The 71,598-nt window shown below is 43.7% G+C and overlaps 2 protein-coding genes across 19 annotated transcripts in view; one reads left to right on the plus strand and one right to left on the minus strand.

Moving 5' to 3' along the window:
• Positions 1 to 20,161: 20,161 nt before the first annotated feature.
• On the plus strand, positions 20,162 to 35,292 carry DIPK2B (divergent protein kinase domain 2B). Its single transcript, XM_064152176.1, has 5 exons — positions 20,162 to 20,533; positions 25,539 to 25,803; positions 30,957 to 31,130; positions 32,761 to 33,049; positions 34,230 to 35,292. The coding sequence occupies exons 1-5, from the start codon at positions 20,310 to 20,312 to the stop codon at positions 34,568 to 34,570; spliced, it is 1,293 nt and encodes a 430-aa protein (XP_064008246.1). The 5' UTR covers positions 20,162 to 20,309; the 3' UTR covers positions 34,571 to 35,292.
• A 19,955-nt stretch (positions 35,293 to 55,247) lies between these two features.
• The window catches only part of KDM6A (lysine demethylase 6A), a 161,198-nt gene continuing 144,847 nt past the window's right edge, over positions 55,248 to 71,598 (minus strand). For 10 of the 18 annotated variants that reach the window (XM_064151856.1, XM_064151860.1, XM_064151862.1 and 7 more), the window contains 10 exons: positions 71,460 to 71,524; positions 71,284 to 71,358; positions 69,386 to 69,534; positions 68,305 to 68,419; positions 66,354 to 66,541; positions 65,012 to 65,153; positions 59,628 to 59,754; positions 58,537 to 58,707; positions 58,195 to 58,273; positions 55,248 to 56,180 (listed from right to left, as the gene is read on the minus strand). In XM_064151856.1, the coding sequence (XP_064007926.1) occupies positions 58,217 to 58,273; positions 58,537 to 58,707; positions 59,628 to 59,754; positions 65,012 to 65,153; positions 66,354 to 66,541; positions 68,305 to 68,419; positions 69,386 to 69,534; positions 71,284 to 71,358; positions 71,460 to 71,524 (1,089 nt within the window). In that variant the 3' untranslated portion in view covers positions 55,248 to 56,180; positions 58,195 to 58,216. The other 8 variants (XM_064151858.1, XM_064151867.1, XM_064151861.1 and 5 more) reach the window with 3 other exon arrangements.

A 71,598-nucleotide genomic window follows, 5' to 3' on the forward strand; every position in this document is an offset into this window, starting at 1 on the left:
AGGACCAAGCATATTAAACGATTTGGTTGACAGGAGACAGCAACAGGCAAATGGGAGATGCAGCACTGCCAAAGGAAAAGGAGACGTGTGACACTGTCTGAAACTCTCCTCTCGCTCCATGGCATGGCTGCCACTTGGGAGTACAGAGATCTGCTTCAGGCAAGCAAGCCTGCTGCCTGGGTTCGTTCTGCTTGTGATTCTTTTCCCTTCCTAGTGTTGGTGCCTTGCAGGTGTCCCATGAAAGCCAGACTGGCAGAAAGCTACCCTTTATCTCTTGTACAACTATGGGGGTTTTGCTAGTTCCTCTCTCCAGATCTCCTCATTGCAGGCTTGGCCCAATATTGTTGTGGCCACAGAGGCAACGACGGTAAGCCTATACAGCTGACCTGGGGAACGCAGAGGTTGGCAGCACAAGTCTTTCTGGAAGCAGCTAGATGCCAGCTACATCACAATACTGACAGTTATCCAGTAAGTTCCCTAATGGTAGAACACAGCTTTTTGGGACTGGAAGTATCCTCTTGACTGTCATGCTTAAAAGATTTTCTCAGCATCTTTGAGACAACCAGTCTGTGAAGAGACAAAAATATCCATGCCTCTGCTCTAGTCAGTTCTGTTGCACGGTGAAAACAAGGTGTAGCATATAGCTTCCAAAAGCATGCTTTGAGTACTGTCTTAATAATCACCACAAAATGAAAGAAATAAAATTTGTTATAGTTGGAAAATAGCTTTTCCTGAAGGAAAAAAAAAAAAAAGTGGTGGTGTTTTTCTTAAAGTCAGATTGAAATAGTTTACTGCTGAAAAGGAGCAAAGAAGAAAACAAAAAGGAGCAAGCTCCATTTTATTACATTTTGGAAACATCAGAACTTTCAACTTTCTTTCCCTGCTCTGTCCCCAAGAAAGAATTAATCTATAAATTTAGAAAGCAAAAAAGTTTTTAACTTGTCAGTTGAATTAGAATCAAAGCCAACACTGAGTCAAAAAATAGTGAAAGCAGAATTAAAGCCAATATTTGAATTGGTCAAAATGTGGTGTAATGGCTTGCTTGGGAGTCAAAAAAAGAGGTCAGGGAAGGAAAGGAAAAGGAGGAGGAAGAGGAGGAGGAGAAGGAAGAAGAGGAAGGTTTGTGTTTTGGCTCAATATGAATACAATTCCACTATTCTTTTCCTGTATGCCTATATTCAAATCCATCACTCATCAGACTCTTGCCTTGAGCAGCTACTCTCCCTGTTGTGCCAGGCTTGCACAACTGGGTGCAAGTAAATAAGGTTTCTGATATAGGCATAGTAATTGCAAAACATCACAGTACTGGTACAGCCCCCAAACTTGTTCCAGAGAGATTTGCCTGTGTGAGTCCATGTTGCAATGCAGGCTGATGATAGGAAAGGATGCTCACATGATGTGACACCCTCAGAGGCATCAATTAATTGTCCTAAGCAGCCACACCACTGTGCATAAACGAAACACAGATGACATTAAGAAACCAGAGCTGCCCACTTTGGGAGCCACCTGTATCAGCTCTGGAGAAGGCAGTTCCCAGCATTTCCAGGAATGACCTTGGTAATTCAACAGATTCAGATTATACCAGCAAGCAGACATGAAAAGTAATTATCTACCTTTCTCAATGGCCTTAGAGCAAGGAGGGTTTGGAAAAACCCACAAGGGAAAAAAAACCCTAACCCCCTATCTTTTCCAGAAACCTGCTTGTCTGAAGCAGTTCATGACAGTGGATGGAGTGAATAAATATGTCATGTAATGCTGCAATGTGATTTTTAAAGGCTGGCATAATTTCACTTAGGCAAGCAAGGGAAGGGTGAGTCAGCAGATGATTTCATAAGACTGCTTGGCAGCCAGCTCCAGCGTGATGGCTACGAGAGCAGCGAGCAAGGCAGGCTGGCTGGTGGGCTGGCTGGGTGCCAGACATAACCCTAACCTCACAGAAGACACAGCCAAGACTGTGAGTCTCCAAAGTCAACATGAAGAGAAGCAACAGCTAAGGAAAACTGCTCTGGGAAGGAAGGCTCCTCTGAAAGATGCAGGCACCATGGGAGAAAGACTCCTAAGTGTCTTAGCATACCAGACTATTTCCTCCATGTTCTCTCTCCTCTGGCTGCCCCCTATTTCAACTCTGATTTCCACAAAAGGAAGAGGAAGGAGGAAGAGAGTGAGAAAGTTTCTGGGAGGCCTGGAAGCTGCTGGCCTCCTGCCTTGAAGAGGTGCCCTCCTTACCCTACAAAACAGGGGTGACTGCCTGCCAATGCCAGCGTTTCCCCACCCACCGCAGCACACGTGTTGGAGCTAGCTGCTCCAATAGTCCACAAGAGGCACAGCACAGCTGTTTCCAAAGCCCAGGCAGAGCTGAGACATTTCTCCAGCCACCTGCAAGATCTCCACCCAGAAGCCTGGTGGAGATGCAGAGAATGAGGCTAACCTGTGCAAAAAGTGAAAAGCAAAAAGCAAAAACTCACATGGGTCTGGCGAGGAGCAGGTTAGCTCTACAACATCCAAACGAGGAGCAAATACCTGCCCTTCCTCACTCTCTGTGCTCAGGACATCAAGGCTTCTTTCTATTTCTGTCCCCACTCTGCATGAGGAGAAAGCAGAAAAAGCCAGAGTGAAGCTGTCACGGACTATCGTTACGGGCACTGGCACAGCACCTTCCATTGCATGCAGGGAGATCATGAGTCACCTGTGAAAGGAGGAACTGAGATACACAGCCCTTACAAACCATTGCCACTGGCAGAAATGTTGAACCCAGGGTGCATTCTGCCTCACATCTGAACCAAACCCGAGCAACAGCCGAGCAAAACTCAGGATACTTGCGAGGAAACAGGAAAACATCCTCTGTGAGAGAAAAGGAAGCAGCGAATAAGGGACAGTGAGCAAGGCGGTGGGAGGGAGGGAATGGAAGCTTCAAAACCATGGATTTGTTCACAAAATGTGGAGTTTTATCAACAATTGCAATTAATGCTTTCAACTGAATTCTGCTTTGATGTCCTAGTCTGGTACTTGATGTTTGGTTATTCCTGCACAGCTTCACACTCACCGTTAAATTCCTTTTTTCCCCCCCTTTTCCCTTTTTTCTTCCTTTTTTTCCTTTTTCCTTTCCCTTGCAAGAAATTCATAATCAGCTTCCTTGAAAATCTGTGTAGTTCAAGAGTGCCATCTTGAGGTTTATTACACATAAGGATCAACATGTTGATTGAACTACTTGTATTCAGGGAATTATTAGTGAGCTCAAGCACCTCACGTTTAAGCTCTCATTTTTAAAAGACCTGAGTGTATGCCCAGAGGGGCAGCTCGTCTCTGCTGTGCATTACCTGGAGTTAAGGGAGCTAGCTAACAGAAATGTCACTCCCAGTAAGATTTTCAAAAGCAAATAGTACTAGAGAGTGCTCTGCTTTGGGGGTTGTCTACTCCAAATGCTTTAGGAGATACCAGGTGCTCAGCCTGTGCTGGGATCCAGCCACCTGAAAATCAGTGAAATGTCAAAGTATGTTAAGCCAGACTCCAATGTGACTAATGATGATTTTAAGGGCTAACAATATTTATTATTTCTGTCTGTAAAATGCACATCTGCTTGCATTACTAGTTTAATTTAACAGTAATGCCAGAAGCAAAATAAAACTGACTTTCAAAAATGTTTTCACCCTACATGGGGAGTACATTGCTTCAGATACTCCCAAGTTTTAAAATAAAGGAGAGATTTGATTCTTTGGAGTGTTAGCTTAGGAGGTATTAGGAAATTATTTTCCTTCTACAGTATTGTTCAGACACTGGTAATTTATCACTGCAGGAGAGCAAATGAGTTGATTCTCAGGCCAGCTCATGTATAGGTTGAGAACTTACTGTTGAAAGTGGGATGTTGCTTTTCATTCTTCCTGCTGCAACTGCCAGGTGGCTTTTGGCTTGGGAAAAGGATGTGTGCCAACACGTTCACAATAAAGTGCATTAAGGATGAGGCGCCACAGGAAACCAGAGACTCTCAAAAATATGCATTGTTAACACCACAAATAACCCATGTTTCCTTGTGAATTTTTTCATTCTGGAGCTGAACAAAACAGTAAACCTTTTCTGAAACCATTGCACACGATGTACATTCCCCAGTTATTACCACCACCCAAACTGCACAAGTACATTTCATTCTTTTTTAACAAGAATTTTAGATTGTACTAGATGGGAAGTCTTAAAACTACAAATTTGACTGAAGTCTATACAAAAAGCTAGCTACCTTCAGTTACATAGCAGTCAGTCTAAAGGAAGAAGTCTTGTTTGTTTCCCAGTGCAGTAGCAGGCTGCAGCAGAAAGTATTTTTATCCTCAGCATTTAGTACAGCAACAACACATCTCACAAAAGATATCCAGTATCGCCTCTGATCAGCTTTAAAGTATCAGGGACTGAGTCATATTCCAGTTTGGAAGGAGGAGAGGGTAAGGAACTGGTTTGCCTTTCACAGCAAAGAAAACCATGAATTTGAATTCTTTTTCTCGCTTTGAAGTCCCAAACACTTTGCCAATAAATCACAGCGGTATCTCAGATCTCCTAAACGGGATGGGAGCAGCCCACAACAGCCTATGGACTGTGCTTCCTGCACAGACCTGCCTCCTGCCTGCCCACCACTGCAGTGCTGAGATGTCTTGGGCCAAAAGAAGAGTATCTGCAGTGGTCCAATAGAGACTAAACAGGACAGCCAGGGTCAAGGGGTTTGGAGCAAATGAGGTCTATTGCCACAAAGATTGTGCTCATGTTAAGCCTATTAATAAGGAATAATGCATTATTCTGGAAGTAGATTGTGTTATTTCTTGAGGAATAATGTGCTACTGAGCACGAACAAAGTGGCAGAGTCTGCCTCGCTGCGAGTGAGAGATTGCTGAAACTGAGCTGTGAGCTGGTTCACTTGGAAACTATTGCCTGGGTATGAGCCAGGCATCTATTTTGGGTCACTCCATATGCAGGAGTCGCCTGCAGTCAAGCCAGACTTGTTTCCAGGGCAAGTCAAAATGTTGCCCTGTCTTCTGGAAGGGCAAAGAGCAAGAGTAGTGCAATAACTAAAAATAAATTAAAATTTAGTTGCCTCTTAGCTCTAGGGACATTCAAATAATTTTCAGCTTACTACTGTAATTTTTATCACCAATTCCTGGTGATAACTGGGAAGGTTCAGTCAGGAGGTTAAAATTAAAAAATTAATTCCACAGTCTGATTACCTCTTGAAAAATTTTAAATGTGGAAGTTTCAAATATTAATTAACCAAAAGTTATGTTTACAATTGCCAAGGAGGGATAAAATTTGTGTAGCTCTTTGGAGAAAAAATATAAATATAAATATATATAAATTTATATAATCTGCTCCTATCCTTTTGAATGTTTCATGAAATTTACATTAGTAAGTGTATTACTAAGTTGTCTTTGAAGTTTTCTGTTTTAGAGTTACTGTGCTGTATTATGACCTATCTTACATGAGCTGTAAAAGAATGACGTTGTGTCCTACCATAACTTTACACTGCATTGTAGGCAAAGATTTTTGCCTGTGTTAATATCAACATTCTAGGAAACTCTATGGTGATACATACAAATACAGTCCATTGCAGCTGAAGGCACAGTTGTGCAAGTCGATCCTAAAAGTATGCACACAAATGGTGACTTGCAAGTGTGTGCAGGATGTGAATTCCTCACGGTGTAAGGAGTCAGCTTGTTTTGCTCACCTATAGCAGCCATCAGCCAAGGCAACACTACCCACCTCGCAAAGCCAGCAATGTAAATTCAACCCACATTGAACTAAAACACCTAACTGTAAAGCTGCCAATGATAAAAAACAAATCAACAAACAAAGCCAAACAAAACCCCAAAACAAACAAAACAAAAACCCCCACAAAAAGCCAACCAACCAAACACACACACGCAAAAAAAATACCACAACACCTTCCTCTCCTCCTCAGCAATTTAATATTAAATGCAGGTGTTTGTATTCTGAGTTGGCTACCTTGAGGGGATCTAAGTGTTTCTAAGTGAAACCAACAGTGCTAAAATTATCCAACCACATCTCTTGTAGCAAGACTGATGCCTTCACAAGTGAAGCATTTTGTACCAAAGAAGTACTGCAACTGCTGACATGGGCATGGGTGGGTGACTGCCATGGTCAGAAGGGATGAAACTAGAGAGAGAGAAAGAGAGATATCTGTGCAAGCTATTTTCTTTAGTTTACCTATGAGGAGTGGTTGAGGGAGCTGGGGTTGTTTAGCATGGAGAAGAGAAGGCTCAGGGGAGACCTTATTGCTCTCTCCAACTACCTGAAGGAAGGTTGTAGCCAGATGGGGGTTGGTCTCTTCTCCCAGGCAATCAATGACAGAACAAGAGGACACAGTCTCAAACTGCACCAGTGCAGGTTTAGGCTGGATGTTAGGAAGAAGTTCTTCACAGAAAGAGTGATTGGCATTGGAATGGGCTACACAGGGAGGTAGTGGAGTCACAGTCCCTGGAGGTGTTTAAAAGGACACTGGATGAGGCACTTAGTACAATGGTTTATTTAATTAGAAAGTGTTAGGTGGACTCAAAGATCTCGAAGGTCTTTCCAACCTGGTTAATTCTGTGTGACTCTGTGTGATTCTGATCTTACTGCGTGACAGGATGACAAGGTTACCTGTTAAAAAGTTGAGGATCTAGATGGGAACAAGGCTTTAACTTTGTGGTTATATTTGTAGCTGCTGGTATTCCTAAAGGAGAGCAATTTAGACTGGTTTGGAAACAGGTTTGGCAGTGTTAAAATGATGGGAGGTAGAGGAAGTTTGCTGAACTCTTCTTCCATCAGCGCTGCCGTCAGTAGGGCTGAAAGTAATTGTAGGAAATTAGTGCAGAAAAGCAGCTGCAAACATAAGCACAGCCTCAAGCTATCAAAGTGACTTCTGATCATTATTTTTCTTTGGAGAGGAATGCCCAGTTTCCCAGGAAACCAAGTTTGGCTACATCCTCCTCTTGCCTTTCATGTAATATGTCAATACTTATTTATAATTGTATTTTGTTCCTGTAGAGTCAGAATGCACATTAACCCCTGGCTACAGCTTTTTCTTTTTAAAGCCAGTGGAAAAACAAGTTTCAATTCCCCCCCCATTTCTGACTTATGATTAAGATACATTTCTTCTGCAATGGCTCATATGCTGTCACTATTGAACAGAGGAGCACTAGGGATCTTCCAACTCTGAAATTAATTACAGGAATAAAGCCTTCTTTGCATATCTTCTAATTATCCCTTTCTTTGTTAATGCCAAATAATGCCTTTAGCATCTTCCTGGAAAAAGTCTCATTGACCCTGCTCTGTGATTATGGTGCTTTTATCTCCCATCTGTGCTGTGAAAGCTACAGGCCTTCTATTCCCAATGCAAAACCCTTCAGAATTAAAACCATTAGCACAAACAATAAAAAGATTTAAAAGCTGTACAGGTACATGATGCAAACTATACACAAGACAGCATTATCTGGTCATGGGTGAAGAAGAGGGAAAAAAGGCAATGTCTTTTATTGTGACTATCCCTGACTATCCTCAGTTCATGAACAAATTAGACTTGAAACAAACCTAAAAATGTTTCAGACACTGGGAAATTTGCAAGTATGAGGTCACTGGTGAGATGTGTGGCTGAAGCTTTGGAGCATACCCTGGCTGAGCTTTGGAGCAAAGCAATCATGAGACTCAAGCAGCGCTCTGGGGAGGGAGATTCCCACTGTAGAGGCACTTTGCACTGTAACAGTAAGAGCCTGACGGCTGCTGTTGCTTCTCTTTGCTGATGAGATACTTCCTCCTGACAGGAGTAGTCACTCTCCAGGAAAAGCAGAGGATAGTCTATATGCATTTGGGACATCTCCATCCCTCCTGTCACATCATGCTCTGTGCCTAACCACCACAGCATTCTGGAGATGGTACTGGGTCAGCAGCAGCTCATTGCCAGACAGGCTGGAAGAACAGGATGCCCAGGACATGGCTATTGGCATGCTGCAGGGTGCTTGGTGCAGCAAGGCAAGGTTGTGAAACTTACAGGAAAGTGCATGCATGTAATTTTTTGCCTCAAGGACCTCATGTCAGACCTTGATCTGGTTTTAGAAATATTTTTTTCCCTGTCAGTTTTGGCTCCACAACTTGCACGTTCTTGTAGTTTGTTCTCATGATCCCTTGAGTCATTCTGTAGTGCTATGAGCTGTTTGCAGGAAAGTTGGCAAATAGTGTCTGTATCACTCCCTGTATGATTTAACCATTGCAAGCCAAGGGGCATGACATTTCAGCAGGTTAATGGCCTGCAGGCCTGGAATTGCTGGTGCAAGCCTGAAGGATGACAAATTGTTGCATAATGGAGAATCTAAAAAGGTACATCAGAAATTTAATTGCAAACACGTGTGGAGAAGTGGCTTCCTCAGCTCCCCCTTCCCCCTTCAAATGTGTGAATTGGCTTTCCATTGCTTCCCTGATATTTATTTTCCATTCCAACAGAGAATAAAGCTTTTTCAGGGGAAATATTAGCAAAATACCACAGAGGATTATAGGTAACAAGGCACTGGGTTCCCCCCTTCAAGCAGGACCCCAACAGCTCACGACTAGCTTCGAAGCAATCACATCACAGCAGCAACAGCAGGAATGAATGCTTGATAAAGCAACCAAAGCAAGTTCCTTGAATTTTAAAATCATGTGTGAAGGAGGGGAAAAAAAGAAGTCCATGTTTTAGAGAGTTCCTTATGCAAAAACTCTAACTTCTTTGGGTTTTTGGCAGTTTCTTGAAAGTCTTGCTGGTTTTTGGGTTTTCTTCAAAGAAGAGCAAATGAGCACAGCCTTATCATACCTGAAAGGAACAACTGTGAGGTCCCAGTTCAGGCCTGATCCGCTTCTTTAATATTAGATTGGCCTGCACTCCTCATTTATTTACTCCCTCGGTAGCCCAAGGGAATCTACTTAGTGCATGAAGTGCAGCACGTGTCTTTGCAAGAGCATATTTTATGCCATTAAAAGGAAAAATGTAATGCTGCAAATGCAGAAATGTCTCATTAGAACTGCATTTACAAATGCAATTTGTAAATGCCAGCCAAGATTTCTTTTAACAAATGGCACATACCTACATTTCTGGCTTCTAGATATATGCTGTCACCAAATCTGGGGCCTATAAGTCACCTGTATAGGATCCATTGAGCTAGGGTGTATTTGCAGGCTACTAAAGAGCTGCTTTAGGAGCACATTAGGAGCAAAGCAGGTAGGAGGAAGAGGGAGGTGAATGGTATCTGGGAACAATCCCAGTTTACAGGAAAGTCAGAGAACAATGGGGTGAGGAACGAACTCTCATCTCTGCCCTCACACAAACTCCCACCATGAAGTACTCTTTCTTACAGATAGTTCCACCACAGAAACAGCTAAGGATCAAAAGCCAACCTCCACCCTTGGAATATCTTTCTATTACAAGTGGTTTTAATAAAATGAGCTTTGAGTGAAATTTCAGTTCAGGAAATCACAGCACAACTTTTTTGCTTGGATTTTCTTCATATTTCTCTGCTTCTCCATCCACGTTTTGCTCTAAGCGACAAGTTATGATCAGTGACTTTTAGCTTGGTGAATTTTTTGCATTCCCAAATTAGGCAAAAAAAAAAAAAAAAAAAAAAAAAAAGAAATATGTTTGTTGTAAAACACTATCAGGAATTCCCCCAGCTAAATCTCCTTTGCTTCTTTCTCAAAAGCTTGAGACACAATGGACTGCTTTTGGAATGGGAATAGTTTGCTTATTGTAACTCTGAGAAAAGCACAGCTCTTTCTGAAGTCCTGGAGGCAAAGGCAGTCTAAGGAAGAAGTTGCATTGCAAGGAGCAGTTAGTTTGGCCTCCTACAGACTACTTTAATTATCAAAGCCAAGAGGAAAAGGTGTTTTATTTACAATATGAAGGCAAGTTACCAAATGCTTCTAAAGATGGGTAGCTGCTTTGTGGATTCACTGAGTTCAAGAAGCAGTCAACAGCTGAAAGAAACTGAAAGTTTTCACTTCATTGCTGGCTGCCTCCCTTCACCAGCTATCTTCCTGACTGAGGTTAAATAAGGACAACCCTTTAAAAGTCTAGTATTTTAAAACAAGTTACCTTATTTTTTGCTGATTTGGCATCTATTTCCATGGAAACAGAAGTAAGAACAAGAAGCCAGCAGCTGAAGTTGGCTACACCACTGCTCTTGGCTTGTTCTACTTCCATTTCCATGGCAACTTGTGTAAGATCAGTGCAAACAAGGCAAAGTTTGCTGCCTTTTCTTTTTTTTTAATTAAGTCTTTCTTGATTTTCCCCTTCCAGATTTGTTTGGTGCCAGAACAGCTGATATAAAGTTGCTGGAAATGCAAAGAAGAGCGTCCCACATGCCTTCATGAATCTGTTTGTGTGTGTGTGTTCCATTTTCTAACATGGATCTCCAAAGTAGGCACTAATTTATTTAAGGATGCTAAAAAATCACAAGATCATACTTAAATCACAATCACTTAACATATGAGAGAGTTAAGGAAGAGTGGGAAAGAACAGCTGGTTATGTCCCCGAGATAAGAAGACACCTTTCTTCTGCAGGTTTGTAGTCTCCTGCATATGGGTATCCAGGATGAAGCAGTGTTGGAGCCACCTGGCCATGTTCCTCACAAAAGTAAGGCCTCTGCTCTGCAAAAACTACTAATCCTCAGGGCATTACAGCTGGCATAAAGGCTGCTGTGTTATGCAGGGGAAATGGCAAGCAGGAAAGGAGAGCTGGGAGTAGAAAAAAGCAACAGGAGAAGGCAAAAGAAGTGTGTGATATATGAAGGCTGACGTACGTGACTGGTCACCATGGAGGTTAAAGGCAGAAGTAATAAACCGGCAATCATAGAACCATGGAATGACTCAGGTTGGAAGGGACTTCAGAGATCCAACCTCCCCTCTGTGGACAGGAACACTACTAGACTCAGCTGCTCAAGGCTTCATTCAATCTGGCCTTGAACAACCCTAGGCAGGAGGAATCCACAACCTCCCTGGACAACCCATTCCAGAGTCCCACCACCCTCATAATTCAGAACATTTTCATAAGATCCAGTGTAAAGCTACTCTTCCTCAGCATAAAACCATTCTCCCTTCTCCTGTCTCTAGACACCTTTATGAGAAATCCCTCTGCAGCCTTCCTGTAGGAACCCTTCAGGCATAGGAAAGCAATTCTAAGGTCTCTCTAGAGTCTTCTCTAGGCTGAACAACCCCAGCTCCCTTGACCTATCCTCATAGCAGAGGTACTCCAGCCCTTGGAGCATTCTTCTGGTCCTAATGGAGCAAGGCAATTTGCTGAGAAGAAATGGCACTTTGCTGATTGCTTTGTAGAAGTTTTCTAGACTATTCCTCTTCCAAAGCCATGTGTGGTCTCCACTTTGGCTACAAACCCACCAGCAATCAGATTTTAACACTCCTTTTCCTTTTTCTTTTTCTTCCCCCCCCCTAAACCGGCAGCATGCAGGAACACATGCCACAGGCTTTCAAAGGCGCCTGGTAACATCCCCATTTAACTTGGAGCCCCAGTGTTACAGACTGCTTTACAGTCTGAGTTTACACAGCCTGGGCTTGACCAATGCCCATGCAGCATGATCTGTTCAGCTTTTCTTTGAGTTCATGATTGAACTTGATGCATGATTAAGCAATGTTTAGGGCATTGCTTCACTTATTCTTTAGCAGGGATTTTTGTGTACATCTTAGAGTATCTGTTTCCATACACGTAAACCCCAATGCAATAAAGCATTGAATCATACACCTGAGTCCTCCACAAGCTGAAACAAATCTGTGTGCTCTACTGCCTCATGATGTTGGACCCCATATATCAATGGTATGAAAAGTTTTTTTTCCAGATTGTAACAGTCTGCTTAGACCTGGAGGCTTTGGAGGACGCTTCTTCATTCCATTTTTCTTTCTTATGAAATGGAATGAGGAGGCTGGTGGAAGAAGCACAGAATCACAGAATGTTAGGAGTTGGACGGGACTACCAGAGATCATCAAACCCAACCCCCCTGCCAAGGTAGGATCACCTAGGGTAGTCCATACATGAATGCTTCCAGATAGGCTTTGAAAGCCTCCAGAAAAGGAGACTCTGCAGCTTCTCTGATCCTGCCTTGGCAAGGGAGTGATGACCTCTGGAGGTCCCTTCCAACACCTAAAGTTCTGTGCTTCTGTGATAAGGACCTGCTTTACTGAACAAGAGGTCCAGGAGCAGAGGCTTGTGTGTGCAAGGCCACAGCCAATTCAGAGTGAGTGCTCCTTAACAAGGAGCTTTGTTCACTTTCCAAACAGCTCCTCCTTACCTCTTTCCTGCCTGGTTTGCACAGGAAGTGACCAGCACACCCCAATCTGGTGTGCAGCCAATTTCGTTTTCACTGCCATTTTCCTGTAGGCTGAAGATGCCAGTAACTCATTTTCTGTCTGTGGACACTGACACATAAAATCTGGGATCCTCTTCCACACTTTACACTGCTTGGAACCACCTCCCACACAGGCTGCAGGCACCACAGTAGCTGATAACATTTGGTGGCCTTTTGTACTGACATTTCAGCCTCTCACAAACCAGAACTGGCCTTATCTGTTGGCTACAGTGCCTAAGGCTTTTCTTCTAGCTGGCTTTTTCTTCCAGCTGCCTACCAGTGTTCAAAGGCAGAGATTTCTAAACAACAGGTTTCCTCCTCTGCAGCAGAAGAATGGAGTCAAGGAGAACAACACAAAAATACCATAGATACAGAACAATACCTATTATCAATAGAGTAGATCATTGATGTTTCTCATCAATTACAACCAAGCATATCAACCAATAGGATTTATTTCCTGGTGAGGAAAAAAATGTCAATTTTTTTATCACTGTTTTAGTATTTTCATTGATTCAAAACGTAGAAAAATCCATACACACACATAGTCAAATCTTCTCCTAGGGAACTGAGGTGTAAACACGCTCTACCAGCTCAGCTTTGGTGTTTCACACAACCCACACCTCAGTGGCACCTTTTTCTTTCTGCATTTATAGTCTGGGCAGTGGGGTTCATTTTGTTTACTTGGGGTTTTTTCTCCTCCTCTCCCTTTGTCTTTCATCTTTCAGCAAGAGAAAATGGGAAAGAAACAGAGCTGGGCGAGTAAGTGTATAACAGAAGTTGTCCATTACAAATCCAAGTGGAACAAAATTTCTGTGTTGCAGATCACTTGAAAACAGATGTTTCTTTCATAATCATGCAATCAGGAGGAAAATGCAGAAAAGGGAAGTGATCACATCCTCCCAAATGTTACAAGTTTTGTAGCATTCAAAATTACACATTTTTCATTTTTCAAATGTGTCAAGCTGCTCCAGCTATTAATCCACATATCCAGCCTGAATGGGGATTGAAATGATAAGCAACTTGATATCAGGTTTGTACTGGTTACTTGGCAATCATTTAATTACCATCTTGGATGTGATTAATGAAAAATGCTATTAAGAATAATCACATTCCACCACACCCTGAGCTGACTTCCACCCTGTCCCATGAAGCCGCTCTGTGCAGCAGCCAAGGTCTTTATCTGGGCTGTGCAGGCAGCACAATCCAGTCAGGGACTGCTGGAGACCCCAGAAAGAATGGGAGCTTCTCCTACTCCAGCAGAAGTTTGATTTTTCCTGTATCTTGTGTCAGTGAGACACAACTGGCCTACAACCCACCAAGAAATACTCTGTTGCTCAGCAATCCTGTACTTGCTTGGAAGGGTCTTTTACGGTAGTAAGCCTGGATTGAAGAGGGAAATGTGATGATGTGATATCCAAAACCTGCCATTGAGGTTGCCTGAGTAGCAAGGTCCCTATGAGCAGACGCACCACGGCAGCCCTGCACCTTCTGCTCCATGCATCAGGCCAGTTCCGAAGCACTTAGTGGTGATTATCCAAAATTAATTAATTAATGGATTGATTTTAAAGGTATCCTGCTCTGCAAAAACATTTGCAGTGTTTCATCCAGAGGATGCAGCTGACACTGGGTTGTGCTTGGGGTAAGCCAGCCAGCAGCACTGATGAGATGGGGAAAGGATGGCTGCAAGACTCTGTTAGCATGAAGCCCACTCCTGGGGACAGCCAGAGTTGCTCAGGGGCAGATGAGCAAGGGACTTGAGGTGGAATGATGCAGTTGGGAACAGCTGGGTCTTTTTAGTGTATTGGGTGGAGTCTGGAAAGTGGTTTAAGTAAAAGGTGTTTTTTGACTCACGCACACCGGAGAAAATCAGCCTGTCCTCCCCTCGCCTTCTCCAGAACTAGCAGCAGTGGAGGGCAGATTCTCTTACACTTCCAGTGAGTAGCTGGAGACTGCAGCCATACCCTTCCAAACCCACAGCCACTGAGACCTGCAGAGACTGTGTGTTCAGGAACCTCTACCACCTGCAGTACTGCATCCAGCGGAGTGGGGGTGTGCTGCCAGGTGAGTTACCAAACACTCCTCATGGCATATGGAGAAAAGAGAAATGAGGGCACAGAAGCTGAGTTAACCCTTTTACCTCTGTTGGTGGAGGCCACTTCGGAAAGCTTCCTGCACTTGGTCTGCCTTTGATAGAGCAGTCTCACAGAATCACAAAACATTAGGGATTGGAAGGGACCTTGAGGGATCATCTTGTCCAACTCCCCTGACAGAGCAGGATCACCTAGAGTAGGTCACACAGGAACATTTCCATAGAAGGAGTCTCCATAACCTCTCTGGGCAGCCTGTTCCAGTGGTCTGTCACCCTCACAGTGAAAAGGTTTTTTCCTTATATTTAGGCAGAACCTCCTGTGCTTCAGCTTGCACCCTCTGCCCCTTGTTGTATCACTGGACGCCACTGAGCAGAGCCTGCCTCCATCCTCCTGACACTGACCCTTCACATCTTTATAAACATGAATGAGGTCGCCCCTCAGTCTCCTCCTCTCCAAGCTAAAGGGCCCCAGCTCTCTCAGCCTTTCCTCATAAGGAAGATGTTCCACTCCCTCAATCATCTTTGTGCCTCTGCAATGGACTCTTTCAAGCGGTTCCCTGTCCTTGAACTCAGTGGTCCAGAGCTGGACGGAATATTCCAGATGAGGCCTCACCAGGGCAGAGTAGAGGGAGAGGAGAACATCTCTCAACCTACTAACCACAGCCCTTCTGATATGCCCCAGGTGTGGCAGTTTGAGGGGGCCCCAGGTTGCCTTAAGAAAAGTAGAGAGGCTAAGTCCTGTCCCAGGGGACAGACCTGCTCGTCCCAGGATGCTGCAGTGCTGTTATTCCATTCCGCTTTCCACTAATCACAGCTTACAAGCCAGTGCCTGGCTGATATCTGCTCTCTTCTGCCTCTTCCCCTCCCTGCCCATCCTCCCGACAGGTCTCTCCTGGGAAGAGCAGAGTCTCTGCTTACCTCATGGTCTGTGCGTGGGAGATGGCTCCCAGCCGGCAGGGAACTTTGAGCTGCGCCGTGCGGCCTGCTGAGGCCTTGCAGGCCTAAGACGGGAGGGCAGTTATGGCCTACTCTCAGGCCTGCCAAGGGTGGAAGGGGTGGAGGATCCTCAACAGATTTAGTCTGATAGACTTGGCTGATCTCATGGCTTCTACCTGATTGCCCTTTGCATAGATACACCTGTCAATAGAGTCTCTCTTTAAACGTCCCATCGTGTGCAGTATTTGCATTCTTACTCGTCAGAAGGAGCAAGAGTCACTCCTGCCCTCCAGACCTGGGCAGCTCCTGGCCTCAGACTGGGACACCAGGATGCCGTTGGCCTTCTTGCCCACAAGGGCACATTGCTGGATCAAAGTCATCCTTCGAACCACCAGGAATTTCAAGTGTCTCTGCACTGCTCTGCTCTCCAAGAGGTCAGTACCTGCATTTTGGCCCATGTTAGACATTACAACTCCTAGAAGATGACCTGGGCTTTTCCACTAGAGCCGCTGGCTCCGTGCTCTCATGGGGCTAATGGTGTCTCATGGAGATAGCTTCTTACATGCTTTGGGAAGCTCCTGTCAGGTCATTAAGGCCAACCCAATAGCAGCTCTGGTAGAACCTACTGTGGTCAATTCCCCAACAATCTGACCTGCTACTCCCACCTGACACAAGCTGATGTAAGAAGGTGCTGTGGACCTGGCTGTTCGCCACCTGATCACCATGCCTACATGCCGTGTCACCAGCGGGAAAGGAAAGCAAACATACGTTTGCCGTTGCAAGTGAGGGTGCTTTCAGCACTGCAGCCTCTTTCACAACTTAGAGCAAGCAGTGGTTTCCTGGCTGACATTTTAGTATCATAGAATCATAGAATCAACCAGGTTGGAAGAGACCTACAAGATCATCCAGTCCAACCCATCCAACCTATCCATCCAGTGCAACCTATCCAACCAAGATCATCCAGTCCAGCCCTATCCATCAACTAGGCCATGGCACTAAGTGTCTCATCCAGGCTTGTCTTTAACACCTCCAGGGATGGTGCCTCCACCACTTCCCTGGGCAGCCCATTCCAATGCCAATCACTCTCTCTGGGAAGAACTTCCTCCTAACATCCAGCCTATACCTCCCCCAGCACAACTTGAGGCTGTGTCCCCTTGTTCTGTTGCTGCTTGCCTAGGAGAAGAGACCAACCCCCACTTGGCTACAGCCTCCCTTCAGGTAGTTGTAGATAGCAATGAGGTCACCCCTGAGCCTCCTCTTCTCCAGGCTAAACAACCCCAGCTCCCTCAGTCTCTTCTCACAGGACTTGTGTTCCAGGCCCCTTCTCTGGACCCATTCTAGTATCTCAACATCTCTCTTGAATTGAGGGGCCCAGAACTGGACACAGTACTCAAGGTGTGGCCTGACCAGTGTTGAGTACAGGGGAAGAATAACCTCCCTTGTCCTACTGGCCACACTGCTCCTGATACAGGCCAGGATGCCATTGGCTCTCCTGGCCACCTGGGCACACTGCTGGCTCACATTCAGCTATTATCTACCAGTACCCCCAGGTCCCTTTCTTCCTGGCTGCTCTCCAGCCACTCTGTCCCCGGCCTGTAGTGCTGCCTGGGGTTGTTGTGGCCAAAGTGTAGAACCCTGCACTTGGCCTTGTTAAATCTCATCCCATTGGCCTCTGCCCACCCATCCAGCCTGTCAAGGCCCCTCTGCAGGGCTCTCCTACCCTCCAGCAGATCCACACCTGCTCCTAGCTTGGTGTCATTTGGCAAACTTATTGATGCTGGACTCAATCCCCTCGTCCAGATCATCAATAAAGATATTGTATTAAGTTATCTCAGAGCTGTGTGTTCTCATTTTTGAGCTTTTTTTTCAGTGTCTTGAGCAGGTCTGCTTCCTACATACATCATCTGTGTACCAGGACAGCTCAGCCTGAGGAAAAATACCTGGAATGAGGGAGTTCAGGCCCTGGGGGCAAGTGCAAATGCTAGGAGCAAGCGGAAGGTGTGTACAGCACACCAGTTCCCACTCTTTGAGTTAAAAGTTACTTTTATAACGCTTGAAGGTGATGCAGGTGCACTGCACTGCAAGAAAACACAATTCCATCTGCTGTTCCTAGGGAAAGGTGAACACTGCTCTGCACGTGCCTAAACTACACAAAAATGCAAGAAGAGCACAACCACCAAGGTACCATTACTGCAAGAGAAACTGTGCTATCCATGTAGTGGTTTTTTGTGCCAGAGCACAGGGTTTGTGGTAGGAAAGGCCCAGTAATCAGCCCCAGAGGCTGAAGCCTTTCCCTTTCCATGGGCCACCATGGGGCAGTAGAGGCTGAAGCACCAGGAGATGAGAGACTGGGTCTCTGCTCTTAAAATTACAAGAGAAAATTGAAGATGAAAAGCAGGCAATTAAATTATTAAAGAAACTGAAGGCTGTATGTTTTGTGTATTACATAACAAAGATAAAGACAGACTGCTGGCATTTAAGTTTGATACCACACAGGCACTAGCTGGGCAAGGAACAACAAGGACATGGCCAGCATTGCAGAGCTACTGGCAGGAAGCAGTGGCAAGAGCTGATTTCTGCAGAGAGGAAAGGAGCAATGTTCCGTCAATGGGAAACGCAGGATGAACTTCAGCGCGTGAGAAACAACTAATACTGGTGTTTAACTGCAGCATGGTTCTTTCCACCAGCATCTTTCAATGAGCTTTTTACTGAGGTAGAGACCAGGGGTGAGCATGGTGTAATGCAGAGCTGTGTGCTGCATGCACTCATTGTCATGCCAGCACCACTTGGTGCCTCTCATTTGCAGGGCTGCCAGGGTTCGATACATCCACCCTCCCTCACAAGAGGGTTCATTATCTTCTCTCTCTGTGCTGCACTCTGTAGAGAAACCTTCAATGTCACTGTCTCCATTTAGGGACACGCTGGGAGATGAAGCAATCTCCCACAAAGGTATGGAGTGGAGGAGACGCTCCAGATTCCTCCCAAGTGCCACAACTAATGAGCCTCTGCTTGGAAGAGCTGCCTTGCACTGTTAGGACTGCCCTTCTACAGTAGCCCCTCTGGAAAGTGAAGAGCAATCACAGACCCCAGCATATACCCCTGTGGCTCATACATTCCTTAGTCTCATCAAGGTGGTGTTAAATTGCAGAGAGGATAATAAAGGATTGCTACAGTTCACCTTTTCTTTCCATTAAAAAATGTGATAGAAAGTGGCTTGCCCACATGGTGTGTGAGTGGTCCAGCTGGGGAGAAGATGAGTCTCCAAAGCCTCAGACTGCTCCTCAATGCTCCTGTGGTGAAATATGTCCCCTCATGCATCAATCTGGATGCACAAGCCCTATTCACATCCCTGTGCACAAACTCTATGAGGAGTGGCTGAGGGAGCTGGCATTATTTAGCATGGAGAAGAGGAGGCTCAGGTGAGACCTTACTGTTCTCTAAAGCTACTGAAAGGAAATGGTAGCCAGGTCTCTTCTCCCACGCAACCAGGGACAGAACAAGAGGACACGGACTCAAGTTGTGGCAGAGTGGGTTTAGGCTGGATGTTAGGAAGAAGTTCTTCACAGAAAGAGTGATTGGCATTGAATGGGATGCCCAGGGAGATGGTGGAGTCACCATCTCTGAGGGTGTTTAAAAGGAGACTGAATGAGGCACTTAGTGCCATGGTTTAGTTAATTAGAAGGTGTTAGGTGATAGGTTTGACTCAGTAAACTTAGAGGTCTTTTCCAACCTGGTTAGTTCTGTGATCCTGTGCTTGTGTGATTCTGTGAATCAAGCCATGACAGCTGGAATGGGAGAGGAGCAAATCCTGGTGCCACCACAGCAGCACATTGCTCCCTGTACTGTCTGAGGCCAAGGTATAACAACACTTCTTCCATGTGTGCTTTCCTGACCATGAATAGTCATCTGCAGCAGCCTGCCAGGGCCCATGTCTATGTCCAGCCACTCCAGCCCAGGAAAGGTGTAGTCCTGCACTCAGCATCCCGATCAGGACAAGCAGCCAGCAGTTTCCATAACTTTCAAGTCTTTGGCCTAATAAGACCATTCTTTGAGTGTGATCAGAGTAGTTTCTAAGTACATTTGAAACTTCTGGCAAAACTCCCACATCAGCCTTCGTCCCTTTCTCTAGCTTCTTTCCAGTGCCAGGACCACTGGGACAAGGTATTCAAAAGCAAGCCAGTCCTGCTGAAAAGCTCCATTTTCCAGGAGTGACTTAGAGGCCAAGCTGTTACATCAGCTGAGTGTTTTGGAAAGCTTCAAGCTATCCTGCTTTCCATGGTGCGAAACACTGCAGTGCAATCACTTCTAAACAGCTCTATTTTCAAGAAACAAAATGGTGATGATTCCACATGACAGTCTTTTCAGTGCTTCTGTGAGAAGGGGAAACTGAGCCAAGAAAGCATCTGAGAAGTTAAGCAATGCACCATTGCAAATCTCCAGGAATAAAGCAACTCTAAGGCTCTGGCTTCTGGTAAAATGTGCCTTTCTGCAACACTATTATTCCTTCCAAACCAGTTTTAACTAAGTGTCTTGCATATGCCCTTTTCTCCAGGGGCAGGATATCCTTCATTTGTCTGCACAAAGTGCAGATGAGCACCTCTTCATGTTGTTTTCCAAGTCGGCTGATGGGAGGGTCAGCATGGGCCAAAGCAGCTGCTCCAAGTAAAGGAAAGGTAACCATGGAAACCCAAGTTATCTGCATCCTCCATGTATTTCCTTCTCCCCACCCTACATCATATCTTTCCCACCCAAACTTCAAGCTAATACAGCCAGTGACCAGCTGGCAGAATGGGGACTGCAGAAGGCTCTCCTGCACCCAGTGTGTCTTGCTGTGTTTCAGGGCTGACTGCTGCAGGCTGAGGTCATCAGAAGGAGACCAAAAGCATAGAGAGAGGCAACCTGCAAAAGGTAGAGCTCTCCACTATTGTAGATGGGGCACTGGACATGCTGCCTTTGCTCCAGAGTTGCAGATTCATTGATGCTGATCCTGGTTTTGGCTCTGAGCTGTAACCCTTCCACAGCAGCAACACCTTCTCCATCTGCGCCCCACGTCAAAGCCAGCTACAGTTTTGGACGGACTTTCCTGGGACTCGATAAATGCAACGCCTGCATTGGGACATCCATTTGCAAGAAATTCTTTAAAGAAGAAATAAGGTCAGAAACTCAGCACAGTAATTTTTAAAGCTTTCTGCATAGTATCTTGAAAGCTGCCTGTTAGTATTTCCAAGTACTTTAATGAACGACAATGCAATGAGCAACTTAACACCTCAGTTGCCATTACAGTACCTAGCATTTTAGTTAATGTCTGTAAGATGGTCCTTTGTCTCTTTACTTTCAAAGCTACATAAAACATGATCAGATTTCAGCCCTGAATTATCATTTGACAGCAAGAGTAAAAGGCACAACTTTCTGCACAGAGAGTGGCTCTGAAACAACTCAAGGCAGTGATGGGGGAAGTGAGGAGGGAAGAAAGAAATCAGCTTGTTTAGATGTACTGGAAATATTTTATTATGAGCAATTGAGTAAAGGCAAGGGAGGGATTAGCTTCTCACACTCCCAACAGACTGTGTTAACTACAAACATATAAACATGCTATATAATTTTTTACCAGATGCCACAGCACAAATGTGCAGAACTTCACGTGCGTATTAACCAAGATCAAAGGCAATCCAAATCTGCCTGAGGCATAAGGACCTTTGCACATCATGCTACCTATATGCTCAAGAAAAGACAGGGCTGAATTATAAGTACACTTCTGGGAGATTTCTGGGAGAACTTGAAGGCAGAAGCAAAAATTGCATCTGCCTTGAAGTTGATGAGGTGCTGTCCAAGGGGTCATCAGACTGATCCATTCAGGTATCGGCTCAAAAGCAAGAGCTCTCTGATGACAGCAGGGAGAATGTTGCCAGTGTTTTTCAGGAGAAAGTTAAAGGCAGTGTTTGGCAGAGGAAATGTTTATTAGGTCTGATATGATTTATAGAGCCATATGCACTTTCTTTTATAGATATAAAAGCCTGAGGGAGACGAAATGATTATAGTAAAATTGTATTTTTAATGCTGTAATGTAAGTAGTATAATATTGGACAAATCACCATTTTTATCTTAAACTATCCTATAAAATGTAGCCTAGTAAAACCATAATGGTTTGTCTGGGATGGGCTTGTAATACTGAACATCCATTCTGCCCTTATTGCTGCTGGAGTGAGGCAGTCTGTGGCATTGCTATGCCAGGGCATCCCTTGCCATGGCACACTGGAGTTCCCAGCCCTCATCGCTTTGCACTCTTAGCTTTCTGCCCCTCCTGGCTTGTGCCAAGGATGACACCATGGCATGCAGTAAGGTTCAGAGACACTATAAAAGGCTAGGCCAGCAGTGCTGGGTTTTTTCCCACCACAGCCTAGGCTTTTGCCCCCAAGGGCAGGATGAATTTGCACTCAGTGTGTTCAGCTGGCTAACACAGACTGGTGTAGGTCTGTAGGGACTGGAGCTGTGTTCAGTATACAATATGCTCTGCATTTTATTCTCTGAAATAGGGTGGCATTGGAGCTGGCTCCTGCCATGCACCCCGATCTGCTGTGGCCTTTTGCCACTCACCTGTGTAGGTGACCTTCTGTTGGGTACAAAGCAGTTTCCTCAGGTGCAGCTTGTTGCAGGTACAGCATTTTGGTTATTTCCACTTAGCTGATGGGGAGGTTTGGGCCATGCAAAAAGTAGCAGTAGCCTTCTGCAGCGAGCAATTGCCTCTGTCTGGCCTCTGGCCACCTGTGTGCTGCACTGGGGCAAGGGAAAGAGCTGCTATGTGAGTGAAAGCAGGAGGTCCCCACAATGGCTTTCCTCCAGGGCACAGCAAAAAAAGGGCTGTAGGTGTACAGGAGGGTCTGAGCTGTGTCTGTGAGAAGACAGCTGCAAAGGTGTGAGAGCACAATGCTTCCACTTCAGGGAAGGTAGAGGGGCTTCCTAAAGCAAAGATAGATTTTTTTTTTTCCCTCTCCTGTGAGCCCACACTCAACTTTCCACAACTAGCACAGCACATAAATAAGTGGTAACACACAGCTCTGCTCTGAGGGCTTTGGAAAGGATGGCTATTAAAAATGCTGTCCAGAGCAGACAGTCAGCTTCAAGCTCTTCTTTTCTGGGGTAAAACTTGTTCTCCCATCTGGTTTCTTGAGCAGAGAGGATTTTTTGGCGAACAGAAGATTAAAGGGGAAATTTCAGTGATGCTTATGCCCTCAGTTCCCTCTGATGTATGTTCTGATACGCTCCGAGAGGTGGATGGCACTTGGCCCCGCTCTATGTTAGTCCTCATTAGAACATGCTTCATTAATTTGCCATCATTTCCAGGAGCTGTGACATGCATTCACACTCAACTAAGTAAGAAGATGTGGGTTTTGTTCCCAGAATGATTGGTGACTCATCTTGTCCTCTAATGTTCTTTACTTCCCTTATCTTTGCCCAGCTTTATCCATCTGTAAACAAGAATACCAAAGCATGCCTACCAACTGTCCTGAAGGCAGTGTGCAGCACAAGATTTCATGAAACACTAGTTTTCAGAACGCTGTGAATCTAATCCTACTAAAACTCTTTGCAGACTTGTGCCAGTTCTGGTGATGAGCTTTCCTCAAAAAGTGATGGGAAGGAAGTCTGGAAAACTGGAACATTTCAATTTGATTTATTTTCATATGGCATTTATTTGTTCCTGGTTTTAAGACTTAACTTTTTTTTTATGTAAAGCTCCAAATGCAAGGAAAACTGTTTTGGTTGGAACAAAATACTTCATCCCATCCAGTAAAAGAGGGAAAACAGTTTTATTTTCTCCAACAACTAGTCCTGAGTTGATAGAAAAATCTGTATCTCAGTTATTCGCATAGATCTTACTTAAAGTCTTAATGAAGGCACATTTAGGCCCGCAGCTCAAAGGCTTCATACAAGAGTGAATTATTGTTACAGCACAACTTGATGATGAATCTTGAAAATATCTAGCAAGCATGCCAGGCCAGTGCTGCACTGCCCAGAAATGATGCCAAATACAGAATTGCTGCAGCCCATGCCGAGTTCCCAGGCCCACGTGGCTTTCCCTGGGGAGGTCTGCAGAGGAAATTGCTCCATCCACACTCAAATTAGTGCTCAGCCCTGGATTTCATACACCCATGAACTGCTTGCATGCAGGAGGCAGTGCCTCCTGCTCTCTGCCTGATGTCAGCTCCCCTGAACGTGCATGCTGGAGCCAAATCACAAGACAGACATGGAAAGAAAAGGGAAAACAAAAAGGGGGGAAAGAGAAAAGAAAATAGAAAGGGAAGGGGAAGGGAAAGGGGAAAGGAGGAAGGAAAAAAAGAAAAGAAACTATAAGAGAAGAGAAGAGAAGAGAAGAGAAGAGAAGAGAAGAGAAGAGAAGAGAAGAGAAGAGAAGAGAAGAGAAGAGAAGAGAAGAGAAGAGAAGAGAAGAGAAGAGAAGAGAGAAGAGAATCCAAGCCTTAGCCCTCCCTTCCCTGTGCATGCCTGCCACATTGTATTTGCGTTGCAGTTTCGGCATTGGGAAGTGATAGGATGCACAATGAATGGTAGTTAGGCATAGCAGTCATTCTCTGCCCTTTAGTCCTCACTCAAAACCAAGCAAGCAAGCAAACAAACAAACAAAACAAACAAGGTATTGATTTTCATGCCAGGTGTCCTAACCATAGGAAAGCTTCAATTTTATATTGGGCAAAATGCCCAAATGACTGAAGTGCCCAAACCCCCTGAACTGGGGATGGGCTCCTTCACTTCTGGTCAGTGTGTTTGAGGCAAATCTTTCAAAGGAGGCACATGGCTAGAGCCAAAATCCAAAACAAAGCAGACACCAGCACCCTGGGGAGACATGCTTTCCCTGCGTGCCCCACAGCAGAGCTCAGCTGCATCGAGTCCAATGGGGAGCGAAGCAGTGCCTCCAAGAGGAATTGTGAGGATGAGGACAGTCCACCTCTGATTGTGGAGGGTGGTTAGCATCACTGAGTCAGTTACATGCCTGAAATCAGGGACAATTAATCTCCCTCAGATGTTTTCTGTGCTGATTTACCAACTGGAAGCTGAAAGATGGGCTTCAGCTTTCAGATATATTAATGTCTTTTCACCTAACTCCAGCTAGCTGATCCTGCAGGGAACCTCTCGCCTCTCCTGTTTCACTTCTAAGCTACCGGCTTTAATTTATGGTGAGATTAAATTAGGATGATCTTTTTTATGTACTTGGGCAAGGAGTTTAGGACAGGAGGTTTTAAAAGCAGTGAATACATAACGTTGTTCAAACCAAAGGTCAGAGTTCAGCCATTTTCCAAGAGCAGGTTACAGACATGCTTAGAAAACAGGCACTGGGCTCCTCAGCTCCTGCATGTGTGACGTTTGTGTAGGCAGGGCTGAGGGGGTTGCTGAAACAAAAAAAAATCATCACAGTCTAATTACCCAGCCCATATGCTCCCCTCCTGTGACTGTGTAGGGGGAGCAGAGCAGTGCAAGATCTCCATGGCTACAAGTGGCACCACATGCCCAGGGCACACGTTCACCCCATCACACTTCAAACTCTGCTGCTGCCTGGGGAGGTTACTCATCCTAACTGTTAAAATGCAGGCAGTGACATTAGGAGGAGCCTGTTGAGTCCGTTGCTGAGTAAGGCTGCCACCTCAAAACAAAAGGTCACCTTGGTATTCACAAATACTTTTCTTGTCATGAGATTTAGGGTTTTTTTCCTGCAGGATTCCTTGAAGTGTGAAGTACTTCTATTTCGGGCCCCTTTCTCTGGGATTAAGGAAATTTAAACGCACCTGGGATTCCCTGTGAACTGAATCCCTGCAGCCCTCTCCTTTCCACTCATCTCTCTAGGTGGTCCAAAATATCTTTTGGGGTGTTTTGCCCCATGGTGCCATTCATGACAAGGGATGGTTTAAGTGGGAATCAAAGACAGACTTTTTCCCAAAGTATGTCTCCTTGGCCAACAACTTCAACCCACTTGTCTCATGGCAGCCACCAGGGCCACCCATCCAGAGCTGCTCAGCCTTTCCCTTGGGGTGGCAGAAAGCTGGTGGGGCCAGTGCACAACAGAGCAACTGCAGTGGTGCTGGTGCTGTGCGGGTGTCTGTGTGGCTTGTTAACCCGCTCTGCCCGTGGGGCTCTTGTTTTGGTTTGGCAGGTTTGACACCTGGCTTTCTTCTCATTTAAAGCTGCCTCCCAGCTACCTGCTCAGCTACTCAGGCAACTACACCGATGATGCCAAGAGCTGGCGGCTGGTCGACATCACCCGGCTGACCTCCAAGTACCAGCACGACCGGGCTGACAAGCACATCTGCACCTCCCTGCTGAAGACAAAGACCTGCAGCCTGGAGCGTGCCCTGCGCCGCACACACCGCTTCCAGAAATGGCTGCGGGCCAAGCGCCTCACTCCTGACCTGGTCCAGGTCTGTGCCACATGGTCCCCCACCACCTACACCAGCAGAGGGTACTGGGGAGGAGAAGGATCCTCGGGGGTGTGCGATGTGGTTTGGGAGGGAAAAAAAGGGTCCGAAGGAGACAAGGCTGTGGCTTATCAACTGGAGGGCAAGTCTGGACAATGCCTGAGCTGGTGGAGGGGAAACAACTCTGTGTGCCCCAAGGTGAGCCCACCTACTGTGAGGAAGAAGCAAAGTGAGGCCCCAGTGGGAAGAAAAACACCACAGCTTAGGGCAAACTTCCCCATCATAGTCTGCCCAGGGCTGTGGCTTGTCCCTGTTGAGTAGAACACCAGCTCCTGGCTCCTTGTGCTGGTTGAGGCTGAAGGCCTGTGGAAAGTCATAGCACCTGTTGGCTTTGGGCACAGGGGAAACAGAGCTATACACACAAACATGGCAACAGCTTGACTGGAGATATTTCTCCTGTTTTCCTTTCCCAGTTTTCCATCATGTCTCAGGGTATCCCATGCCTTGAAAATGATTTTGCCCCAGGCCAGCAGCTTGGACTCCTCTGCTTGTGGCCAGCAGGGAGAGCAGCATGAATAGCCAAAGCCTTCATTACTCATCTGCCTGCTACCTATGGCAGATGATCTCAGGCACAAATAAGAGTGATGCCCTTCTTGTCAAAGTCCTGCAGTGTCTCAGGCAAAGCTAAGACCAGCATGCCAGGGCAGTGTTGGTGCCACCAGGTAGACAGGTGGCTGTGGCATGAAATGGACATATGAGCAGGGACAGAGTGGTAGATCTGGCAACGTCCAGAAAGAAATCATCATCTGAGCACTGCCTGTGCTGAAGGATGTCACTGGCAACCAGGCACAGCCACAAGGCAGGCAAATGTATTTTGCAGCTGTTAGCTTGCATCTGAGTGAGATAGTTCCCTCCCCAAATGCATATGCATCCCCCTGTCCCATCCAGACAACAGTAAATACCCAACTTATGATAACCACTGGCAAGGGGCATGGGCCAGAGTGGATCCTGGATATACTCTAAGCAAGACCCTGAGAGGAAAAGGATTATTCTTCTCCCCTTTTTAAGAGAGAAGTGACTGTGAAAAACAGACTTGGGGATTTTTTTTCTACAAAGACAACCACTTCTTCCTGCTTGCATGCTGCCACATCTGCTCAGATTTCCTGAGTGCTAAAGTTAAGCTGCTTTAGATTTTCCACTTCTCTTACCACATGGAGCAGTACATCTGAGAAGGAAGAGTGGGAGACCCCATGCTACCGCAGCAGTAGCAGCAGCAATGGTGGGGTTAGTGCCTGAGCTGCACCAAGGACTGCCTTGACTTGCTTGACCGACCCTCACAGCAGATCACCCTGGAGCCAACACATTCGTAGGGAGTGAGGTGGAGGATGAGATGTTTGAGACAGGGAAACAGGGTTTTTTGAGCAAAGCTACACTGTGCTTTTTCTAGTAATCTTGTGAGTGATATTAGAGAGAGTGGGCAGATTTGCATCATTTCCAGAGTGTTTCTCACCTGAACTTCTGGGCTACAGGCAGAACAACTCCTTCCCGGGATTGCAGACAGCAGCTTCTCAAGCACCTGCTGGCCACCACTGTCCTCCAAGTCAGCACTACAGGGAGCTGCAGGAGGGCGAGTTGTGGTGCTAGGCCTTACAGTCTTGTTGGAGTGTCCAAGAGGGTTGTTCAAAACTGTGCTGTCCCCACAGCGGTGCTGCATGAAAGAGAAGGAATTAAGATATTAAAACTTCTATTTACTGAGCTGGGTGAAAAAGTAATTGGAGAAATGTGGCTCTGTGGTGTCTCAGACTTGCTGCAAAGTTAAGTTGATAGCTGAGCTCAAATTATTGTCCTTAGATGGCTCTTGGTGTGCTGTAGAGTTTTCCCTGCCCTGTTCTGTCTGAAACTAAACTCCTGGCTGAGTTGCATAGGTTGCACACACAGCATCATGTGGAGACTTTGGCTGGGGTGCCCTGGCCTTGCACATATCCAGTTTCTCTGGAGTGTCCTGGTCTTGCACCTATCCAGTTTCTCTAGGGTGCTTGAATTTCCCTGTGCAGCAGTGGGAAGCTGATGTGACCTCTGCTCTAGGGTGCCTCTGAAGTGAGCCAGCCTAGGGGAACGTGTGAGGAACAGACTGCCTGGGACATTATAGCAACCAATGAAGTTTTTGAGTTGGAGAAGGCACAGAAGGCTGCAGGGAGGCCCAGACCTTTTCACACTGGCCTCAGGATTGCTCTGTTCATGTTTTCATGTGTCCTTGGTTCTGCAAATCAAGCAGAGAAATGTAATCTGGGGTACAAAACCATTCTAACAGCGTATAGGCTTGAACACAAAGAGACACATAGCAAACCAGAGGCCCTGGGGCCCCCACTCCCAGACCTCCAAATTTCAGTAGTGGTTGCTATTTAAGACTGAGCATATGTCTGCAAAATGGCTGCTGGTCTCGCATTGGTCTGAGTTGAAAATCACCCTGCAGCACTGACATCAAAGTGTCTGCTCCTGAAGTTCAGCCTAAACCTGGTTGCTTCATCAAGCTTCACCCAGGCATTGGTGCATGGGGCAGGAGGCAGTTATGCTCCTGTTCTATTCTATCCTTCCTTGGGCTGGCTAGAAGAGAAAGCAGAGTGAGAAGCTGTCTTCCAGAGGTCATCTTTATATCATAGTGAATTCCACGTGTGCCTGCACCACACACATACACACACACACATATGAGAGTTTAAAATGCATCGCATCTTGTACAGTAAGGGGGAAAGAAATCACAACAAAGTGCAAGTAGGCCTTGCAGGAACTACTCATTATCAGATATAAAAACATGGATATCTAATCAGAATAAAGAAGGAGAATTCTATATCAGTCACCAACAATATGTCAGGCTCTCTATCAGATCTTATTCTTTGAGCTGCTAAGGTGCTGCACAGGACTTAAGATAAATCAGTTTCTCTACTGTTTCACAGTGCTCTTCAAAGTTTTCTTCCATCAACAGTTTTTATCTGGCAGTTTTACAACTCTGACTCCTTTCCTGCTGTAGGGATATTTCCATCAGTCTGTTGGAAGGGCAGGCCCCTTTCCACTGAGATGCTAGAGCAGGTGCTGAACTTTACACTGTTGATTAGCTCTGCTGAAATCATAAGGCTCCACTGTCCAGTTTTGTTGGAACAGAGCTTCATTAAGTCATAGGAAGCTGTACCAATGGTTGAAATAAATATGGCAGCACCCAGCCCTGCTCCTCTGCTCCTGTACTGCAGCTGGTATACCTGAAACAGTTCCTCAGGAAATGAGCAGCTGTGATCACTGTGTGAAGCACATGACCACATCTGTGTTCAGAGGATGAGCTTTGACCTTGGAGAAAATCCTAATTACAACTTCCATGCATTCTCTCCCACCCTGATTTCTGTTCCCACTGCAGACTCTAAAGGGCCTCAGCTTTTGCATTGCAAACTCCTGGAAGCAGCAAGGCTTTCTAACTTTGGCTGCAAATATTTGCACACGCAGTGAGCTGTAAGTCTTTCTCCACCACTTATCTTTTAACACAGTTTTATCCTGCTCATTTTTTCTCACTTCTCCAAAGGGAAAGTGGCAGAGTCAGCCACAACATGCCTGCAAGTGCTGTGAGGCAGAGATCCATAACCCTCCCTTCCCCCTCCCCCTGTTCTATGGTTTTAGATAATTAGTTGAAAAAATATTTCCTTGATGGTGGTAGACCAGAGGAGAGGAGTATAACTACTACTGGGGAGAGTTGGTTTTGACAATTGTTGCTTTTTTTCTTTTTTGGGAAAAAATATTCTTCAGTTATTTTGAAACAATGCTCCAGTTGGGGTTGGTGTTCTTAGGTACTTTTGAGCAACAGTTGGCATTCAGACTGTTTCATGAAACTGATGAGGAAGCAGCTGAGACCTCACTGTGGCCAGCAGAAAGGAAGAGGAAGGGATGTGGGAAGTCCAGTGCTCCCTTTCCATCTCTGACCAGGAGAGTAGCACACTCCTCTTGTCTTAGCTTCTTCATTTCTTTGTTGTGGATAGGTAATCAAGTGTATTATGCCAAAAGATCGGCTTACACAGGAAGGGCTGAAAGAGACCTTCCTTGTAATTGTCAAATAGCTTGGGGAAATCCTGAGTCAAACTTCCACTCTCTGCACAGAGTGGCAGGGAGCATTGTGAGATCCAGTGCCCTTTCCACTGAACCACACCTCCCAGCCTTCAAATTATAAAGAAAATCTGAGACAATAAATTTGGCTACTGGGATCATTCGGAAGAAAAAAAGCTTAGGCAAAACTTGTTTCTCTTCATCAGAAGTGGCACAGCAGGGTAGCATTTCTGTGCCACTATAAGCAGGTCTCTGTATGTCTGCTCTCCTTGGCTACTAACGAAGACTGACTTTTATAAAAAAAACAAACAAACAAAAAGAAGTGTCTTTTTTTTACTAGAAAGGTAGAAATTTCTATGCCACCTATCCTAGCCATAGATTGCTTGTGCAATTTTGCTAGCCAAATCTCCAAATCTAACAGGTGAAATACAGTGATGGTTGATTGCATTAGCCCAACAATTCTCTAGTTGTTGCTGGTATTTAGGGAAAAATACTCACTGGGTATTCAAATTTAATTTGGATAGTTAATGGGCCTGTTTATCAGAAAGGGAATATCTAGGCTTGTGCCTACACACAGTGCTTATTTACACTTTTAAAGCATATTTACTGATCTTAGCAAGTAATATTTCCAAGAAAGCTGCTCACAGGTTAAGCAAATAGCAAAACGATTCAAAGACGTTATTTAAGGAGGGAAGTGACTCACTGCCTTTACAGCAAGGAGGCCTACCACAGGAAGCTGGGATGCCACGGCTTGAAGCCCAGGCAGAGGGAGGAGGCCTGCTGGCATAGAGTGGGAAATGGAGTTTGCAGCCTCTGTGGCTGTGCCATTGAGACCAAATGTTGTTTTGGAAGCCTGAGCTGTGAACAGACATTTTTTGAATATATTTTTTTTTCCCAGGAGAGATTTGCCACAGAGATCCCCTTGGGCATCCATGCCCACCAGCAACTCTGTTTCAGGGGGCAGAGGCACAGTGGGAAGAGCACAGAGGTGCCTGTAGCCCTGGCATGCACCCTTCACACTGTGACATCTCCAGCTGTAAAACAAACACCCCTGTTGTGTTTTTCCCTCTCACCAGGGCCTGTCCAGTCCAATGCTGCGCTGCCCATCCCAGCGTCTCCTGGACAGGATAGTGCGGCGCTATGCCGAGGTGCCAGATGCTGGCAGCATCTACATGGACCACCTCACTGACAGGGACAAACTGCGCCTGCTGTACACCTTGTCAGTGAATTCACATCCCATCTTATTACAGGTAGGTACCACTTTAGCCCTGCTTGAAATGTCACCCTGCAGCCCCTTGCAAACAAATCCTCACAGCAGATGTGCCACCCCCCAGGGAAGTCCCAGCTCACATTTGGCAAGCTCTTTAGACTTCATGAAGTGAGTCTCGTCTATGAGATTGGGTGGTTGGTGCTGGCAAACTCCTGAGGTAGTCAGTGCATCAGCCTGTGAAGTTATGGAGAGATACAGATGCACAGCACCTTAAATAAATCAGAACTCAGAGTTGTTATTGCACTAGCACATGGTGAAAGCCAGGGTTTTACACATTCCTGATACTTCACAGTGCTGTGCTTTCATTGTAATGTCTTACATCAAATCTCAGACTGCTTATAAGAAAAGAAAAGCCATACTTCAGTGTGGGAGGTCTGAGATGCAGCACTGTGGTTCAACCTGTGGGTTGGGGAGCACTGATTTCCCAGGTTCCATGTGCCAGTGATGTTTTTTCCATTTGCCTCTTGCAGAGATGCTTGCTCAAGTATAGCTGAGCTCTGAGTTGGAAGGCAGAAAGCTGTGAGGCTTTGCACCCCTTTCCTCATCCTTTGCTGGCATGCCTGGCATTTGGCTTCTCTCTTTCCCTACACATCTCTGAGGGAGTGTCCTCACATTTACCTACCATGGCCCCACCTTTCATCTTCTTTGTACTTTCTTGTAACCCTTTGAGAGGCCATGAAGAAGAGAAGCAGCAGCATCTATTCCCTGCCCCAGTCCACTGCCACCCTCAGCAGTGCACAGAGGTCTGCCCAGTTCCAGGGAAGGGAGATGATATTTGTACCGTAATTGTCTCCTGTGCTTGCTGAGGCACAAGGTTGTGGCTCTCGGCTCTGTAAAGATATGGAAATGCATCTTGCAGAGCTGAGAAAAATATGCCAAAGAGAAATGTTTTGGTTTTACATTGGTGCCCAGAATGCCTTTAGAGCAGAAGGGAGCAGTGCCCTTAAACGCATCACTGGTTGCATTCACAGTCCCCTCCTTAGCAGGGCCTAGCAGTGCTGGGGAGACAGACAACTCACAACACAAAAGGCAGAAACCTTTGTACTGGTACAGCTCAGCAGCTGAGTGGTTTGGTTTCCACCTGGGATAACTACCCTGCTAACACAACATGCTGTGATGCCCAGCCTGGGTGTCTCCACTGTAGCACACACCCAGCACCTCCGTCTCTGAGACTGCAAAGTATCTTATGAAAGTGCCAGGCAGTTCTCACAGATTAGTGACGCCTTAAATTACTTCTTCTGTGGCTAAAATTGTCATAAATTAGAAAACGATTATTATCTTGGAGCTTTTGGTCATTTCCCTTGTGGAACAGGTCTTAAAATAAGGGAAGGGGGTAGGGGGAAAGGGGAAGGAGAAGGTGAAGCGAGAAGGGGAAAAGGGAAGGAGCAAGGGAAAAGGGAAAGGAGAAGGGAATAGCAGCATAGAGCAGAGCCTTTCCCAGCTGAGGTGAGGAAGGGTTGGCTGATTTAGGAAGCAAAACACACCGCCACTGCTGCTGCTTGAGGTCTGCCAGGGCACTTGTAAGGCCTCCGGGAGGGGGCTGGGTCTATGCACAGAGTGTAGTGGCCAGAGGGCAGAAGCATCTCCTCCGTTCCAACTCTCCCCGGCAGATCTTCCCTGATGTGGAGGGGTGGCCCTTCCCTCGGTACCTGGGCTCCTGCGGGCGGCTGCTGGTCAGCGCCAGCACCCGGCCCCTGCGTGACTTCTATGATGCGGCCCCTGAGGTGGCTGCCGACCTGGCCCTCCAGCTCCTCGCCGTCCTCCGCTCCATGGGCACCAACGACCTCAACTATTTCTTCTACTTCACCCACGTGGACGCTGGCACCTTCGGCGTGTTTAGCAACGGGCATCTGTTCATCCGAGATGCCAGCACGCTGGGCATCATCGACAAGGAGGAAGGTACTTCAGCAGGCTCCGTGGCTGTGCGTCTGTCACAGGAGGGCTCAGTGAGGCAGGAGAAACAAATCTTTCACCTGCCACGCTTGGCTCTGATGCTGATTTTGTTCTTAATCAACCAAACATCGCTCACTAAAACAGATAATGACAAATCCATGGAGAGGTTTACTGACAGTAAAAGCGTCAGTGGCTCCTGCCATCTCGGCTCCGAGTCAGGAAGGCAGCAGGCATTTAGTTCGTGGTTTGGTGACCAGCCATAGGTGCTTCTACATCCTGCCTGCCTCTCTCTGTAGCTGCCAATAGCATTCAGCATGCATGGTGCTGAGCAGTCTTGTTTTAAAAGTTCCTAAATCACCTGTTTTAAAACTTTTGCCATGCAAATGTCAACATTTGCAAGTAGTAATTTCATAACTTCATTAATTTCATGCGTCAGGAGGTGTATTTAAGTACATCAGAGTCTTTTTAGGTGCCTTTTTCACACTAACTAATAATTATTATTTTTATTGTAACAATAAAATCCCTCTTTTGTCATTCTGACAGAAAACCAAGGGTTACTTCTCACTTTTCACAGGTTACATTGGCCTGCTCCTGGGAAGCAGATCTCATCAAAGATGATTCCTCCAACAATTTTACAGTTTCATTTTGCATGTTCAATTTTTCAGAAGGCCTTTGCTCAGCTCCTGTATTCAGCTGAGCAGACAGTGAATATTCAGAAGCAGCTGTCAGAGAATGTTCCTCTGCGTTTCATTTTCTTGCCCCAGCAGCTATTAACTGCTAACATGACTCCAGCTAGATTAGCTGTTGTTGCAATTTAGTGATCTGGGGTAACACAGAAAAATTATAGGTTTGGCTATTTGTGGCCCTTTTGGTGGAAACTCCACATTTTAGATTACAATACTCCAGTTCTTCTTAGTGTTGGTTTTTTTTCTGCATCAGTCTGACTTGACAGACTCCTCTTCAGTTCTGTCAGGCAGTTCTGCAGAGCTCTATCATTCAGAAAAACACAGACATTTCAGGGGCAAGAAAACTGGCCCGTGTACAGCTACAGAGTGCTTGGTGCTGAAAGATAGCTGTATGCTTTAGATAGCAACAAACCCCATGTGAACACAGAGGTACAGACATATGCCATGATCCACGGTTTTGCTGCTGTGTTTCTAAGAACTGGTTTGATTGTCTCCAACAGGAAGCCAGCTGAGTGATGACCCACGGGAGCATAAAGATGTATTTAGCTGCCTGACCGTGGACTGCCAGTCTGCGTTCGTGTCCTGTAACTCCATCAGAGAGAAGCATAACCTCGTCATGGTGTGTCAAGAGCTTTTGCCTAAGTTGTTGAAGGGGAAATTCCAGCAAGCCGTGCAGGAGAAGATAGACAGTTTCCTGCAGCACTGTGCTGACAGCCTCGATGATGACCAGGGTGTCAACGAGGTGGTTGCAAAGTTAGCAGAACTCCTGAAACCTCTGCGGTCCTGCGATTCCCGTTTTGCCTACCGCTACCCTGACTGCAAGTACAGTGACAAATACTGATGGCTTTGGAGGAGGAGTCCTCTGGGAAGGACCGGGGCAGTGTCAGACCCTTCCACTGTGGGAAGCAAGAGGGAGCCAATGTAGCTGGAAAAGACCTGCAACGAATGTGGGGGGGTTTCCTCATCAAGGCAGAGGAGGAAGGAGCAAAACACACATGGGATTTATTGTTCACCTTCCAGAGCTGGATTTGTTACATGGGACGTTAAGTATGACGTAAGGCTTATGGATTATTAGCATTATTGTGAGTGACAGGGAAGATTAATAAATCTCATTCATGTGTTTTGCCCTTGGAAGAGTTTTTGATGCCATTCATTAAAAAAAGAAACCCTCTGAAGGCAGTAAGTTCACAAGGAGCTAGAGAAAGGAGCTTTATTACCAAGAAAGTCTTTCTGATAGAGATTATATATATATATATATATATATATATATATATATAAAATGTGGGATGGATGGAAGCATTTAAGACTTTCCTCTCCTCATGGGGATTTTTAATGCACTAAAATTCATAGACAAACTGAACCACCAGATCAGTTCTGTACCATCACCCATCACAGATCACATTTATAAAATATTTAAATTGTATTACTTTTATGTCTCTTGAGAATGTCCATAATCCCAAAATATAATTACTTTCAGTCTTTCCAAAGCTGATGGACAGTAATTGGAGAATACTAAATGTTGGGTTTTTTTATGATCAGAATAAAACTCCCACAACTCTGGAATGTGATTGTCCAGCTTTCACATTTTTCTCTCTAAAGAAAACTGAAGAAACCATTTGCAAGGGAAGTGGGGGACAGAAAATCACAGATAGGAAAATTTCATTAAGAGGCAAAACAACACAGACAGAGGATAAGACATTAGTTTACCCTGAGCCCAATGAGACTTCTGAAGACTGAATGCTACAGCATAGGTGCTGGAGTGCCTCTCAAGGTGGGAGGGTCTGAGTTTTGCCAAGCAAGAGGTACAGCCATCCTCATCCATTTGCCTCTCAAAGGAGAAATCAGCAAGCCAGCTCCCAAAGGAGTGACTCGGGCACCTAATATCTGGGGTGGTGGACTCTTTTGTCACAGCAGTGGCCAAGCCAGTGCCTCAGAACTCCTGAAGGTGCAGGAGCAGGCTGTCCCATTGTCCAAGGAGATAAGCCGATGAAGGAGACAGCCAGACTGGATGGGCAAGGATCTTCTAAAGGGATTAAAGGAAAAAAAAGATAGTGTATCACCTCTGGAAAAAAGGAGGGGTGTTCAAGGATATTGCTAGGTCTTGCAGGAAAAAAAATTAGAAAGCACATTTAGAACTTAGGCTGGCCACTGCTGTTAAAGAGGAAAAAAAATGTTTCTAAAGTATATTAATGACAAAAGAAGGGTCAAGCACAACCTCCACTCCTTATTAAATGGAGAGGGGAATATAGTGACAAAAGATGACAAAAAGGTGGAGGTGCTTAACATATTCTTTGCCTCAATCTTCAATAGTGGGACAGGCTGTCTCCAGGACAACTGGCCTCCTGAGCTGGCAGATGGAGTCAGGGTCCAGTATAGTCCCCCTGTAATCCAGAAGGAAGCAGTAAGAGACCTGCTGAGCCACTTGGATCCTCACAAGTCCATGGGACCAGATGGGATCCATCCTAGGGTGCTGAGAGAGCTGGCAGATGAGCTGGCCAAGACACTCTCTATCATTTATCAACAGTCCTGGCTCATTGGAGAGGTCCCCAGAGACTGGTAGCTGGCCAATGTGATGCCCATCCACAAGAAGGGTCGTAAGGAATAGCCAGAAAACTACAGACCTGTCAGCCTGACTTCAGTGCCAGGCAAGGTCATGGAACAGGTCATCTCGAGTGTGATCACAAAGCACCTACTAGATGGCAAAGGGATCAGGCCCAGCCAGCATGGGTTTAGGAAGGGCAGGTCCTGCAGGTGTGGATCTGTTGGAGGGTAGGAGAGCCCTGCAGAGTGACCTTGATAAGCTGGATGGGTGGGCAGAGGCCAATGAGATGAGATTTAACAAGGCCTAGGGCAGGGTTCTACACTTTGGCCACAACAACCCCAAGCAGCACTACAGGCTGGGGACAAAGTGGCTGGAGAGCAACCAGCCAGAAAGGGACCTGGGTGTGCTGGTATATAGTAGCTGAATATGAGCCAGCAGTGTGCCCAGGTGGCCAGGAATGCCAATGGCATCCTGGCCTGTATCAGGAGCAGTGTGGCCAGTAGGACAAGGGAGGTTATTCTTCCCCTGTACTCAACACTGGTCAGGCCACACTTTGAGTGCTGTGTCCAGTTCTGGGCTCCTCAATTCAAGAGAGATGTTGAGATACTGGAAGGTGTCCAGAGGAGGGCGACAAAGCTGGTGAGAGGCCTGGAACACAGCCCTGTGAGGAGAGGCTGAGGGAGCTGGGGTTGTTTAGCCTGGAGAAGAGGAGGCTCAGGGCAGACCTCACTGCTGTCTACAGCTGCCTGAAAGGAGGCTGTAGTCAGGCAGGGGTTAGTCTCCAGGCAAGCAGCAAGAGAACAAGGGGACACAGTCTCAAGTTGTGCCGAGGGAGGTATAGGCTGGATGTTAGGAGGAAGTTCTTGCCAGAGAGAGTGATTGGCATTGGAATGGGCTGCCCAGGGAGGTGGTGGAGCTGCTGTTTCCAGAGATGTTCAAGCAAAGCCTGGATGAGGCACTTAGTGCCATCATCTAGTTGATTGAATAGGGCTGGGTGCTAGGTTGGACTGGATGATCTTGGAGGCCTCTTCCAACCTGGTTGATTCTATGATTCATTTGGTCAGGGAAGGCTGCAAAAGTTGCAGAGTTGTGAAACACAACTTTATCATTCAGCATCTGTCAGGCCCCATCCTATGTGCACCCTGTAGGGCATCAGAAACCCTCATGTCTAGGGGTTTGTGAGACCTTATCTGGTCTCCTGGGATCCAAGTGGGCAGGAATCATCAAGCAATTTTGACTGAGCTCACTCAGAAAGTAGAATTTCTGGATCCTCTGTAAGTATTTTTGTCATGGAAACAGTGCTCCTTTAAGCCATGGTCCAAAACCAAAATCACTAACAGCATGATAGCAGGAAAGGATGTGAGCGCATTTCCATTGCTAATCATTGTATGGAGTTACAGGGAGCAGGAATGCCAGTCAGGATTTTGTGTTGGCTGTGGAAGGGGCTGTGTGCATGCAGAGCACCTGGCCTGGGCTTCAAGGCAGGTCTCGTGGACAGATTAGGCATCCAAAACCTCACACAGGTCTGGCACTGGGAAAGTCTGACCCAGGACACCTATTTTGCCTTTCCTTCTGGCATAAAGTATCAAGTGCACCTTTCACCTCTCAAGAAGCAGAAACATTGAAATTAATTTGTAGGTAAATTTAGCTCCAGGCCCAGATGGTCCGATAGCAAAAATGTTTAAACATGCAGCCTGAGCTATGGCTGCAGCCCTCTTTCTCGATTTCAGTCTATTTCTACATCATGGCTCTCTTCCAGTAAGAAAAACATGTCCTTTGCTGAGATCCACAAGGCTGTCTAACAATCTGCCTTCAACAGTTTTTCTTGGATCTGTCTGCATCTCCAATCTCTTGCTATGTGATTTTATCTGATAGCTGGGCATTAGCAGTGGGCCTCTTCACCTCTGAAGAGTTCCTCTCCGATGAGTTCCCCTCTGTGGTGCCAGATGCTGGCCACATCACACAGGGCTAGATTTGCTCCAGACTCACCACTGCCTTCACTAGGATCAGTGCTGAGGTTCAGCCCACCCTGGGCTGTGAGGCAGCAGCATCCTCTCAGTGTTTGAGAGGAGCCTTCTTTGTGCAGTCATAACTAAAAATGCACACCACAAAACACCCCCAAAACACTAAGATGAGGAACTGGCCTGGTCCAGCCATGCCACAGCTGTAGTCATTCGAAAGCTGTGGATCTGCAGAGATGTCTTTGCAGCCACTCCTTGACTCAGGCTGGCCTCTGATTCAGTGCTCTCTAGTTTAGCAATGCAATTAGACTTATGTCAAAAGAAGAAGCAACCCTTGCAACAGGGCTTCACACTGGGTTCACTGCTCTCCTATGGATCATGGTCATTTTTCTTCTCACCACACACATTTTCCTATTGGTCCATCTACTGTACAGCTTTGTGTAAAGTGTCTCCTGGGCAGCAGATTACCTCTCTGCTATCAAATCAACCAAGCCAAACACGGAAGAGATGCATGTGCTTATCATCCTGGAGGATGACAGAAGCAAGCTGAGATCTCTCAGATCTAATCCAGCATTGGGCATAAGGACTGAGGTGTCATAAAGGCTGAGGTGTCATAAAGGCTTTGGCTAGGATCCAATAGCTCATGCCCCTAAAATGTTTAGTGTAATAAAGAGAGAAGATGTGGTCTTGCTTTGCTGCTTGGGCTCCCTTGGCAAGACTGCAGCAGAAGCCGTGAGGCACATGGCATCTATTTTTAACTGTCTTGATTCAAAGTTGCTAAAGCTGAGAGGAGTCTCCCCACCACTTTCAATAGTTTTTTATATGCATTTAAATAAATAAATAACCCATGGGTAAAAATAACAGAATTATGGATTTTAAAATCATTCACATGTTGGGAGCTGTAATCACCAACAGTTTTTGGATGCCGATTACTGAAGTCAGGCTCATGTAATATTATGACTAATACAGCAGCCATAAAATCAGTCCATGGCTCCGAGAATAATAATTTTCCTAAACTAAATCTCATTTCCCTATATTTCTCTGGCCTTTTATTTTCATTGCCAATTTATTCATTTAATATTTTCCTTTTTCTTGGCAGTCGGGTCCTGGAATTGGCTCCCACCCTGTCTGCCAGATTCAGTCCAGCCTTTAAATGCTAGTAGGTCAAGCTCCAAAAGGATGTGAAATTAATTTATAAATGGCAATTATTTTAAACCTAATCCTTCCCAAAAGGACTCTCGAGCAATTTTTCCTTCTCTGAGTTCAAGTTATTTCTGACAGTAGCTTTGTGTGAGCCTTTGAAAACTGTGTCTGGTAACAACTTATACCATTTCCATAGCAGGACAAGGATGGCAGGAGTCTTCCAGCAGCCTCACAGCCAGCCTCAACAATTTCTGTATTTGAGAGTAGTTCACAGCTGCCTTTTATGTCCAGCTGTTTATCTTCCCTCTTACTGCCCCACATCCTGCATATCTTTTTTTAAAGTCTTGGTGTCAAGAGGTTTGTTAAATGCTATTTTCTGCCATATTTTGGCTTGCTGTCATTTCTCAGAGGATGGGGGCTGTGTATGCCCACGACAAGCGCCAGTCCTGGGTTCACCCAGCCTAGTTCGCCACTCCTCTAAGTCTCATCTTCAGCCAGTGCCTTCACACTCATCTGCGATGCTCCACCACTGCCTTTGACCCACAGAACCCCTTGGGAAGGAACTGTAGCCAACAGTGGTGTTACACTGTGTTTTTTGTGTGCTCCTCCCACCAAAAAAAGCAGTGTCCTGGCAGCACTGGCTGAATCAGGTACTGGAAGGCTGCTATTAGGTCTCTCCAGAAGCCTCCTGTTTTCCACACTGAATAACCCCAGCTCCCTCAGCCTGTCTTTGTAGCACAGAATCACAGAATAATTTGACCTGATTTGTTCTGATTTAAACCATTAGAGGCAGGAAGGTATACACAGTCCTTTCCTGTGTGCACGTCTGCAAAGATAGGGTGCACAAGCTCCCTTTATCATTGAGAACAGATGCACACGCTTCCCACAAAGAGATCTTAAGTAGCATAGGAATTGCAACACTATTCTTGGACTAAAGGTCTGATCTGACACAGCAACCAGTACAACTTCCCAGGAAGCATGGAAGAGCAAATTGATATTTAGAGTGGGATAGCCATCCAAGTCTGTGATCCTTTGTGGTTGAAAGGTTTCTTAAGCACAAAGTATTTCTTAGTATCGAAATAATACTTCTTAAGCAAAACCTCAGCTTCTCTCATTATCACAGCAATTGGGCAAGTAGAGCTTGAACAAAAATATTGAATATCATGAGACATTATGAAATCACAAGAGGCAGCCCTGTGGTTTTCTGAATTGGTTCACCAAGACACATTAATTTGATTAATAGGTGAATCTAGCTGCTATTGTATCCTCTGCTTCTCCAACCCAGTGCTGTAACCAGCTTGGGAACCTTCCCGAAATTAAAAAGAAGCAAACATGAATTTCAGGGAAAGGAAAACTAAATGAAAGCAGCTACTCATGTCAAGGCTGCTGGGGGGTTGAGGGAGGTGTGCACAATTTCTTCCTTATGGATTAAAAATAAAAATGGCCAGACTCATCTGCTCTCCTGGACATGAGGATGGCCTCAGCTGAAGGGTGTTGGTGGGTTTTTAGTGCTGCTCCACGAGGAAGACTTGATCAACTGACAAGAGATTTCTAAGGAAGGGTTAGGGTGACTCAGAGATATGGAAAAACTGGAGAAGAAAAAATAGATGGAAATCTAGAGAGGGACACCTGATAAAGATCATCATTAATGAAAAAGAAAGACAACAAGAGGGTAAGGTGCTCTGTGTGTGAGCTTATGCGGTAGTGGGCTAGATGGGCTGCAGTAGGAATAACACGGAAATGGACAGAGGAGCTGCAGGGTCTCTGCCACTGGGACACTTACAGGAAGAGTAACACAACTGCATGTGGCACAGTACTGTGCAGAAGACTGACCCCAAAACTGACAGAGATCTTTCCTTGTGCAAGGGCTGGACATTGAGTTTGGCAGACCCATCCCTTTGCCTCAGCTACTTTTATCATATGTGATGAGCTGTTAGGCATTAAATCTATGATCCATATGATTCACATGGGGGAAAAACCTCCTAAAAGAGAACAGGTTAGAGGTGGCTGTTCGGTGACTGAATCCAGAGAGTGGAATGGCAGGACTAGCCATTTGTGCATGGACACCAGAAGGGAAGAGGCAGCAGCAATAACCTAATTTTCTTATTGAAAAGAAGAAACTCTTTTTTTCTGACATTGTTTCACTCAGTTTTACATCTTTGCTCTTCTGAAGCAACAAGAGGAAGTGCCTCTTTTTCCACAGGGAGATGAAGGATGCTGTTTGCACCATAAAGTAGCCCTCACTGATACCACTGGTCCTGCCCCAGAGGCCATCAATGAGTTTCTCACCTCTCTCTCTACCAACAGAACGGGACAGAGCTGGGTACACAACCCCCAGCCCTCTTCTAGTCCTCAAGGGTAAAGGATGATGAGCTCAGCTGAGAAACACAGATTCACATTGAATTCAGTTGGAAGGGACCCTCAAAGGTCATCTTATCCAACTCCCCTGAACTGACCAAGGGACATATCCAACTAGATCAGGATACCAAGGGCCACACTGAGTCTGATCTTGAATGTCGCCCAGGATGGGGCCTCAACCACATCCCTGGGCAACTTGTCCCAGCATTTTACCACTCTCATTGCAAAGAACTTCTTGCTTATATCTAACCTTAATCTATCCAGTCAGAATTGCATCTCCCTCACCTCTACCATCTCCCCCTGTAGCTCCTCTCTGATCCTGAGCCCCTCACTTCTTTAGGGATCTGCTGCCTGGGATAGGCCAGTTAAGCTTTATCCTTGCAATACAGTTCTGTTTAAGAGCTATTTAAGCTCTAATAAAGACCAAGCTCTGTTCCTTGGCAATAGTTAGTCTAAAGCAAACTTCTGAGTTTGAAGAACAGAACTACACCAGCTTCTTCCCCGGGGACATGAAGCTTTAAGAGAACGAGTTTGTCAGGCTTTACAGTCCTCTAGTACTACTCAGCAAGGATGCACGTAGCTGCAACCCCTGCCTTACACAGTTCATTTGCTACATTATATGCAGAGATAGATTTTTAGACCAGCACCCACAGTAAGTGCCATGGGAGGCTCAGTGTATTATGGGTCTTAAAAGGAACTTGTCAGTCATGCTGGGTTTTGGTTCTGGGTTTTATTTTCCTTTCCAGAATTAGAATGTTCATTTGGATAAAGGCTTATCAGACTCTTTAGACTCTTTCCTCTAGTGATGCCTTGAAATACTGTTGTTTTTCTTCTTGCTCTGAAAAAATAATCAAGACTCTAAGAATAATCAGAGTTCTTACAAGGGTGAAACACCCCCCTCTGCTCATATTCTTGGTACAGTAAGATGGAGAATATCACCTTTGCGCTTTCACTCCTCTCTGGCTGAAGCAGCTGTAAACATTTACTCCTTTATTTTCCCACCACCTCACGCTGGAGATGGAGGAAAGAAAGCGCCCTTATGTTTGCACTATTGCTACCAGCAAAACAATGAGGGGATTTGAGTTCAGGCACTGCTGCAGAACAATAGAAGAGGAGTGCTGGAGAAGAGATGCTGCTGTTGGGCAAGTGCTGGGATCCAACAGCTCTTTCCCCAGTCAGGGCACCTGTCAGCATTTCAGATGTCCCTGAAGGAAGTCACTGTGCCACTTGTTTCAAAATGGAAAGCCCTTAAGTAGGAAGGTGAAGGGTGGGAACAGCTGTACAGGTTTTAGGAAATGAATTATTTGTCCCTTCCCATTTTCACTCACGGTGCTGGTCTCTCTACCCTCCTCCTTCTGTCAGAGAGGGGGACACCACGCCACGTGAAAGCTGCAAGGAATTGAACTTTCCAGGTGCCAAAGGACTGCAGCAGCCACCTCAAGAACAAGGCCAGGGATGATGTTTGGTGCTCAGGAGCTCAGGAGCTACCCCTCTAATGGTTGTGTTGCCTGGAGACAAACACTAACAGAGTCTTCGTGTCTACAAGGACAAGAAGGAAAGGAAAGGAAAGGAAAGGAAAGGAAAGGAAAGGAAAGGAAAGGAAAGGAAAGGAAAGGAAAGGAAAGGAAAGGAAAGGAAAGGAAAGGAAAGGAAAGGAAAGGAAAGGAAAGGAAAGGAAAGGAAAGGAAAGGAAAGGAAAGGAAAGGAAAGGAAAGGAAAGGAAAGGAAAGGAAAGGAAAGGAAAGGAAAGGAAAGGAAAGGAAAGGAAAGGAAAGGAAAGGAAAGGAAAGGAAAGGAAAGGAAAGGAAAGGAAAGGAAAGGAAAGGAAAGGAAAGGAAAGGAAAGGAAAGGAAAGGAAAGGAAAGGAAAGGAAAGGAAAAAAAAAATTAAAAAAAATTAAAAATAAAATAAAATAAAATAAAATAAAATAAAATAAAATAAAATAAAATACAATAAAATAACAAGAAAAGAAAGGAAAAGAAAAGAAGCTATGTAGGAAGCACTTTTGTTGAGCTCTGTGAGCAAAATGACCAGAAGATCTAACACACAATTTGTCAATGTGCTTTGAGGAAAATTCTCCAAAGGTTCTCCAAAATAGGCTGACCTTTCTTTTCCCCCAACACCATTGCTGGGGTTACCAACTAACCAAGTATTTTGCTTAATGAGGAGGAGTATCTGGCTGGAGGGGGATAAGGAAAGGGCTGTTGAAGCAGTGATGAACTTCAGGGCTGCTTTCAAGAAATAGGTCTTTTGGCTGACTGAAGGATTGTACATATAGCAATAGAAAGTTAATGGGGAAGGAAGACAGAAAAGAGTAGCTTCTGGAAGAAGGACATGAGGCTCCACCATAAAATGTATGTTTACCTGAAGAAAAGTCTAACCTCTCAGCACTGGCAAATCAAGAAGGGAGTATAAAAGGCCAAAAGCTGTAGCAATAACCAGGGCTTTTCTAACTGGACCAGAGTTTCCAGAAGACTGCCATCCCTAGGGACATCTGTGTTCGTGGGGTTTTCATGAGAAAGGCCACTCATAAATTTGACAGACACAAACTGAACAAAAGGACACAGATTCCTTGGTACTACAGAAGCACTGCAAAGTGCCCTCTTTTCACCACTGCAGACCCAGATCTGTGAGCATATCCATTCCTGCTCTGAGTCACTGCCTACCTCCTCCCAGAGCAGACAGGGGCACAGACCCTAGGCGAAACCCTTCGAATCACCTCCTGCTGCCAGATGAGAAAAGAGAGATGCTACATGGCAGGGGAGTGAACGTATCCAAGGGAGGCTTGTGGAGGCTGGGTTTGCAGGTCGCACAGACAGCTGCAAATTGCTTCATGACTTAACTTTCTAAGGCTTATATTGAGCCTGATCTGCTGTGATATCTGCCTAAGTTTTTCTTGAAGAGCCCTGCAACAGCAGCATCTGTTTAAAGACACCACATTAGAAGCTCAGAGTAAATGTGTACCGACAATCAATGAAAGAATGCATACACACATACCCCAGGTGGCCAAACAGCAGCACAACAGAGCGATTCAAAGCAAACAGACACCCTTCAAAAAGCAGAAATCAAATGCAGAAATTAAGCAAATCAGATGCAAGACTACAATAAGGCAGCCCTAAAAGAGAAATCCAAAGAACTACTTGCTAGCAGCGTGGAGGCTGACAATAAACCCTTTCTCAAGCACATCAGAAGCATAAAGCCTGCCAGGGGAGCTGCTGTAACCAGCACACAATCTTAGTGCAAGGAGACCCATGGAATGAAGAAATTGGTACCTTTCAATGATATTCACAGGTGGTGTCTTAAAGAAGAAATAATAGCTTAAGTGAAAGGTTAAGAACAAAATGAAAACCTCTGTCTTCTCCACATTTGTCAGGGTAAGGAGACTATACATAAGGCAGGGTGGGGGACTCATACATCTTACCTCAGCTAAGACTTTGATGTTGCTCCATAAGAAAGCTGGCAATGGGTCTGAAAGAAATAATACCCACTGGGTGCAAGTGGGGAACCCTGGTTAGGGTGTGTACAACTCAGTTAAAGACAGATGCTCATTGTGGGAGAAAATCAGGAGCAGATATGGGACTCTGGAGAGCTCAACACGCCAAAGGGAGCTGGAGAGAGTTGGGTTCTCAATACAACACAGAGGAAAACAGGATAACAAGATGGGCACAGGTGTGGGAGGATTTTCCTGGTGGAGGTCAGCCTTGCAATATAGCACAGAATGGTTTAGGCCGGAAGGGACCTCAAAGATCATCTAGTTTCAAATCCTGCCATAGACAGGGACACCTCCCACTAGAACAGGTCACTCAAGGCTTCATCCAACCTGGCCCTGAACACCTCCAGGGAGGGAGCATCCACAACCTCCCTGGGCAACTTGCATCAGTGTCTCACCTCGCTCACTGTAAAGAACTGTCATGGGCCTGAAGAGAGGCAACTGCAGAGGAAAATCTCATGTCAGGGATTGTAGGGTAATGGGAGGGCACAACAGAAGAAGAATCCCTCTTCATCTTATTTCTTGCATTCCTCCTCAAACACAGCACTGGAGATTTGGCCTAATGTGTCAGCCCAAGTTTATTTGGAATGTTGCAGGAAGAGCCAGTAATGAGGGCTGGGGCTCCCAAACTGACATCCCAGCTTGTGGCCGGGCAACCGCTTCCAGTAACATCTTCCTTGGTGGAAGAGCAATCTTTATCTTTGTGATGTCCATGAATCATAGAATCATAGAATCAACCAGGTTGGAAGAGACCCCCAAGATCATCCAGTCCAACCTAGCACCCAGCCCTATCCAGTCAACTAGACCATGGCACTAAGTGCCTCATCTGGTCTTTTCTTGAACACCTCCAGGGACAGTGACTCCACCACCTCCCTGGGCAGCCCATTCCAAATTAGAGATGTGAATAATTTAGCAATATTCAGACTGGATGTGAGGAGGAGAGTGGTGAGACCCTGGAATGGGTTACCCAGGGTGGGGGTTGAAGCCCCATCTCTGAAGGTGTTTAAGACCAGGCTGATTGAGGCTCTGGCCAGTCTGATCTAGGGTAGGGTGTACCTGCCCATGGCAGGAGTGTTGGAACTAGATGATCCTTGTGATCCCTTCCAACCCTGACTGATTGTATGATTTATGAAAACAGCCATTGCAACATAGCTAGCAATGACTCACTGTCTTGTCAAGGAAACACCCTAATTTCCCACTGCTGCCTCCTCTTGGAGGAAAAAAAAAAGCATAACATCACAAAAGCAAAACAACTCCCCCCAAAAAAGCCTAAAGGAAATAAGCTTACCCTGATGAAGAGAAACCATCTTAACATTACTGCTGTGAGTGGGAAGGAGACAATGTTGCATAATGGCACATGGGAGTTTCGAGATCCCAGCTCTATTAAAGCATTAGTTTGCCTGCCTAGCTGTTTCTCATGCCTGGAAACGTTCATTCAGAACAAACTACCATAATCAAGAGCAAGTCATCAGACAAAAATGAAGCTGGTTTCATTTCAGAGGGCAGGTACCCTCAAGAGACCTTTTATTTCAACAGCTTTCAGTGGCTGTTCATGGATGAACACAAGTTTCTCTCGTCTCACAGATTCAAAGTGGTCTGAGAAACTTGATTTGATCTTTGTTTGATTTTTAGGGTTTGTAAACCTGGAGGTGGGAGGACTTGCTTGCCTCCCAGGTGAAACCTGTCCCTACCACGTTGATGCTCTCTTGATGTCTTACCCAAAGCAGCTGTGTGGCTGTAAGTACACCGGAGGAGGTAAAAGCAGATTTCAAAGAGAACAGTTAGGGAAAAGTTATTACCCAGACTGCTGGGTATGCCAATTCCAACTTCTTTAAGGGAGCACCGTGGGGCAGAGGACCTCGTGGCATGAGGTGCTGTGCTTCTGTCAATGCTGCCCCATGTCAGATGAGATTAACTCTGCTTCAGGGATCTTGACATCCAAACAGATACAGAAAATACATTACGGGAGGCAGAAACTGTGAAGGAAGCTTCACTTCAAGAAATGCAAATGCAACTCTTTCTAGTCCATTTCCTATTAATTGGATCACAATTTCCTTCCCCTGTTGACTTGATAACCAATGCAGACCTCAAGGGAAAAACCATAAGAAAATAAGATCCCCTCTATCAAAGCTCCTGTCCCACAGCCCTCTTCCAAGCCTCCTTGAAGCAGGAGATGTCTCTGCCTGCTGAGCTCAGAGTCCATCACCACACCACCAAATGCATATCCTTAAACTGAAAGATGTTCTGTGTGAACTCACTTAAAACTAAGTCATTACACAGAGTGGCAGGTCAGAATCACCCAGAGATCATCAGCAAGAGAAGTACAACATTATCTGATGTGGGGAGGACACTCTGGGCAGGAGAATGTGGTGCAAGAGAGCACAAAGGCCAGCCTGGCAAGGGCAAGCAGCAGCCTCCCATGGGGGAAGATGTGCAGGTTGTGGCAGAGAGGGAGAGCTGTGATTGTGCCACATACGTGATGAAAGACCACACAGTGAGGATGAAGCACAGAGATTATTCAGGTCAACAACTTAGCAAGTAAAGGGCAGAGGTAGGAGAGGGAAAGACACAGCCCATGCAACAGGGAAGTCATGGCTAAAGCATCTGAGCAAGGTAAGAGGCAAACATGAGAAAACCAAACAAAGGATTTCAGAATAATTCAAGATAAGGCAACATTTAAAACAGCATTGCAGTAATGGGGACAGAGGTGGAGGAGTGCTGGAGGGACTTTAAGCCTTCACAGCTTTTAAAATTTAAAGACATTTAAAGCTTTCACAGGTAGCTCAAGCAAATGAGTTGCCTTGCAACAACAAAAAAAAAAAAAAAAAAAAAAAAAAAAAAAAGAGATGCCTGCTTTTGAAAGAACTATTTTTTATATATCCTGGTAGAACTGCCATTGTCAGTGAAAAGCAGAGATCTATCTACAGGGTTAATTGCTTTATCATATCCTCTGGCCTGGAATTTTCCTCAGATGCTAGCCTGCTCCTGAAACCCCAATTTTTGCTCCCCTTTGAGCACTAAATACACTGAGAGAAGGTGATGAGCATGTCTGAGACACATGGAATGTGCCAAAGCACAAAAAAGGCTACACTAAGGATGCTTGGTAGTGACAGAGATAAACGTTAAAAGAAGGTGACATGTATTTTGGGAAGGAGACGTGATCACAACCACTTAATAGCACAAAAATGTACACATACAGCATGCAAGACATTGGAGAAGCAAAGACATTTGCCAGAAGAGAGAGTCTTCTGTAGCAGGTTGATAGCTTGCCAAAGTAACTGGAGGAGGAAGGAGTGTAAAAAAAAGACACTGAGCAGCTCTCAGCTCTCCTCTATGTAAGCTTTTTTCTCCCTGTGTTTTTGAGTTTTCAAAAGAGACACACCACTCAGCTTCTGTAAGAACAAGATTAAATGTACTTCCCTTCTCTCTAGCTGCAGAAAAGCCTGCTTTCTTAACTCGTGTATCCAACACTGCCCTGTATCCACTGCCCCTGCAGCAAGTGAGCTCACTGGGGCTTTGCTCAGAAAGCAGAAATGCTAAATACAGGCAATCTCTAGCAGGGAGGAAAGGAAATGGTGAAGCAAGATGTGGCAAGCTTCTCAATCCTCCCTCCAGGTGCCAAAGTCTTCTAGCATGAACTTCCTTATCCCTTCCCAAGACTCTTTGTCAGCAAAAGTTTATTTTTCTCCTCATGGATCTCTTATGCTCTCCCTTTGCTTGGCAGCACTCATTGACTTGGCTAGCAGTGAGCAGTGAGAAGGTGCTGAGCCACCCCAGCACCCTCCTTCAGCAGCCAGAACCTTCACTGCAGATGCCCCTGCTATCCATAGGGTAAACTACTGGGAAAGAGGAGGTGGTTGATGGGGAGAGAAGGAGAGAGAATAGGCTTTTGCTTGAGCTCAGGGGCTGGGACTATTTCACAGAAGCACAGGAACATTCTGGTTGGAAAACACCCTCAGCATCAGCAAGTCCAACAGATAACCCTACTCTACAAGGTTCACCCTAAACCCGAAGCACCACATCCAAACGGCTTTTAAACACATCCAGACTTGGTGACTCAATCACCTCCCTGGACAACACATTCCAGTGCCTGAAATTACTGTGCTGAAGGTCAATTGATTTATCTAGCACAGTTTCCACACCAATGTAGAGTTTAGTACCCTCCAGGATCAAACCCAGAACACCTTGTGGGCCAAGGCCTAGAGGCGAAGAAGCCCTGAATCATGCTGGCAAGGGCTCAGGCTCTTACCCAGCAGAGGCCAGTGACGCTGGCAAGTTGGAGATTCACCAGATGGCACTGAAATAGCCAGCTCCTGGCACGCTCAGGGCAGTCAAATCCCTATGCAAACAGCAGCATTTCATTCACACACTGTCTTATTTCTCTCATCTTGTAATTGTGGGAATAACCCACAGACTGCATTATCCATGGTACTCTTCATCACAGCAATAATTGTTGAAGGCTCTGCCAAGCTTTGTGAACAGCATTTTACACCGATTTTGGAAATTAGGAACTGAAGTTGCACTTATGGTAATTGCCAACTCATTTTTGTTTGCTGCTGGAAAACTCCTTCTACCTTTAGTTTTATCTTGTAGCTGCTGAAGAAGTGAAGTGGCTTTTCAAAAGGTTCACCAGCTACCAATACAGGTATTGCTTTGCTGCTAACCAGAACTGGGGGCAGAGCATTGATTCAAGCAACTTTTTGCAATGCCAGACCTTTGGCCTGCTAGACCTTGCTCCTTTTCTTTTTGGTTTCCTGCCTTTAAGAAAGTGTATATTTGCACCTCTAAGACACTTCTCATTAAAAAACAAACCACCACCAAAAGATTTCTTCCCCCCCAGTTTTTTTCTTTTTGGAAATGTTTTCTGCTGTATCTATTTCAGAGATAACTTCAGATTCAGGCACACAGGTAAAAGATGAAAGATGTTGAAGAAGGATTTAAATGTCAGGGTGCAACTTTGTGGTTATAAACATGGTTCAGTGCACACAGAGAGGGTAATTTCCCTCATCTGTGCTTAGAAATACCAGAATCTCTTGTTGCATTTTTGTGCCATGATAGATAAAGAAAACTGAATCTATGTGGAGCTGAGGTCTTTATCTCCTAAGGTGTCTACCAGACCATGACCTGCTATAGGCTGGTTCTTGGCTGAAGTATTTTGCTACAAAACATGTTAGCATCATGCCATGTGAGTACTTGAGATGGTACAGCCGTGGGCCACCACTGGTTTAAGCCCACCTCAACACTTCTCAGTAACTCAGTGAACTTGTCAGTGAAATCAACTGCCTTTTTTTTAAGTTTTAAAGTTTGCCAGCCCAGTATCAGGTACCCACACCCTTATCTCATGATCCCTAAACTTATCTGCCCAGGCACTTCTGCCTCCTGAAGCATAATCATGATTGCTTTGCCACCTAAAAAAAACATACCTTTCTGCAAGCTCTCAGCCCAAGTTCAGGGTTGCACTGGCCTGGGAAGCACTAGCAGACAAAAGGCATTAAGTAGTGCCTGCCCTAACCCTTCCCCAGCCAACATATCTGGCAGCTCCTACCCAGTGGCCTCCCCAGGCTGACCTAGTCCAAGTGGATGTGGGCCATCCTGCCCTGGAACCTCTGTCAGCACAACTTGGGGCATTTTACTCTAGACAGAACCTTGGCATCTCATCAGCAAGATGAAGTCCTGCATATAAATACAGAGCCAGAAGCCTACCCCCAGCCTGGCAGCAGCTCCTCAGCCCCTGGAAAACATTTGCCCTTGGAGGCGGCCTTGGACTGCTGGAACCATTCTGCAGCAGAAGCTCTTCTCACATTGTGCTAGACACTCTCCCCAGTGCTACCATTCCAGCCCCACGTTTCCCAGCTGCTGCTCACACCCAGTGCCCTACTGCTCCACAAGCAGGGGCACCAGCAGCTCTATTTTAATGTGTTAAAAACAAGGCCCACGACAGCTGGGGGCTGGCAGCGACCTGCACAGTGCTGACACTGCTGCCCAAGTGGCGAAGCTGGGAGCTGAGCCCTCCCTGCTGCTGTCGCTGAGGTGCCTTTTCCTTTCTTCCATCCCTCCAGCACGTTTTTATGTCTCCTAGATTTAAAGAAGGGCACAGGTGCCTTACCCTGCACCTAATGCTCTGAATCCTTGAACCTGTGAGCAACCCATCCCTCCCACTTACCCACAGCGCTCCTGCGGCAAGAGGCGGGACAGCCCAGCCCGCCGGGGCAGGGCAGGCAGAACAAGGCAGCCAACACTCAGGTTCTCCCAGCCTGCGATACGGCGGTGACAGCCCCTGTGTGGGCACAGCCCCTGTGCGGGCGCAGCCCCTGTGCGGGCACAGCTCTGTGTGGGCAGAGCCCCCGTGCGGGCAGAGCCCCTGTGCGGGCACAGCCTGTCCCTGCACGCTCCGCCTGGAGCTGCAGCTGTGCCGCACCCTGCCCCGTGTCACCTCCCCAAGGGTGCTCTGCCCCAGCTGCTCTCTCCACCTTCGGTTTCACCTTTGCACGTAGCTCCTGGCACCAAGAAGGGAATCTGCCACCTCTCCCCATCCACTTACCTAACGTGTCCTCTTCTCCCCTTTTTTGATGGAATGTTGCTATATTCCTGAACAAGGCTGCCCCGAGGCCTAGCAGGCCCCATGCTTGCACTAGCAGCCTCCTCCTTGGCAACCTGCACCTTCCTCCATTGAACCCTGCAAGTAGCAGCCTTGGACTGAGCCTGCTGCAACTTCAGCTTTGTCCTCAACTTGAGCTTGTTTAGGCATCACCTGCGCCCTTCCTCTCCAGTCAGCATCAACACAACAGAATAGTTGGCCTTGACCTGCCCGGGAGGTGAACTGTCACTCTCCTCGCCCTTCTCTCCACCTCGCATTGCGGAGGTCCCAGCCGAGTGCCTCCTCTCTCTGGCTCCCACACTGCCTGAAGCAGACAAGGAAGACGAAGCTTCCCTACCACCCTTCTTTGTTTGCCTCATCTCAGCTGTTGCACACTGGGCCACGGCTCAGCCAAAATGGCTCCAACCTACAGAACTTTAGCCATTAAAGCCCTTTTCCTAGCCCTGCTTGACAAATAACCTTTAACATGACCTCCTTCCCAGGTTCAGGACAACCACCAACGACAGGGACCCTCTTCCCTATCACCTCAGTTGGGTCCTTGCATCAATAAATGTATTTGTGGCCAGGATAACACCGACTGTGGAGTCCCCAGGCCTTGCCCACCCTTTGTTCCACGAATTGGCTATACTATGCTGAACTGAGGCAAGCTCACTTCCACTAAATACTGACTTACAGCTACCAACTCCACTCTTTTCCAAATTTAGCCATAAATAGGACTTCACTTCCAAAAAAAGCAGTGACTGCTCCTTTTCCCAAAGAAAAAAATCAAAGGCTTTGCTGAATGTATTTAGGGAAGAACTTAAGTTCAGACAGACACTATTCCTGCTCCCCACTTAGGGGATCCCTTTGTTGTCACTCTCCTCCAGGACAGTTCTCAGATCCACAGCTCAGCAGCAAATGTTATTTCTAATTTCCTCTTCCCCCTGGTTTTACTCATTCTCTAACAATGCCTTTTCTTGTGTTAGCCTGTACCTTTCAAAAACTGTTAACAATAAATGCCACATCTCTGGTGGCCACTTTTACCCTTTTACATTTCCCTCTTTAATTTGCCAGCCACAGCAACCGTCAGCCAGAAGAAAATCGGAATCCCTTGCAGTACAGCTCAGCTGTGGAGCTCAAGGACACCAGGACTGAGGTTCCCTGGAAAGCCAGTTACTGTTCTCTGTTCATCTTAGGACTCCCACCTCCCCTTGCCTCGCCCAACTGCTAATGCTTGGAAACATGCATCTATTACAAGTATAGAATCATAGAATCAACCAGGTTGGAAGAGACCTCCAAGATCATCCAGTCCAATCTATCACCCAGCCCTAGCCAGTCAACCAGACCATGGCACTAAGTGCCTCATCCAGTCTTTTCTTGAAGACCCCCAGGGACGGTGCCTCCACCACCTCCCTGGGCAGCCCATTCCAATGCCAATCACTCTCTCTGGGAAGAACTTCTTCCTAACATCCAGCCTATACCTACCCTGGCACAACTTGAGACTGTGTCCCCTTGTTCTATTGCTGGTTGCCTGGGAGAAGAGGCCACCCCCCACCTGGCTACAATGCCCCTTCAGGTAGTTGTAGACAGTAATAAGATCACCCCTGAGCCTCCTCTTCTCCAGGCTAAACAGGTATTTCACTTCCACCACCAGGTTTGTAATTTAAGAAGCAGGAGTGCTTTGTAGTAACTACAATTGATAAAATACCAACTTGTGCTTTTTTTAATAAAATGAAAACAAAGCATTCTAAATCATAAAAGCTTATAGATCAAAACTGTCCATTGCTCAGGAGCACAGAAGTATGAAAACTGCAAATCTAAAGCCCTGCAACAGTTCAAATTCATGACAAAACCTTCAGGCAGAAGGAGCAACACTGCCCAATGCTCTACTGATTTGGTCTATTTGTTCACTGGTGAAATAGAGAGTATTCTTCTGCGATAATGGCGTAGCCTCTTTTCCAGAGGGGAGGAAAGGTACAAAGGCCTTTTGGTTAGCACAAAGCAGCTCTTTCCCTAGTTAGCAATATTCTTTTGCAGCACTGAGAAACAAGGACTTTTTGTTTACCATTAGTTGAGGTAAGTTATCTTGCTTTTATTTGGGTTTAAGACTACTGTAGAGGAGTAGCTTTTCAGTTGCAGCATGGTTTGTCAAGATTACAATATTTATGACTGCCGAAAATACATAAGTAAAAAAAAAAATATGATTTGTAGAGCTTGTTATCAAGAGCTGAGACTTACATCTTTACAGAACTGCAAATACTGGCTTCTTAACTGCTAGTTGATACTTTTGCTGGCAAGAGCATTTGCTATCCTTTTCTTTCATCTCTGTACCCTTTTGTCCAACTGTCGTAAGAACTAGCGAGAGAGTAATTTGTAACTATGGTTAAACTGTTGTAACAGCGTTAGACAAGCTGTACTGATTCTTCATTAAAACACCCTTCATTCGAAGCTACAACATAAGAGGCGATTCTTTTTGTTCAAGAAAAACTATTAGCATGCTCTGTGCCTTTAACACTTCACACCGATTACAAAGAATGTAACAACGCAACCACTAACATACCCCACTAATGAGAAATTATGCAGAACGGTTTGATGCAGTTACCTCCTGCACCAGTCGACTCCGATCGATAAGAAAGCTATCCACTTTGAAATTTAGATTTAATGCATTTTCAAGAAGCTAATGAGAAAGGAGCAACTTAAAATAAATACCATCATTAAAACGGCAAACTGTTACAATGATATATTATAAACTTCTCCTAAATAAACCTAGTGCTTCAAAAATCGACCAGTGAATCCGTATTACAAAATAAGTGAAAATACAATAGTATACCACAAAACAATGTCCTTTTGGGGGTCAACAGTGACGCCAAGGTGACTCGGTCTTTAACTTTTTAAGCTGTTAATAGAACATACTGTAATATATATAAGTTGCCATTTGGTTGAATTCTAGAGAATATCCCCACCCAAACTCGAATCCACCTTTTTCGTTCCCCTTCTAAAACTAGAGCCAAACTTCCCGTCAACGCCGGTGTTTTTTACGAAGAGCTTTCAAGTTTAGCTGTTACTTATTTTCTATCACTATTATTTTGGCAGCAACTATTTATTGGTCTGTTATTGCAAAAAGTGCAATTTAACAATAAACCAGTCTGAAGGTTAATCTATGTCTTGAGGATACATACCATATATTTCTTTAAAAATAATCATACTTTTGTAAGCAATACTTTACAGTAGACACCTCCAATCTACCATAGATGTAAAACTTAAAACAAGAAAAGTTTAGTCTCTAAATCTTTATACAGATACTTATATTTGAGGTTCTATATATATTATATATATACACAAGCACAAGAGTATATATAAAATATATATATATAATCAGATTCAAAAAAAGAACAAAACCTGGGCACTGTACATAAAATCTTTTTTTTAAAACTCAAACAATAGAAAAACTTTAAACATTAAACAATTTTAATAAAAGTTTCTGTACAATGCTAAGCAGTTTTATTTACATATAGAAAATGTAATAGGAGTAGTGTTTGAAATTACAGAACTCCTTAAAATTTCAATGGCAGGTAATCTGGAAAAAATAACAGCATTCCATTCACAAATATTTTCAAGCAATAAATATGTATTTATAAATAGTGTAAATTTACATCAAGATTAGAAACAAAAATCACAAATCTGAAGTTTATTCCTTAGTCTATGTGCAACCCATTTATCTTTGTGACTTGGCTGTTAATTGTTTTAAATTTTATTTAGGAACCAAAAGTGTAACCGTCATGGTTTCAAAACAAGACAGAAAAAACATAAAAGCAGTAAAAAAAAAAAAATTATATCACCTAACTCTTCACATTAAAAAAAAAGAGAGAGAGAGAGAGAACAAAAAAAAGAAGAAGGAGGAAAAAAAATAAAAGTTGCCCAAAGAAAGACTTAAAAGTTCTAACTACCTTACAAAGAAATGACCAGCTAAGCTAGTACTTTTTCCAAGAGAAATCCTGAAGGGGAAAAATGGATGAAACCAACTCATCAGCCCAGAAACAGAGAAATACAAAAGAGGTGGTCTTCAAGTCAGTAGTCTGTATAATGTTGCCAGTTTTGTCAGATATATACAAAACATGGAATTTTTTTTTTTTTTTGAAGTACAGCTGGATGAGCTTTATTTGTTTTGAGTTCTGGAGTAGGAGGCAGTGCTCTCTCCTGTCCAGTTGGTTGACACTCCGCACTTGGAAGGTTGCATAGACACAGCTTTCAGCCAGCAGCCTTACGGGATAGCTACAAAAATCAGTGGTGCAGAACTGGGTCACTTCCTGAATATCAGAAAAGTTTTCATTTAATGTCCATGAAAAAATGTCAAGATGAGGAGGATGGCAATGGAGGACCCTGAAAAAGAAAACATTAAATTACCTTTTCTACAAGGGTGCAAAACTCAGTTGTTCAACCGAGACCTGCACAAATTGCAACCATCAGAACTTAAAGTCACACACACTATTGTTTTCTCACTTCAGGACTCTTTCAAGTGGGTACTGGCATTTTCTCCAATTTACTCAAATGACTGCTGTGCATTAGGATTTTGCCTAGACTGCAGACTGGAGTATGCTCTGGGGGTGTCTGTGTAAATCCAATATGAGTTGCTGAAACATGTCCCATTGTGGCAGCAAATAGGTCCATGTGGGCTCAGTACAGGTCTCTCTTTAGAAACAGGGATTCTCAACCTGTTTACCAATGGTGGGTGTACATTGTGTCTCTTTAAATGTCTTACAGGCTTCAGTTTTTTTTCCCTCAGCCTATACAGTAACACAGAACCCTGAAGTTAGGATTACCTGTGGAAAAGGTCTCAGATTTTTCTGAGCTGGGAAGAGAGTTGTGGGAGGGGTTTGTTTTGGTGTTTTTTTTAAACCTCCTCCCCCCCATTTTTTTTTCCTTTGGGGTTTTTGTTGTTGTTTTTTGAATCCTAGAAGACAACACCGGAGCACCTCAGGGGTGAAGAGAAGCTAGGTGTTGTGTTCTTGTCTTCTGTCATGTTCCAAGGTCCAGAAGAGACCTCACTACTTTCCAGTATTGCACTTTGTCTCATTTTCATAAAAATGCTGAATCTTTAATGGCATTTCCTTCTCTTTTCCTGTTCATCAGTTCTGCTGTAAAGTGCATTCCCTTCAAGCTGTTCACAGGCTTTAAAGATACTTTAAATCATAAAATGGCTCCCATCTATAGAATGCTAGCATTTGCTGATCCCCATGGTTCCTCCCCAATACTCTTCCCCAAACACAGAGCCTCTCTGTTAGGCCTATTGTACCTTTACCACCTGAGATTAAATTTGTTCTCTGACCTGCAACAAACCTTAACTCTTCTCCTAGATCTGAGAGCTGTCACTATGAGGCTATGACTCTTCTCAATCGGCATGTATCCCCTTTAAAAGAACTGAATGTGCACACCGATCTCACAAGAGAACAACTGTTAATGCCCTTTAGGGCTGCAGGTAGAGCCTTTGGTGGGGATAGGGAGCTACTCAGAGGTTGAGAACCCTTGTTCTAGGGGCAATAACATCACTGCTACCTATAAAATGTTATAAACACAGACAACAAAATACCCCTTCCTCTCCTCTCCTTCCCATACAGAAACGTGCTTGCCTATTTCCACTCAATGGGATGAGGTATCTGAGAACAGGTATTTATCTATATGCTTTTCTACCACTTTGAAATTGCAGTAGTTCACAAACTATAACAATGGTGGGCTCCCAAAAGCATGAGTAGAAGTCCAACCACCTCAGGTTCTACAGGACCAATGTAAAAACACTAAATTCAGGGGACATAGTCCTGCACTCTCACTAGCCGCTACTGCTGAACCTTGAGGCCTTAACTCAACAGGTCACAACTTATCACGCAAGCATTACAGGAAATAAATTTCTAAACATACATTTTCTGCAGCACCTAGAAATCAATCAAAAGGCACAACCGTTTCTGGGCTGCTGTATTCAGTTCGACATGAAACTCTCATAACACTTAGTCCAACATTTGTTTCCTTTGACAGAAAGGCAAGGCTCATAAATAAATCCAGCATCGCTTTCATTGTGATTACAAAGAAGCCATCTTTGCCTGAAACAATGAAACCTGGGTGAAATGTTAGGACAGTTGTGCTGACAGTTCAAAGCAGGAGGCTGCCATATATAGCACAAAGCTATAATGGCAAAGAGGCTTTTTGCTTTAAATTGAAATGCAAAGGAGGCCCCAAGCCAAAAGACAGAACTGTTTGAGAGCATCCACTTGCTAAGCAGAAAGACAGTGCTGATTTGGGAGGGGATGGGGGGGAAGGGGAAGGAAGGGGTCTGAGTGCATAGGATGCTCTGCTGCTATACTGACTTCATACCACAACCAATGTATTAGAGATGCTCTTGAACCTGGTGCTAGTTTCTCCAAGCTTCACTGTCCTGATTCTTCCCATCTCCATCTGATCCAGTTATGGTCTTCAGGTGATCTCTATTGGATTTTTAAAGCCACAACTTTATGAATTGTAACATCACACTTTTCCTGAAAACTCAGTGGTTATGTTCTGCAGTAAGTTACTGTACTATTTCACATAAATTTTGACTCTTCAGCTTTTTGTCCTCTAAATATCACACACAACCCATACCTCCATTTGAATCAGAAAGTCCATGGTACTCATACAATGGAGTACCGAGACGGTCTACAGTTGCTTTACAAATAATGTATTTATGCACCCACTTATCAATTGGACTTACTAATGTAAATTGATCATAGACTTGCATCAAGTCCTCCATTTTGTACTGTTCTAGCACCACAAAATTTTCCAGGTTCGTGCTTATCTTTCGTGCACAGTCTTGGCAATGTACAACATAGGTCTTTCGAGAATTGCTCTCACTAGTGACAAAAAGCAGATCAAAGACTTCCACCTATTAGACAGGAAACAGAAAGGCAACTGTTATATTCTCATTTTTTATAAGTTAAACCACAAAAACTGTATTTTCTTCAGGATTTACAACCTTACCCTATGCATGCAAAGAACAAAAAATAGATTTATTCAGGAAGAGCTATCCTCTTAAGGCTCAGGCAGAGAACTGAAAGAGTGTAAACCCGCTGCATGATGTCTGCATGAACAGCACTAAAAGAAAGCTTTTGGTCTACACTGACAAAGCAGGATTCACAGTCTGAAATAGGGTTATTCAGTAAAGTCAGGATTTATAACAATTATACCTAATTTTCTACTTCAAAATTTGTCTTCAAAAGGTGGTCATAATTTATTTCCTAACTACTCAGTCACATGCTCATCCTGCTCAAAAACCTTGTTTGGAAGATAAATAGAAACTGAATTCCACTGAGTAGAAAGAAAATTATTTTCTCTTAAGCTTTATTACAACTACCATCTGATACTTTAAAGGAACCATTACCAGAAAATGGAATAAAAAATTCCAGAAGAAACATACATTCTGTCAAGAAAACATAAATTCTCGCTCATTTGGGGCTGCTGTTGACTTGTGAAATGAAGACCAGAACACCTTTAGAATGAATCTCAGTCGATCAAATTGTTGCAAAGGGAAGGGTAACAACTTTTAATAGTAACTGAGAATTGAAAATCGACCTAGTGAGTAACAATGCTGTGGAAGTACTGTGGAGGAGACTGCAGTAAAATACAGCCTATGTCTAGAAAAACAGCTTGATAAGCTCTTTGGAGACAGTACTTCATCACATTGATGTGTTTATAGTATAATCACAGATGCTCAGACTTAAAATTAAAATAGCAACAACTAAAGACAGGACAAGATTTAAATAAATATTACAGTAGTACCCAAGCCCAACACATATTTTTACTGACCTCACAAATGCTACAGTAATGAGCTGGCTCGTCCTTTGCTCGCCCATGCCAGACAATCTCTTTTCCTGCAGCAATTAGAGCTTCCCTCAGTGTCTGACACTGTTTGAGAGTTCTTAACAGGCAGTACCTGCAACCAAAATCAGTTGTACATTCAGTTAAATATTCAACAAGATTCAGACAGGCTTAAATTTTTTTAAAGACCATGTACCTGGAGTTTCTTCTTCCTCTGGGACTTCAGAAACAGTTTGCTAAGAAGAATAACTGGACTTAGGATTTAGAGATCAGCCCACAAGCTCATGGACCTTTGTGGAGATTTGCTTCATTTCAGTACCACCCCATGCCCTGCTACAGGCTGCACCTTCCATTTTTGACTGGCATGTTTTAAGAACAATAAACTGTGTGCTTTTCAAAAGCAATTCATGTATTTTCTTTTGAATGGGTGAATTTATCAGAAGGTTAGTTAGTTTGAAGTGCTAAGTTCAAAATAGCTGTTTACATTTTACATAAACGACCATAATCTAATCCAAAGAACTGTCTTAAGTAACACCCAACCCCCCTTCTCACTACCTCAGCACTACTTTTCAGTTATCTCAAGTCTGAAAATTCAAGTTCTGACAGGAATCACTCTACACACAGCAGAAACAAAAGTCAACAATTATCTTCTTCAGTTTAAAAGGAAAAGGAACACAGGTTAGTATTAGAAAAGAAAATCCTTTCACAGGGATTTTTTTTTGAAACATTTGTTTTATAAATTAAGAAAAGAATTGGTCAAATGGCAAATTAAAGCCAACAAGCCCCTGCTGTACTTCTGTACCAGAAAAATCAAACTAGTTTTCTGGCACTGTAAGAGCTAAACACGCTCTATTAAAAAAGCTGGCAAAATAGGTCACCAGATTTCTAAATTACAATGTTATTTTCAGTAATTTTTAGATCTCAGCTGCAGCTTTTGCAGACCTTAATTTTCTCCTACACAGGGTGGTTATGTTACATGCTCATTAGATGCAGAAGGAAGATTGAAAAAAATAAGGGGGAGAATAAACATTGGACAGAAAACAAAGTGCTCAGGAGTGGTTTCAAAACGGTTTTGACTTTATTCTTCTCCCATTTTAAAGCCTTAAATGTGTAATATATATGGTCTATATTAAAAAAATAAGTTTCTTTCATATGTTTCCAAGTAGTTAATAGAATCTTAGGCTTACTTTGAGATACTCTACCTCTTGATGTTTTACACTTAGCTGTTCACTAAAAACACATCTATGGCTTCATCAATACCCTCACTGTAAGAATAATGCAAAATAATTGAAAGCATGTTTGTATGTTAAACATCAGATTTTCATGTCCTGAACTGCAAAACAATTCAACAGCTCATTTAGCTGCAATGCCTTCAACACCTTCCAAGTTTGATGTTAATGGGACTTAGGATGGTAAGGCCAACCATGTATGACAGATCACATATTCATTCACTTTAATGCTGGGCTAACGTGCTTCTGACAAGCTCGGTCACTTGTGTACAGCTTTCTTTTATGCAATCCAGACAGTTTCAAATGAACTTAAAAAGCTACCAAATCTTCTCTTCTGCTGTTATATGCAAGAGTCTTTGCTTAGGCCAAAGAGCAACTGGAAGCACATCTGCACATCTTCCACCATTGTTCTCCACTCTTAACTTCCAAAGAATTTTCAAAGTGTTGTTTTCAAAGAGTTTCTAGTGTTATGGTAATGAAAAAAGAATTGCCCAAAATATAACCCACATACAACAGTACTGCACTGTTTGCCAAATTTGCAACCAAAGCTGAAAATAATAACTGGATGTTGAATTCCCCCTCCTTGGATAAAATCCCTATCCTTAGCAATGACACCCGAGAACATAAACATTAACTATCATGTGCTACCAAAGAATGGCAGAAAGCATATGAACTATCACTTTTAAAAAGCACAACAATTTCCACAAGTTTGGCTAGTCTAAAGCAAGCCCAAAAGGTGTCTATGAGTCAAAATGTGTAAGTTAAATGGTGTCAGCTTTGAGCACTCTAGGCCTGCTTTTATTCCTGTACAGCGAGAATTCAGCTGAAAGAAAATCTAGACCATGTATCTCTTTCAAATTCTTTACAAGTGACATAAAGAGAATGAATAAATCATGCTCAGTCAAATTAAAACATTTAAGAGTAGACTTTAAAATGGGCATCATCCCAGTCCATTCTAGAAAGGCACTGAAAAACCGGTTTGAATATTTAGATATCCAGTGTAACTTTTACACATGCAAAACTGACCTCCTAACTTTCAGTAATGTACCTCCTCTACTGATACCGAAATGTCTTTTACCTGGCTTCATGCTTTTGTGCAAAATCACATCTGTCATGTCATGTTCTTTTATGCTTCTAAAACTATTTTTGTAGAAGAACTTAGTATTTCGGTTACTTTGGAATTAATTTTTTAAACTTTTATTATTATGTTCCCACCACCTCTAAAATTCTCTTCCTGAGATGCAGCTGTAAAAGTTTTCTAGCTTCCATCTAACAGATCTGCAGTTAATTTTTCTTTTTTTTTGGTGAGGGTTGTGCTGTCTCACACAAGTTCTAAATGTCTCTGTTCCTGCTCATGAGTCTCCTGTTAATAATAGAACTTAAAACCTCATGGGGAGCTTCAAGTTTTGCACTTTGTTTTTTTATAGGAATACAGATCATAGAATCAACCAGGTTGGAAGAGACCGCCAAGATCATCCAGTCCAACCTATCACCCAGCCCTAATAAAAAACCCCAGGACCATAATTACAGAACCAAATCTCTTGCTGCTACAGGATATCTGAGGAAAAAAATTATCCACAGGATATATGGGGAAAAACAACCTAAAGATGTTATGCTTCAGATTTTGTTCAAAAGCAGTCTCCTTCTATTATTTTTTCCTTGTTGCTTTATTTCTTTTTCCTTATTAATATAGTCTCCAGTATGCTTAACATTTAGTTTATTGTCTCTGAGCAGTTACACTCATATAATCCAGTAAGACATAACTGCAGTTACATTTCCAATTGGAATTACAAGCTACGGTTAATTTCTTTCCCCAAACCTATTCTTTTGTACTATTCCGATATTTAAGAAGCCCCAGAAACTGAAGTTGAATTATGTGAACATTTCACGTGTCTTCAAATTTGGAACAAAGTGGCAGCTGTGACACTGGTTTTTGTTTTGTTGCTTTTTTTTTCCTGATGACAAACAAGAAGTCAGTTATTCAAGATGAAACTCAACCAGCTGCAACACAAGTCATTTTTTGTCAAGTGTTTGTATACAGATGCATACACACACACATATACATCAATGCACAAATATCTATATATTCTACACAATAAATCCAGGAGCAGTGGGCAGTAGCTACTTTGCCAGCTGGTGCTTTTTTTGTTGCAGATGAGCAGTCCATAGGAAAACTAGACAATTGTTTTCCTATTTAAGGGAGATTCGTGAAGGTTTCTGTAGTTCCAGTATGCTTACAAAGCCAAGGCCAGATACTAGACTGCTATTTTGGTGACACCTGCTTCTAGTAACAGTTATGCCATAGCTACACAAGTGACAACAATGAAGAGTTATCTCAGGTTGCTACTACTAGATCTCACGAATTACAGCTCATCATAGATCTTCTTCCTCTCTGCATATATAGCATGAAATCTGGGAGTTGTCTGACAACTAATTCGGAAGAATGGCTTAATTGAAGTAAGTTCCAGTAGACTGAGAAAAGAAACTGTATGAAAGACTAAAGTTTGCATCTGCTCCTCAGCATCTTTATTTGTAGTATACACCTAAAATTCAGGTAACTCCTGTCAGCCGAGAAGGATGCTATTCAGTCATGTTTTCCTCATTTTAAACCTAAAGCATGGCAAAAAAAAAAAACCCAAACTTGTGCAAATGTAAAGTACATCTGCCAAAACCCTGAAATCCTGTTTTGCCAGAAGTATTCCAGAACTGCTTTACAACAGATGCCTGCTGGGCTTGTGAAGATATATAAAGATAATTGTGAAATAAGTTCGTGAGTTTGGCTTTTTTCTTCTTTTTTTCAAATGGACTTTTTGGCCTCCTCCCTCTCACATCCTACTTCTTTTCCCTCTTATCTCTCATTTCTAAATTATTTGGTTTCTCTCTCTTTTATGACAGCTAGCATCCTGAGTATGAGCGCTAAATAGATTAAGAAGGGGAAGGGTTGTCAAGCCTTCAGCAAAGATTCTTTAGCTACCAGTTAGATATCTTTAGCTACCAGTTACTAGATTTTAAGACAGTGTTCACACACAAATGCTATTCAAAACTTAATAATGACTACAAATCTTCCTGTCTTCAACTTCCAACGTTATTCATCCTTACAAAGTTAGCATTTCACCAACTTCACTATTCTGCAACAGATATTCAAGCCTAAATTACATTTCTACTGTGAAAAGGAGTCTCACTCAGAAGTCATCAATACATTCTAGCGGAGAGAAAAAAGGTAGCAAGCACTTTTCTTTGCCTTTTTTCCCCCACAAATTAACACATCCATGTTTTTAAAGGTTTATTTAAAGGCAAATTACTATGCTTGTGCATCCAGTGTGTTAAGATGGCTACAAAACACTTGAGCTAGGAGCTCCTTTGGTAGGCTTAAGCAAAAAAAAAGAGTGCTATTCTCCTGGTGAGCAATTTGGCCATTCTTTCCCTCACTTTCTTTAGGACAAACCTATGACATGCTGAGAAGACTATTCATTCTTGACCCTAGCTATAACGGTGTTGCAAAGTGATTTAAATTAGCTTGAAGCTGCACTCTTCAGAAAAAAAACTACTGGAGATGGCTCTGAGCCTGGACTATTTCTGAAAGTTGGAACATGAGCATAATAAATGTCACTAAGCTCAATTATCATTTTACACATCAATTAGTTCATTGTTCAGAAGAAAGAGCAAAGAGAAGGAGGCTTTGAAATTCCTCCTTGTCTTTATTTTAAACATTTATACTGGATCTTCAAATGACAGTGTGTGAGCAATCAGTAGAGGTGCTAGAAAAACAAAATTAACCTTACTGTAGAAGTGAAGAAACATTCTAACTCTACTATTTGAGTTGATGACATGATGACCTCACTGTTATTTCTTACAGATGTACTCTGAAAACCTTTTATCATCTAAGGCAAATGTTTCTGTAAACTCCTGTATTAAGCCTACAGCACTTAAAAAATAATTAGATCATCTCAAAGCTATGCCACAATAAGTACCATGTAATAAACATAGGGATATCTATACAGATTCTTTGAGAAATAAATTACAAATGATTTTGGCTTATTTCTCAGAAATGGAAGTCTTACAAGGGATTACTTACAAATCAGCTGTTGTTTTATGCTTGAAGAGGAAAAGAGTAAAGTAAATGGTCAAATAAATAAAACTTACTTTATCATTTCAAAAAGCTTTGGATCTGAGACCTTGATATTTCGAGCCATGTTCCATGAAAGATGAACCATAGGTACTATGGACTTTACACTCTGAAGTTTATTCCACTCGTACCGTTCCACTGCCAATTTATACTGACAGGCTACAAAAAAAAAACCAGAATCACAGCAGAAATTAGTCAAGTTAAGAAATTAGTATCAACTGGAGCCAAAATAATTTCATTATAATAAAAATGTATACCTTTTCAGAGCAAGATTAAACTTCATTCATTCCAACTACAACTGAATTCTATAAAGTCTATTTTTAAAAGGGTATTTATGCTACAAACATGCACAACACCACAACAGCAACTATCTGTGAAGTTATTGACAAGTGCTTAATTCCTGTGCTCTGAACAAGGGTAGTATTTTAAAATGGGTTACTTAATGAATTTTCAAGTATTTCATACTTAGGAAAAAAAATACCTGGATCTGAAATGCCTGCATCTCAATCTATTCACTCTTTATCATCATTTTACAATGCTATGGCCTATAATGTGTCTTGAAAAGGAAAAGGCAACTTAAGAAATTTGTTGCAATGAGTCAGACTTTCATTAAGCAGCCTACTCACCCTGTCCTTCTTAAAAGATGTTTTACAAAATTTACTTGGACTGCACAAGAGAGCTCTGTGTCAGTCAGTCAGTCACAGACTCTTGGAGATAACACTACTTATTGCAACATAATGAAATACCTTAAATTATCTAAGAAAATGGGTGAGTTTGTAAGTACATTCTCTCTGCTTTACAGAATCTCATTTTCACTGTTATAAATTCCTTCTTTCTTTCATCTAAACCCTTCCAAGACCTTGGTTCAAAACTAAAGACATCTAGAAGAGTAGGTCTGGAAAACCTGATACTCCTTTATGACCAGAATTTTAGAACTGTTCCTGTTTCCTGATGCTTTCAACAAAGAGCAATTAAGTATTTGTTGTCCTGAAAAAGCTAGATTCTACAAGCTCATATGCAAGCTATGGTGCAGTCTTCTGGGCAGAACCAAGTTTGGGAGAAAAAGTTAAGAGAATGTTTAAGAGTTAATATAAACATTTTATCCTGATGGTGTTTGCTACACAACAGTAATATTTTATGAGTCCACTAAACACTTGAGTGCAAAGACTGAATTCTTGTTGCTTTCACTTCCTCGTATCAGTGGAATTATTTAAAGCTTCAAGTTTTAAAATACAGTACATTTGATTTTTTTTAAGCTTACTGAAGCATAGTAAACTGGTAAGAATGGCAGGCCCTGCAGCATATGTATTATCACATTGCCTAATCTTGCAGTTCAGCACAGGCACTATTCCACCATACCTGTAAGAGGGCCAACATTCCACGCAATGTTGTTGCACCAACCAATAGCCTGAACCCAATGAACAGTGCCAGCGTTTATCCACACCAAATCTCCTGGTCTTTGAATGAACCTATAAACTGGGACATTAGCTTCATACAAATCTTCCAAGTTTGGCCACCAGGATCCCATTAGGAAATTCATATTATTCCTGAAACAACAGGAAAACCAAATTCTTCAGCATTTACCAGCAGACATATTAGTGGCTGATAATTCATGAAATTACCTGTAAAAACTGATCACCATGATAAATGCTTTCTGCATCTAATCAGTGACCCATGAGGACTTGTTGAAAGGCCAAGTGCCATCTGCAAAATTTCTGGTCCTAAATCCACAGTTCACATCCTGAAATATATTAAAACACCTAACCACCTAATTGCCCATGTGAAGTCGGCTTATGGCATCCAGTTACCATTTACTTTCCTTTGTTTCCCAGTATTTCATTAATGCTGAGTGAGGCAGAGAAACCCTTGGTCAGATCTAGTGTGCCACTGGTGCCAGACACTGCTTTTTTAACCAGGGATTGATTTCACATACAGACCAGGTCTTGAGCATGCTTTTCGTTTTGAACAACACCAAACGTTTTCTCACGCTGTCACTGTATACAAGTGAAGCTTGTCCACACAACAAGCAACCTGTTGGCACCATCTCAACTATGATCCACAGGGCTATGCTGTGTTCAGCCAATAAATGTCAGCTCTTCTGAGAAGCATGAGGAAACACCTCCATGTGTTTCCATGTGCATGAACTCTTCCACAAGAATCGCTGTTTTAATACTGCATCATAAGAGATCACTCAACAAGTCACAGTTTCCAAAGACAATTCAGCACCTCTGTCAGACACCCGAGACATTTTATGAAGCTACAAGATCTTAGTTCCTCTGACACACTGAGCAGCACAGCTTTTTGGGAGTAAAAGGCATGTTATCAACACAGAAACTGCAATTGCATCAGCAGTTGGATGGCAATAATGCAAGTTAATTTCTGTTCAAGGTGGACGAAGTGAGAACAGGTGTCAGTAGATAAGGAGAAAACGCAGATTACAGAGACAGTGAGATGAATTTGCAAAGTTCTGGAAAATGGTCAGCGTGCCTCAAATTTTCCAGCAAGCTACAAATGTGTAAATGTATGCAAAGCAGACCATGATGCCTCCTTGGGTCTCAGTAAACTAAGATCTCTCTCTAGATACAGGGAAAAAAAAATCTAATTGCCTAAACCCCAGTGACTACTTGCTTTTGTACAACTTGTACAATGATCATAACAAGGAATAACAGTGTGTATCACCAGGAAGATACATTACTCCATGACTACTAAAAAACCCAACACAAAAGCCCAACCCTTTCATTCTAAAATGTGTTTTGTGCCTCTACTGCAGTAGCCCTAGAAACCACTACAAAAGCATCCCTATTTGCTAATAGGGAGAGGCTGGCTTTAACATGCCTGGAAGAGTGTCTAGATAAACAGCAATGGATTTTCTAATGTGAAAATGGAACTACTACAGAAACTAGATCGATGCCACATAACACACACTGGCAGCAGACAGCCTATGCTTATACTAAACTTCTGACACTCCTCAATGCGGTATACATTTGAATTTTGAAACCAGATGAGCACTTGCTACTATAAATCTCTTACTTCTCACATTCCTCTCGTTGCAGTGTTCAAAAGACCTATGAGGATTAATTGTTGAAAGAAAACCTATCGCAGCTATTCATGTTCCTATGCATTGTACAAATGTCACACTTTGTAGGAATTCCAAATTTTGCACTTGACTTATTTTAATACACTTCTCTGATTACGTGGAAAACCTGTAAAATAATGCCCTCTTACAACACTCTCAGTAATTTCTCCTCTTAGGCATCAGAAAGGCACAGAAATTTGGATAAAAACAGAAAAAATGAACACTCTTGCTTACTTTTCACAGAAGTCATTCATGACACCCCAATAGCTTTCAGGGACAACAAACCATTCACAGTCACCTGGACCAATATTTATATTGACTGAACAAAAGTTGTTATTTTCTTGATGACCTGAAATGTAGAGAAACATGAACACACTTTTATGTAAGGTTGCTCTAGCAAAACAACACTTGGAAAATGCAAGAATTACCAAACCTCAGTACATTACAGTTTAAATATTTGTACATATTTTTATATGACACACACACAGTGGTTACGTGTGTAGGAATCACTATTAAGCTACCTGTGATGAGAATTCTGCTTGTTAGTTTGTGGAAAATGAAAAGCTGGAGCTACAAATCTTGTAAATCTGGTCAGTACTTCAGCAATTCCCTTTTTGTAGAAATAAATGCTTCAGGATGCTAAAGCTTAGATTTTGTGTATTATGGTAGCTCTTGACAGTCACAGTCAGGAGCCAACCCTCATGACTTGAGGCACCAAATAGACAAGTGGTAAGAAAACCTGTCCCATAGAGCTTTCAAAATCAATGTAGAAATGCCAGCATTTTATCTTCTTTTGACAGCTGGAAAACTGAGACATAATCCCCAATGAAATTTTCTGAAGTTGTACTTCAGACAAAAACAGACCCAGAAATTTAGTCCAGATCCCTCAAGCCTCAATCCAGTGCCCTAACACAGCATTATTCATTATGGAGAGTTGGGTCCTGTCTTTGCACAATAAGGATCTGATTAAAGTAAAAGCACACGGACTTCTATGATTGCACAAGAGCTGCTTTGGAAGCCTACAGAAACTTTCATGGCATGTAAAATACAAATACTGTCCAAATATATAAACCTATTCTCTTTTCCACCTTGAAGACTCCAGCATTGTGTGCAAGACATTAGCACTGCAGAAACCCCCAAACTTCCACTGTGAGGTAATTCAGGTGATTGTACATGAAGAGCTAAACAAGAAGTCAGATACATGGGTATGTACAATTTTATCATGCTGCAGGATATGGAAAAAATCTGCAGTGGAGTTTAATCAGTACCACAGTACTGGAACCCATATCTTTTCATGCAGAGAGAAGATACTCACCTGGTGTTCTGCTTCCTGGAACCTTCATGTACAACTGCACTGTGTTCATGCCCAGGATGGTATGACCAACATGGCTTAGAAGATTTCCTGCTGATACCACACGTACAAAAGCAGGAAGTTTTGTCAGTTCATGAAGTTGCAACTTCCACCTGCAGCAAAACAGCAAATTGACAAACTGTGAGTCCCCACAACTCTTAGAGAGTTTGGGAAATATAAACATTTTCAAAAAATTGTTAGCATAAGAGCAGACAACTACTGCTGTTCTATTTGTCATCTCTTCAGAGGGAAGCTGAGACAATGCAATACCCTTACTTGATAGTTAACAGTTATTTAAATGACAATCTCATTTAAATGTGAGCTAAAAGCCAGGGTGACTGGACTCACTTCTGCAGTTAGCCAGTTGCTGTTACAATGCCAGAAAAATTCTACTTGCCATGTATACCTTGATGTACATCTCTTCTGAGTGAAAGCAGAGCTGTGCTCTCCCCACACCCTAAGCCAGTCAGTCAAAAACTGCTCCATGCTTTCAAAGAGCCAAAGGAGATGATGCTACAACCTATGTTGGGAAGGCTGTCTAAGGATATTCTAGCCTGTGCACACAGCTGCTGTGACCAGGAACAATGTTAACAACATGCACATGCTCTGGAAATTAATAAATGCATTAAGAAAAAGACAGATAATCAAACACAAAAATCCTAGAACCTACGTGTGGAGTTCTGTAACATCTACCAGGTATCTGTGCTATTCTCTTCGATTTTGAAGTATTTCTCAATACAATAACAAATATAAGGAGGAGAAAGATAGTTCTGCAGCAAAAGCTGGACTGCAATAGAAGATCTGACATCTACCTAGGGCCCTACGAGACCTATTCAAAGCATCAAAATTCAGCTCCCTGTGAGCCTCAGGTTAGTTATGCTTAGATTAACTTACAGTCTCTCTCCTAATGGTTCGCTAAGAATGATAATTTGTTAGCAACATTTTTTAGTTACAGATGGAATTTTCTTTAGAGAAAAATAATCACTGGTATTTAATCTCTCCTATCAATCTCTAATCACATACATATATATACATCTAGATCTTTCAGTGACCATACCACAGATGATCTCAGTATCTTAAGTGAGCCCTATTCCCCAGTTTCAAACACCAAAGTAATTTTTTTCTGCTCCAGAGATTGAAGTAGATCAGAATGTTTGTACCACAGCTGGCAGAACAGACAGCCTAGATACGGGAGATCTTCTATGGACTGACTAGAGACTGGATCAGAAATAAATATTGCTAGACAATAAAACTATGCTTTCAGAGTATTTGGAACATTTCCTGATGTTTTCCTGCTCTAACTGCTTCTACTTCGACACGGATATGTAGGCTAAAGAATACCCAATTATCGTGGTTCATCTATAGGCATGCATTGGTATGGTCTTTACTACTTATTTCAGAGAAGCAAGAGCTATGAAGAAGTGGAAACAGAAAGTATGACGGTAGGAACAAAAGGAAACAAAAATCCAGGTAAATAAAAAGACCTTTAATCTCAAAATTGCTGGGCAAAGACTGAAAACTTGGTATTGCCAATCATAACTGAAGTTGTAAGCAAACAATTTAAAGCCTCAGAATGAAGCATAGGGAATGTATCAGAAGTAGGACTAGAAAGAGTACATTCTGACAGATGTTTAAGCTCATTTCTGGAAAGAAAAGCTTGAAAAGAGATTTTACTGTGTGAAGGTCTCATAACAACATTTTAAAGACCAAAAGTAACAATTTCACAGTGGGAAAGGGGTATGCAAGTAGAACCAGGTTTATCAACAGACTGCCTGATGTCTGAGAAGAACGCACTGGTTTTCCAGAAGGAATATCCCACTGCAGAACACCACTGTGAGCAGGACGAGCTGTAATCAACTTACTTTTTGTCATCTGACAGGTCAATGTTGGTCCCAAACTTGATTGTTTTAAAAGGTCCTCTTCTCCTCCTCCCAGAGCTGTGAACATAAAAAATATTACCATGAATGTACAAAACTATATATAAAAAAAAACCCACATAAAGCCATTTACAGAATTATCACAGCCATATCACACTTACTTATCAGAAGATGTCGATTCATTATCTGAGTGGTCCTTGTGGTGACTCTTCTTCTCATTTTCCTCCTATAATATCCAATTATGGAAATGTTTTTGAATATATTTATGCATATAAATAAAAATCTCTCTGTATAAAGTCA

The sequence above is a fragment of the Pogoniulus pusillus genome, chromosome 12 (assembly GCF_015220805.1).
Source record: "Pogoniulus pusillus isolate bPogPus1 chromosome 12, bPogPus1.pri, whole genome shotgun sequence".
NCBI lineage: Eukaryota > Metazoa > Chordata > Aves > Piciformes > Lybiidae > Pogoniulus > Pogoniulus pusillus.

What these genes read in the sequence shown, in the direction of transcription:
- DIPK2B (XM_064152176.1), top strand. Translation starts at nt 20,310, where the DNA reads ATGGGGCACTGGACATGCTGCCTTTGCTCCAGAGTTGCAGATTCATTG. An exon ending in TTCTTTAAAGAAGAAATAAG is followed by an intron (nt 20,534 to 25,538) that starts GTCAGAAACTCA and finishes TTGGTTTGGCAG; the next exon opens with GTTTGACACCTGGCTTTCTT. An exon ending in TCACTCCTGACCTGGTCCAG is followed by an intron (nt 25,804 to 30,956) that starts GTCTGTGCCACA and finishes CCCTCTCACCAG; the next exon opens with GGCCTGTCCAGTCCAATGCT.